This window comes from Hyla sarda, unplaced genomic scaffold (genome assembly GCF_029499605.1).
Source record: "Hyla sarda isolate aHylSar1 unplaced genomic scaffold, aHylSar1.hap1 scaffold_367, whole genome shotgun sequence".
Taxonomy (NCBI): Eukaryota; Metazoa; Chordata; class Amphibia; order Anura; family Hylidae; genus Hyla; species Hyla sarda.
Window position 1 is genome coordinate 61,480 of NW_026610387.1, and position 72,089 is coordinate 133,568.

The 72,089-nt window shown below is 49.1% G+C and overlaps 1 protein-coding gene across 1 annotated transcript; it reads right to left on the reverse strand.

Moving 5' to 3' along the window:
* Positions 1–2,389: 2,389 nt before the first annotated feature.
* On the reverse strand, positions 2,390–39,910 carry LOC130332044 (epidermal growth factor receptor kinase substrate 8-like). Its single transcript, XM_056553733.1, has 6 exons — positions 39,785–39,910; positions 38,944–39,075; positions 21,864–22,074; positions 21,406–21,586; positions 19,389–19,518; positions 2,390–2,907 (listed from the first exon to the last, which is right to left on the reverse strand). The coding sequence occupies exons 1-6, from the start codon at positions 39,803–39,805 to the stop codon at positions 2,794–2,796; spliced, it is 789 nt and encodes a 262-aa protein (XP_056409708.1). The 5' UTR covers positions 39,806–39,910; the 3' UTR covers positions 2,390–2,793.
* Positions 39,911–72,089: the final 32,179 nt, after the last annotated feature.

A 72,089-nucleotide genomic window follows, 5' to 3' on the forward strand; every position in this document is an offset into this window, starting at 1 on the left:
TACCCACAAGGACCCCTCTATACCTGCACCTTTACACCCACACGGACCCCTCTATACCTGCACCTTTACACCCACACGGACCCCTCTATACCTGCACCTTTATACCCACAAGGACCCCTCTATACCTGCACCTTTACACCCACACGGACCCCTCTATACCCGCACCTTTACACCCACACAGACCCCTCTATACCCGCACCTTTATACCTGCACCTTTATACCCACAAGGACCCCTCTATACCTGCACCTTTACACCCACACGGACCCCTCTATACCTGCACCTTTATACCCACTTAGATCCCTCTATACCCGCACCTTTACACCCACACGGACCCCTCTATACCCGCACCTTTACACCCACACAGACCCCTCTATACCCGCACCTTTATACCCACACAGACCCCTCTATACCTGCACCTTTATACCCACAAGGACCCCTCTATACCTGCACCTTTACACCCACACGGACCCCTCTATACCTGCACCTTTATACCCACTTAGATCCCTCTATACCCGCACCTTTACACCCACACGGACCCCTCTATACCCGCACCTTTACACCCACACAGACCCCTCTATACCCGCACCTTTATACCCACAAGGACCCCTCTATACCTGCACCTTTATACCCACTTAGACCCCTCTATACCTGCACCTTTACACCCACACGGACCCCTCTATACCTGCACCTTTACACCCACACGGACCCCTCTATACCTGCACCTTTATACCCACTTAGATCCCTCTATACCCGCACCTTTACACCCACACGGACCCCTCTATACCCGCACCTTTATACCCACTTAGACCCCTCTATACCTGCACCTTTATACCCACAAGGACCCCTCTATACCTGCACCTTTATACCCACGCGGACCCCTCTATACCTGCACCTTTACACCCACACGGACCCCTCTATAACTGCACCTTTATACCCACATAGACCCCTCTATACCCCCACCTTTACACCCACACAGACCCCTCTATACCTGCACCTTTATACCCACATAGACCCCTCTATACCCGCACCTTTATACCCACACAGACCCCTCTATACCCCCACCTTTATACCCACACAGACCCCTCTATACCTGCACCTTTATACCCACATAGACCCCTCTATACCCGCACCTTTATACCCACACAGACCCCTCTATACCCCCACCTTTATACCCACACAGACCCCTCTATACCCCCACCTTTACACCCACACAGACCTCTCTATACCCCCCACCTTTATACCCACATAGACCCCTCTATACCGGCACCTTTACGCCCACACAGACCCCTCTATACCTGCACCTTTATACCCACATAGACCCCTCTATACCTGCACCTTTACACCCACACAGACCCCTCTATACCCCCCACCTTTATACCCACACAGACCCCTCTATACCTGCACCTTTATACCCACACAGACCCCTCTATACCTGCACCTTTACACCCACATAGACCCCTCTATACCTGCACCTTTACACCCACACAGACCCCTCTATAACTGCACCTTTAGACCCACATAGACCCCTCTATACCTGCACCTTTATACCCACACAGACCCCTCTATACCTGCACCTTTACACCCACACAGACCCCTCTATAACTGCACCTTTAGACCCACATAGACCCCTCTATACCTGCACCTTTACACCCACACAGACCCCTCTATACCTGCACCTTTACACCCACACGGACCCCTCTATACCTGCACCTTTACACCCACACGGACCCCTCTATACCCCCACCTTTACACCCACACAGACCCCTCTATACCTGCACCTTTATACCCACATAGACTCCTCTATACCCCCACCTTTATACCCACATAGACCCCTCTATACCCGCACCTTTATACCCACACAGACCCCTCTATACCCCCACCTTTATACCCACACAGACCCCTCTATACCCCCACCTTTATACCCACACAGACCCCTCTATACCTGCACCTTTATACCCACACAGACCCCTCTATACCCGCACCTTTATACCCACACAGACCCCTCTATACCCCCACCTTTATACCCACACAGACCCCTCTATACCCCCACCTTTATACCCACACAGACCCCTCTATACCTGCACCTTTATACCCACACAGACCCCTCTATAACTGCACCTTTAGACCCACATAGACCCCTCTATACCTGCACCTTTATACCCACACGGACCCCTCTATACCTGCACCTTTACACCCACACGGACCCCTCTATACCTGCACCTTTATACCCACACAGACCCCTGTATACCTGCACCTTTATATCCCCACAGACCCCTCTATACCCACATAGACCCCTCTATACCCGCACCTTTGTACCCACATTCGCACTCCTCCTCGTCATCACACCTCACCTGATGACTTTCACATAAGAGACATAGAAATGGGGTTGGTAAAAACACTTTACTCATCAAAAACCTCAGAAAAATAATCTCTCTTTTCATCATTTCCTCAATACTGATCTACATTTTATTATAGAAGACAAATATACAAGAAATACAATTGTGGCTCCGGCCCGATCCTGCGCCGACCCATGGACAATGGCAGAATGGCAGACAGAGCGGCCATCTTCCTCATCATGTCCTTCACTATTGGGATCATCTGCCTGTGTACGTCACCCCCCTGACCTGCGGCCCATCCCTACCACCAGTGCCAAGTGATGCAGGAGATGGAACGCGTCACGTCCCCTAAGTTAACCCATTATTGGCCACAGAATCAAACGCACAAGGAACACGTGACCATGAGACGAGTCCGGGATTGAACTGTGCGACAACATTGGCGAAAAATACAGAACGTCAGTGGTTGATCCCTTCATCAAAAGACTCCACCCCCGAGTCACTGGCCGTGGCGTTAATTTTCTCCTGCCGCTTCCTCATGATTTCCTGCAGCTCAGAACTCTCATTCATTTTCTAGAAAAGAGAAGGAGATGATGAGAGTATTACTCCGGATGAGCAACAATCTTATACTAAAGGTGGGACATTCAAGACAGGCCACCATGACTCATACTGGGAGCAGTGAAGACCACGCGGCCCAGTACTGGAGACCCCGCCGATCAGTACTGGGAGCGGTGGAGAACACGCGGCCCAGTACGGGAGTCCACGCGGACCAGAACGGGAGTCCACGCGGACTGGAAACCATGCGGATCAGTACTGGAGACCACACAGATCAGTACTGGGTTACCTCCTCTCCATACTGTATCTCCGGTCCTGATCACCTCCTCTCCGTACTGTGCCTGTCCCCAGTCCTGATTACTTCCTCTCTGTACTGTGACTGTCTCCAGTCCTGATCACCTCCTCTCTATACTGTGACTGTCCCCAGTCCTGATCACCTCCTCTCCATACTGTGACTGTCCCCGGTCCTGATCACCTCCTCTCCGTACTGTGACTGTCCCCGGTCCTGATCACCTCCTCTCTGTACTGTGACTGTCCCCAGTCCTGATTACCTCCTCTCCGTACTGTGACTGTCCCCAGTCCTGATCACCTCCTCTCCGTACTGTGACTGTCCCCAGTCCTGATCACCTCCTCTTCATACTGTGACTGTCCCCAGTTCTGATCACCTCCTCTCCGTACTGTGACTGTCCCCGGTCCTGATCATCTCCTATCCGTACTGTGACTGTCCCCGGTCCTGATCACCTCCTCTCCATACTGTGACTGTCCCCGGTCCTGTTCACCTCCTCTCCATACTGTGACTGTCTCCGGTGCTGATCACCTCCTCTCTGTACTGTGACTGTCCCCAGTCCTGATCACCTCCTCTCCATACTGTGACTGTCCCCGGTCCTGATCACCTCCTCTCCATACTGTGACTGTCCCCAGTCCTGATCACCTCCTCTCCATACTGTGACTGTCCCCGGTCCTGATCACCTCCTCTCTGTACTGTGACTGTCCCCAGTCCTGATCACCTCCTCTCTGTACTAAGACTGTCTCCAGTCCTGATCACCTCCTCTCTGTACTGTGACTGTCTCCGGTCCTGATCACCTCCTCTCTATACTGTGACTGTCTCCGGTCCTGATCACCTCCTCTCCGTACTGTGACTGTCCCCAGTCCTGATTACCTCCTCTCTGTACTGTGACTGTCCCCGGTCCTGATTACCTCCTCTCCATACTGTGACTGTCTCCAGTCCTGATCACCTCCTCTCCATACTGTGACTGTCTCCGGTCCTGATCACCTCCTCTCCATATTGTGACCGTCTCCGGTCCTGATCACCTCCTCTCCGTACTGTGACTGTCTCCGGTCCTGATCACCTCCTCTCCATACCGTGACTGTCTCCGGTCCTGATCACCTCCTCTCTGTACTGTGACTGTCTCCAGTCCTGATCACCTCCTCTCCATACTGTGACTGTCTCCAGTCCTGATCACCTCCCCTCCATACTGTGACTGTCTCCAGTCCTGATCACCTCCTCTCTGTACTGTGACTGTCTCCAGTCCTGATCACCTCCTCTCCATACTGTGACTGTCTCCAGTCCTGATCACCTCCCCTCCATACTGTGACTGTCTCCAGTCCTGATCACCTCCTCTCTGTACCGTGACTGTCCCCAGTCCTGATCACCTCCTCTCCATACCGTGACTGTCTCCAGTCCGGATCACCTCCTCTCCGTACTGTGACTGTCCCCGGTCCTGATTACTTCCTCTCTGTACTGTGACTGTCCCCAGTCCTGATCACCTCCTCTCCGTACTGTGACTGTCCCCGGTCCTGATTACTTCCTCTCTGTACTGTGACTGTCTCCAGTCCTGATCACCTCCTCTCCATACTGTGACTGTCCCCAGTCCTGATCACCTCCTCTCCATACTGTGACTGTCTCCGGTCCTGATCACCTCCTCTCCATACTGTGACTGTCCCCAGTACTGATCACCTCCTCTCCATACTGTGACTGTCCCCGATCCTGATTACTTCCTCTCTGTACTGTGACTGTCTCCAGTCCTGATCACCTCCTCTCCATACTGTGACTGTCCCCGGTCCTGATCACCTCCTCTCTATACTGTGACTGTCCCCAGTACTGATCACCTCCTCTCCATACTGTGACTGTCCCCAGTACTGATCACCTCCTCTCCATACTGTGACTGTCCCCGATCCTGATTACTTCCTCTCTGTACTGTGACTGTCTCCAGTCCTGATCACCTCCTCTCCATACTGTGACTGTCCCCGGTCCTGATTACTTCCTCTCTGTACTGTGACTGTCCCCAGTCCTGATCACCTCCTCTTCATACTGTGACTGTCCCCGGTCCTGATCACCTCCTCTCCATACTGTGACTGTCCCCGGTCCTGATCACCTCCTCTCCATACTGTGACTGTCTCCGGTCCTGATCACCTCCTCTCTGTACTGTGACTGTCTCCAGTCCTGATCACCTCCTCTCCATACTGTGACTGTCCCCGATCCGGATTACTTCCTCTCTGTACTGTGACTGTCTCCAGTCCTGATCACCTCCTCTCCATACTGTGACTGTCCCCGGTCCTGATCACCTCCTCTCTATACTGTGACTGTCCCCAGTACTGATCACCTCCTCTCCATACTGTGACTGTCCCCAGTACTGATCACCTCCTCTCCATACTGTGACTGTCCCCGATCCTGATTACTTCCTCTCTGTACTGTGACTGTCTCCAGTCCTGATCACCTCCTCTCCATACTGTGACTGTCCCCAGTACTGATCACCTCCTCTCCATACTGTGACTGTCCCCAGTCCTGATCACCTCCTCTTCATACTGTGACTGTCCCCGGTCCTGATCACCTCCTATCCATACTGTGACTGTCTCCAGTCCTGATCACCTCCTCTCCATACTGTGACTGTCCCCGGTCCTGATCACCTCCTCTCCATACTGTGACTGTCTCCAGTCCTGATCACCTCCTCTCCATACTGTGACTGTCCCCAGTCCTGATCACCTCCTCTTCATACTGTGACTGTCCCCGGTCCTGATCACCTCCTCTTCATACTGTGACTGTCCCCAGTACTGATCACCTCCTCTCCATACTGTGACTGTCCCCAGTCCTGATCACCTCCTCTTCATACTGTGACTGTCCCCGGTCCTGATCACCTCCTCTCCATAAAGTGACTGTCTCCGGTGCTGATCACCTCCTCTCCATACTGTGACTGTCTCCAGTCCTGATCACCTCCTCTCCATACTGTGACTGTCCCCGGTCCTGATCACCTCCTCTCCATACTGTGACTGTCTCCAGTCCTGATCACCTCCTCTCCATACTGTGACTGTCCCCAGTCCTGATCACCTCCTCTCCATACTGTGACTGTCCCCGATCCTGATTACTTCCTCTCTGTACTGTGACTGTCTCCAGTCCTGATCACCTCCTCTCCATACTGTGACTGTCCCCGGTCCTGATCACCTCCTCTCTATACTGTGACTGTCCCCAGTACTGATCACCTCCTCTCCATACTGTGACTGTCCCCAGTACTGATCACCTCCTCTCCATACTGTGACTGTCCCCGATCCTGATTACTTCCTCTCTGTACTGTGACTGTCTCCAGTCCTGATCACCTCCTCTCCATACTGTGACTGTCCCCAGTACTGATCACCTCCTCTCCATACTGTGACTGTCTCCGGTCCTGATCACCTCCTCTCCATACTGTGACTGTCCCCGTTCCTGATTACTTCCTCTCTGTACTGTGACTGTCCCCGTTCCTGATTACTTCCTCTCTGTACTGTGACTGTCTCCGGTCCTGATTACTTCCTCTCTGTACTGTGACTGTCCCCGGTCCTGATTACTTCCTCTCTGTACTGTGACTGTCCCCAGTCCTGATCACCTCCTCTCTGTACTGTGACTGTCTCCGGTCCTGATCACCTCCTCTCCATACTGTGACTGTCCCCAGTACTGATCACCTCCTCTCCATACTGTGACTGTCCCCGGTACTGATCACCTCCTCTCCATACTGTGACTGTCCCCGGTCCTGATTACTTCCTCTCTGTACTGTGACTGTCCCCAGTCCTGATCACCTCCTCTCCATACTGTGACTGTCCCCGGTCCTGATTACTTCCTCTCTGTACTGTGACTGTCCCCAGTCCTGATCACCTCCTCTCTGTACTGTGACTGTCCCTGGTCCTGATTACTTCCTCTCCGTATTTCGACTGTCCCCGGTCCTGATTACTTCCTCTCTGTACTGTGACTGTCCCCAGTCCTGATCACCTCCTCTTCATACTGTGACTGTCCCCGGTCCTGATCACCTCCTCTCCATACTGTGACAGTCACAGTATGGAGAGGAGGTGATCAGGACCGGGGACAGTCACAGTATGGAGAGGAGGTGATCAGGACTGGAGACAGTCACAGTATGGATAGGAGGTGATCAGGACCGGGGACAGTCACAGTATGAAGAGGAGGTGATCAGGACTGGGGACAGTCACAGTATGGAGAGGAGGTGATCAGGACTGGGGACAGTCACAGTATGGAGAGGAGGTGATCAGGACCGGGGACAGTCACAGTATGGAGAGGAGGTGATCAGGACTGGAGACAGTCTCCAGTCCTGATCACCTCCTCTCCATACTGTGACTGTCCCCAGTCCTGATCACCTCCTCTCCATACTGTGACTGTCTCCGGTCCTGATCACCTCCTCTCCATACTGTGACTGTCCCCAGTACTGATCACCTCCTCTCCATACTGTGACTGTCTCCGGTCCTGATCACCTCCTCTCCATACTGTGACTGTCCCCAGTACTGATTACTTCCTCTCTACTGTGACTGTCTCCGGTCCTGATCACCTCCTCTCCATACTGTGACTGTTCCCGGTCCTGATTACTTCCTCTCTGTACTGTGACTGTCTCCGGTCCTGATCACCTCCTCTCCATACTGTGACTGTCCCCAGTCCTGATCACCTCCTCTCCATACTGTGACTGTCCCCGGTCCTGATCACCTCCTCTCTATACTGTGACTGTCCCCGGTCCTGATCACCTCCTCTCTGTACTGTGACTGTCCCCGGTCCTGATCACCTCCTCTCTGTACTGTGACTGTCCCCGGTCCTGATTACTTCCTCTCTGTACTGTGACTGTCCCCAGTCCTGATCACCTCCTCTCCATACTGTGACTGTCTCCGGTCCTGATCACCTCCTCTCCATACTGTGACTGTCCCCAGTACTGATCACCTCCTCTCCATACTGTGACTGTCCCCAGTCCTGATCACCTCCTCTCCATACTGTGACTGTCCCCGATCCTGATTACTTCCTCTCTGTACTGTGACTGTCTCCAGTCCTGATCACCTCCTCTCCATACTGTGACTGTCCCCGGTCCTGATCACCTCCTCTCTATACTGTGACTGTCCCCAGTACTGATCACCTCCTCTCCATACTGTGACTGTCCCCAGTACTGATCACCTCCTCTCCATACTGTGACTGTCCCCGATCCTGATTACTTCCTCTCTGTACTGTGACTGTCTCCAGTCCTGATCACCTCCTCTCCATACTGTGACTGTCCCCGGTCCTGATTACTTCCTCTCTGTACTGTGACTGTCTCCAGTCCTGATCACCTCCTCTCCATACTGTGACTGTCTCCAGTCCTGATCACCTCCTCTCCATACTGTGACTGTCCCCGGTCCTGATTACTTCCTCTCTGTACTGTGACTGTCTCCGGTCCTGATCACCTCCTCTCTGTACTGTGACTGTCTCCGGTCCTGATCACCTCCTCTCTATACTGTGACTGTCCCCAGTACTGATCACCTCCTCTCCATACTGTGACTGTCTCCAGTCCTGATCACCTCCTCTCCATACTGTGACTGTCCCCGATCCTGATTACTTCCTCTCTGTACTGTGACTGTCTCCAGTCCTGATCACCTCCTCTCCATACTGTGACTATCCCCGGTCCTGATTACTTCCTCTCTGTACTGTGACTGTCCCCGGTCCTGATCACCTCCTCTCTGTACTGTGACTGTCCCCGGTCCTGATCACCTCCTCTCTGTACTGTGACTGTCCCCGGTCCTGATTACTTCCTCTCTGTACTGTGACTGTCTCCAGTCCTGATCACCTCCTCTCCGTACTGTGACTGTCCCCGGTCCTGATTACTTCCTCTCTGTACTGTGACTGTCTCCAGTCCTGATCACCTCCTCTCTGTACTGTGACTGTCCCCGGTCCTGATTACTTCCTCTCTGTGCTGTGACTGTCCCCAGTCCTGATCACCTTCTCTCTATACTGTGACTGTCTCCGGTCCTGATCACCTCCTCTCCATACTGTGACTGTCCCCGATCCTGATTACTTCCTCTCTGTACTGTGACTGTCTCCAGTCCTGATCACCTCCTCTCTGTACTGTGACTGTCCCTGGTCCTGATTACTTCCTCTCTGTACTGTGACTGTCTCCAGTCCTGATCACCTCCTCTCTGTACTGTGACTGTCTCCGGTCCTGATTACTTCCTCTCTGTACTGTGACTGTCCCCGGTCCTGATCACCTTCTCTTTATACTGTGCCTGTCCCCGGTCCTGATTACTTCCTCTCTGTACTGTGACTGTCCCCCGTCCTGATTACTTCCTCTCTGTACTGTGACTGTCTCCGGTCCTGATCACCTCCTCTCCATACTGTGACTGTCCCCAGTACTGATCACATCCTCTCCATACTGTGACTGTCCCCAGTCCTGATCACCTCCTCTCTGTACTGTGACTGTCTCCAGTCCTGATTACTTCCTCTCTGTACTGTGACTGTCCCCGGTCCTGATTACTTCCTCTCTGTACTGTGACTGTCCCTGGTCCTGATTACTTCCTCTCTGTACTGTGACTGTCCCCGGTCCTGATTACTTCCTCTCTGTACTGTGACTGTCTCCGGTCCTGATCACCTCCTCTCCATACTGTGACTGTCCCCAGTACTGATCACCTCCTCTCCATACTGTGACTGTCTCCAGTCCTGATCACCTCCTCTCCATACTGTGACTGTCCCCAGTCCTGATCACCTTCTCTCTGTACTGTGACTGTCTCCAGTCCTGATCACCTCCTCTCCATACTGTGACTGTCCCCGGTCCTGATTACTTCCTCTCTGTACTGTGACTGTCCCCAGTACTGATCACCTCCTCTCCATACTGTGACTGTCCCCAGTCCTGATCACCTCCTCTCCATACTGTGACTGTCCCCGGTCCTGATTACTTCCTCTCTGTACTGTGACTGTCTCCAGTCCTGATCACCTCCTCTCCATACTGTGACTGTCCCCGGTCCTGATTACTTCCTCTCTGTGCTGTGACTGTCCCCAGTCCTGATCACCTTCTCTCTTTACTGTGACTGTCCCCAGTCCTGATCACCTCCTCTTCATACTGTGACTGTCCCCGATCCTGATCACCTCCTCTCTGTACTGTTACTGTCCCCAGTACTGATCACCTCCTCTCCATACTGTGACTGTCTCCAGTCCTGATCACCTCCTCTCCATACTGTGACTGTCTCCAGTCCTGATCACCTCCTCTCCATACTGTGACTGTCCCCAGTCCTGATCACCTCCTCTCCATACTGTGACTGTCTCCGGTCCTGATCACCTCCTCTCCATACTGTGACTGTCCCCAGTCCTGATTACTTCCTCTCTGTACTGTGACTGTCTCCAGTCCTGATCACCTCCTCTCCATACTGTGACTGTCCCCGGTCCTGATTACTTCCTCTCCATACTGTGACTGTCTCCAGTCCTGATCACCTTCTCTCTATACTGTGACTGTCCCCAGTCATGATCACCTCCTCTTCATACTGTGACTGTCCCCGATCCTGATCACCTCCTCTCCATACTGTGACTGTCCCCAGTACTGATTACTTCCTCTCTGTACTGTGACTGTCTCCGGTCCTGATCACCTCCTCTCCATACTGTGACTGTCCCCGGTCCTGATTACTTCCTCTCTGTACTGTGACTGTCTCCGGTCCTGATCACCTCCTCTCCATACTGTGACTGTCCCCAGTCCTGATTACTTCCTCTCTGTACTGTGACTGTCTCCAGTCCTGATCACCTCCTCTCCATACTGTGACTGTCCCCGGTCCTGATTACTTACTCTCCATACTGTGACTGTCTCCAGTCCTGATCACCTTCTCTCTATACTGTGACTGTCCCCAGTCCTGATCACCTCCTCTTCATACTGTGACTGTCCCCGATCCTGATCACCTCCTCTCTGTACTGTTACTGTCCCCAGTACTGATCACCTCCTCTCCATACTGTGACTGTCTCCAGTCCTGATCACCTCCTCTCTGTACTGTGACTGTCCCCAGTCCTGATCACCTCCTCTCCATACTGTGACTGTCTCCAGTCCTGATCACCTCCTCTCCATACTGTGACTGTCCCCAGTCCTGATCACCTCCTCTCCATACTGTGACTGTCTCCGGTCCTGATCACCTCCTCTCCATACTGTGACTGTCCCCAGTACTGATTACTTCCTCTCTGTACTGTGACTGTCTCCGGTCCTGATCACCTCCTCTCCATACTGTGACTGTCCCCGGTCCTGATTACTTCCTCTCTGTACTGTGACTGTCTCCAGTCCTGATCACCTCCTCTCCATACTGTGACTGTCCCCGGTCCTGATTACTTCCTCTCTGTACTGTGACTGTCCCCAGTCCTGATCACCTTCTCTCTATACTGTGACTGTCCCCAGTCCTGATCACCTCCTCTTCATACTGTGACTGTCCCCGGTCCTGATCACCTCCTCTCTGTACTGTGACTGTCCCCAGTCCTGATCACCTCCTCTCCATACTGTGAGTGTCCCCAGTCCTGATCACCTCCTCTCCATACTGTGACTGTCCCCGGTACTGATCACCTCCTTTCCATACTGTGACTGTCTCCAGTCCTGATCACCTCCTCTCCATACTGTGACTGTCCCCAGTCCTTATCGCCTCCTCTCCATACTGTGACTGTCTCCGGTCCTGATCAACTCTTCTCCATACTGTGACTGTCCCCAGTACTGATTACTTCCTCTCTGTACTGTGACTGTCTCCGGTCCTGATCACCTCCTCTCCATACTGTGACTGTTCCCGGTCCTGATTACTTCCTCTCTGTACTGTGACTGTCTCCGGTCCTAATCACCTCCTCTCCATACTGTGACTGTCTCCGGTCCTGATCACCTCCTCTCCATACTGTGACTGTCCCCGGTCCTGATCACCTCCTCTCCATACTGTGACTGTCCCCGATCCTGATCACCTCCTCTCCATACTGTGACTGTCCCCAGTACTGATCACCTCCTCTCTGTACTGTGACTGTCTCCAGTCCTGATCACCTCCCCTCCATACTGTGACTGTCTCCAGTCCTGATCACCTTCTCTCCATACTGTGACTGTCCCCAGTCCTGATCACCTTCTCTCCATACTGTGACTGTCCCCAGTCCTGATCACCTCCTCTCCATACTGTGACTGTCCCCAGTACTGATCACCTCCTCTCCATACTGTGACTGTCCCCGGTCCTGATTACTTCCTCTCTGTACTGTGACTGTCCCCAGTCCTGATCACCTCCTCTCTGTACTGTGACTGTCCCCGATCCTGATCACCTCCTCTCTATACTGTGACTGTCTCCGGTCCTGATCACCTCCTCTCCATACTGTGACTGTCTCCGGTCCTGATCACCTCCTCTCCATACTGTGACTGTCCCCGGTCCTGATCACCTCCTCTCCATACTGTGACTGTCCCCGATCCTGATCACCTCCTCTCCATACTGTGACTGTCCCCAGTACTGATCACCTCCTCTCTGTACTGTGACTGTCTCCAGTCCTGATCACCTCCCCTCCATACTGTGACTGTCTCCAGTCCTGATCACCTTCTCTCCATACTGTGACTGTCCCCAGTCCTGATCACCTTCTCTCCATACTGTGACTGTCCCCAGTCCTGATCACCTCCTCTCCATACTGTGACTGTCCCCAGTCCTGATCACCTCCTCTCCATACTGTGACTGTCCCCGATCCTGATCACCTCCTCTCCATACTGTGACTGTCCCCGGTCCTGATTACTTCCTCTCTGTACTGTGACTGTCCCCAGTCCTGATCACCTCCTCTCTGTACTGTGACTGTCTCCGGTCCTGATCACCTCCTCTCCATACTGTGACTGTCCCCAGTACTGATCACCTCCTCTCCATACTGTGACTGTCCCCGGTACTGATCACCTCCTCTCCATACTGTGACTGTCCCCGGTCCTGATTACTTCCTCTCTGTACTGTGACTGTCCCCAGTCCTGATCACCTCCTCTCTATACTGTGACTGTCCCCAGTCCTGATCACCTCCTCTCTATACTGTGACTGTCCCCAGTACTGATCACCTCCTCTCCATACTGTGACTGTCCCCAGTACTGATCACCTCCTCTCCATACTGTGACTGTCTCCGGTCCTGATCACCTCCTCTCCATACTGTGACTGTCCCCGGTCCTGATTCCTTCCTCTCCATACTGTGACTGTCTCCAGTCCTGATCACCTCCTCTCTATACTGTGACTGTCCCCAGTCCTGATCACCTCCTCTTCATACTGTGACTGTCCCCGGTCCTGATCACCTCCTCTCCATACTGTGACTGTCCCCGGTCCTGATTACTTCCTCTCTGTACTGTGACTGTCTCTAGTCCTGATCACCTCCTCTCTATACTGTGACTGTCCCCGATCCTGATCACCTCCTCTCCATACTGTGACTGTCCCCGGTACTGATCACCTCCTCTCCATATTGTGACTGTCCCCAGTACTGATCACCTCCTCTCTGTACTGTGACTGTCTCCAGTCCTGATCACCTCCTCTCCATACTGTGACTGTCTCCAGTCCTGATCACCTCCTCTCCATACTGTGACTGTCCCCGGTCCTGATTACTTCCTCTCTGTACTGTGACTGTCTCCAGTCCTGATCACCTCCTCTCCATACTGTGACTGTCCCCGGTCCTGATTACTTCCTCTCTGTACTGTGACTGTCCCCAGTCCTGATCACCTCCTCTCCGTACTGTGACTGTCCCCGGTCCTGATTACTTCCTCTCTGTACTGTGACTGTCTCCGGTCCTGATCACCTCCTCTCCATACTGTGACTGTCTCCGGTCCTGATCACCTCCTCTCCATACTGTGTCCCCAGTCCTGATCACCTCCTCTCCATACTGTGACTGTCCCCGGTCCTGATCACATCCTCTCCATACTGTGACTGTCCCCGGTCCTGATTACTTCCTCTCTGTACTGTGACTGTCCCCAGTCCTGATCACCTCCTCTCTGTACTGTGACTGTCCCCAGTCCTGATCACCTCCTCTCTGTACTGTGACTGTCCCCAGTACTGATCACCTCCTCTCCATACTGTGACTGTCTCCGATCCTGATTCCTTCCTCTCCATACTGTGACTGTCTCCAGTCCTGATCACCTCCTCTCCATACTGTGACTGTCTCCGATCCTGATTCCTTCCTCTCCATACTGTGACTGTCTCCAGTCCTGATCACCTCCTCTCTGTACTGTGACTGTCCCCGGTACTGATCACCTCCTCTCCATATTGTGACTGTCCCCAGTACTGATCAGCTCCTCTCTGTACTGTGACTGTCTCCAGTCCTGATCACCTCCTCTCCATACTGTGACTGTCCCCAGTACTGATCACCTGCTCTCCATACTGTGACCGTCCCCGGTCCTGATCACCTCCTCTCCATACTGTGACTGTCCCCAGTACTGATCACCTCCTCTCCATACTGTGACTGTCCCCAGTCCTGATCACCTCCTCTCTGTACTGTGACTGTCTCCAGTCCTGATCACCTCCTCTCCATACTGTGACTGTCTCTGGTCCTGATCACCTCCTCTCCATACTGTGACTGTCCCCGGTCCTGATTACTTCCTCTCTGTACTGTGACTGTCTCCGGTCCTGATCACCTCCTCTCTATACTGTGACTGTCCCCAGTACTGATCACCTCCTCTCCATACTGTGACTGTCTCCAGTCCTGATCACCTCCTCTCCATACTGTGACTGTCCCCGATCCTGATTACTTCCTCTCTGTACTGTGACTGTCTCCAGTCCTGTTTACTTCCTCTCTGTACTGTGACTGTCTCCAGTCCTGATCACCTCCTCTCTGTACTGTGACTGTCCCCAGTACTGATCACCTCCTCTCCATACTGTGACTGTCCCCAGTACTGATCACCTCCTCTCCATACTGTGACTGTCCCCGGTCCTGATTACTTCCTCTCTGTACTGTGACTGTCTCCGGTCCTGATCACCTCCTCTCTGTACTGTGACTGTCTCCAGTCCTGATCACCTCCTCTCCATACTGTGACTGTCTCCGATCCTGATTCCTTCCTCTCCATACTGTGACTGTCTCCAGTCCTGATCACCTCCTCTCTATACTGTGACTGTCCCCAGTCCTGATCACCTCCTCTTCATACTGTGACTGTCCCCGGTCCTGATCACCTCCTCTCCATACTGTGACTGTCCCCAGTACTGATCACCTCCTCTCCATACTGTGACTGTCCCCAGTCCTGATCACCTCCTCTCTGTACTGTGACTGTCTCCAGTCCTGATCACCTCCTCTCCATACTGTGACTGTCCCCGGTCCTGATTACTTCCTCTCTGTACTGTGACTGTCTCCAGTCCTGATCACCTCCTCTCTATACTGTGACTGTCCCCAGTCCTGATCACCTCCTCTTCATACTGTGACTGTCCCCGATCCTGATTACCTCCTCTCCATATTGTGACTGTCCCCAGTACTGATCACCTCCTCTCCATACTGTGACTGTCCCCAGTCCTGATCACCTCCTCTCCGTACTGTGACTGTCCCCGGTCCTGATTACTTCCTCTCTGTACTGTGACTGTCTCCAGTCCTGATCACATCCTCTCCATACTGTGACTGTCCCCAGTCCTGATCACCTCCTCTCCATACTGTGACTGTCTCCGGTCCTGATCACCTCCTCTCCATACTGTGACTGTCCCCAGTCCTGATCACCTCCTCTCCATACTGTGACTGTCCCCAGTCCTGATCACCTCCTCTCCATACTGTGACTGTCTCCAGTCCTGATCACCTCCTCTCCATACTGTGACTGTTCCCGATCCTGATTACTTCCTCTCTGTACTGTGACTGTCTCCAGTCCTGATCACCTCCTCTCCATACTGTGACTGTCCCCGGTCCTGATCACCTCCTCTCTATACTGTGACTGTCCCCAGTACTGATCACCTCCTCTCCATACTGTGACTGTCCCCAGTACTGATCACCTCCTCTCCATACTGTGACTGTCCCCGATCCTGATTACTTCCTCTCTGTACTGTGACTGTCTCCAGTCCTGATCACCTCCTCTCCATACTGTGACTGTCCCCGGTCCTGATTACTTCCTCTCTGTACTGTGACTGTCTCCAGTCCTGATCACCTCCTCTCCATACTGTGACTGTCTCCAGTCCTGATCACCTCCTCTCCATACTGTGACTGTCCCCGGTCCTGATTACTTCCTCTCTGTACTGTGACTGTCTCCGGTCCTGATCACCTCCTCTCTGTACTGTGACTGTCTCCGGTCCTGATCACCTCCTCTCTATACTGTGACTGTCCCCAGTACTGATCACCTCCTCTCCATACTGTGACTGTCTCCAGTCCTGATCACCTCCTCTCCATACTGTGACTGTCCCCGATCCTGATTACTTCCTCTCTGTACTGTGACTGTCTCCAGTCCTGATCACCTCCTCTCCATACTGTGACTATCCCCGGTCCTGATTACTTCCTCTCTGTACTGTGACTGTCCCCGGTCCTGATCACCTCCTCTCTGTACTGTGACTGTCCCCGGTCCTGATTACTTCCTCTCTGTACTGTGACTGTCTCCGGTCCTGATCACCTCCTCTCCATACTGTGACTGTCCCCAGTCCTGATCACCTCCTCTCCATACTGTGACTGTCCCCAGTCCTGATCACCTCCTCTCCATACTGTGACTGTCCCCAGTCCTGATCACCTCCTCTCTATACTGTGACTGTCCCAAGTACTGATCACCTCCTCTCCATACTGTGACTGTCCCCAGTCCTGATCACCTCCTCTCTGTACTGTGACTGTCTCCAGTCCTGATCACCTCCTCTCCATACTGTGACTGTCCCCGGTCCTGATTACTTCCTCTCTGTACTGTGACTGTCCCCAGTCCTGATCACCTCCTCTCTATACTGCGACTGTCCCCAGTACTGATCACCTCCTCTCCATACTGTGACTGTCCCCAGTCCTGATCACCTCCTCTCTGTACTGTGACTGTCTCCAGTCCTGATCACCTCCTCTCCATACTGTGACTGTCCCCGGTCCTGATTACTTCCTCTCTGTACTGTGACTGTCTCCAGTCCTGATCACCTCCTCTCTATACTGTGACTGTCCCCAGTCCTGATCACCTCCTCTCCATACTGTGACTGTCCCCAGTCCTGATCACCTCCTCTCTGTACTGTGACTGTCCCCAGTCCTGATCACCTCCTCTTCATACTGTGACTGTCCCCGATCCTGATCACCTCCTCTCCATACTGTGACTGTCCACGGTACTGATCACCTCCTCTCCATATTGTGACTGTCCCCAGTACTGATCACCTCCTCTCTGTACTGTGACTGTCTCCGGTCCTGATCACCTCCTCTTCATACTGTGACTGTCCCCAGTCCTGATCACCTCCTCTCCATACTGTGACTGTCCCCAGTACTGATCACCTGCTCTCCATACTGTGACTGTCTCCAGTCCTGATCACCTCCTTTCCATACTGTGACTGTCCCCGGTCCTGATTACTTCCTCTCTGTACTGTGACTGTCTCCAGTCCTGATCACCTCCTCTCCATACTGTGACTGTCCCCGGTCCTGATTACTTCCTCTCTGTACTGTGACTGTCCCCAGTCCTGATCACCTCCTCTCCGTACTGTGACTGTCCCCGGTCCTGATTACTTCCTCTCTGTACTGTGACTGTCTCCAGTCCTGATCACCTCCTCTCCATACTGTGACTGTCCCCAGTCCTGATCACCTCCTCTCCATACTGTGACTGTCTCCGGTCCTGATCACCTCCTCTCCATACTGTGACTGTCCCCAGTACTGATCACCTCCTCTCTGTACTGTGACTGTCCCCAGTCCTGATCACCTCCTCTCCATACTGTGACTGTCCCCGGTCCTGATTACTTCCTCTCTGTACTGTGACTGTCCCCGGTCCTGATTACTTCCTCTCTGTACTGTGACTGTCCCTGGTCCTGATTACTTCCTCTCCGTATTTCGACTGTCCCCGGTCCTGATTACTTCCTCTCTGTACTGTGACTGTCCCCGGTCCTGATCACCTTCTCTCTATACTGTTCCTGTCCCCGGTCCTGATTACTTCCTCTCTGTACTGTGACTGTCCCCCGTCCTGATTACTTCCTCTCTGTACTGTGACTGTCTCCGGTCCTGATCACCTCCTCTCCATACTGTGACTGTCCCCAGTACTGATCACATCCTCTCCATACTGTGACTGTCTCCGGTGCTGATCACCTCCTCTCTGTACTGTGACTGTCTCCAGTCCTGATTACTTCCTCTCTGTACTGTGACTGTCCCCGGTCCTGATTACTTACTCTCTGTACTGTGACTGTCCCCGGTCCTGATTACTTCCTCTCTGTACTGTGACTGTCTCCGGTCCTGATCACCTCCTCTCCATACTGTGACTGTCCCCAGTACTGATCACCTCCTCTCTGTACTGTGACTGTCCCCGGTCCTGATTACTTCCTCTCCGTACTGTGACTGTCTCCGGTCCTGATCACCTCCTCTCTGTACTGTGACTGTCCCCAGTACTGATCACCTCCTCTCTGTACTGTGACTGTCCCCAGTCCTGATCACCTCCTCTCTGTATGGTGACTGTCTCCAGTCCTGATCACCTCCTCTCCATACTGTGACTGTCCCCAGTACTGATCACCTCCTCTCTGTACTGTGACTGTCCCCGGTCCTGATTACTTCCTCTCCGTACTGTGACTGTCTCCGGTCCTGATCACCTCCTCTCTGTACTGTGACTGTCCCCGGTACTGATCACCTCCTCTCTGTACTGTGACTGTCCCCGGTCCTGATCACCTCCTCTGTGTACTGTGACTGTCCCCGGTCCTGATTACTTCCTCTCTGTACTGTGACTGTCCCCGGTCCTGATTACTTCCTCTCTGTACTGTGACTGTCTCCAGTCCTGATTACTTCCTCTCTGTACTGTGACTGTCCCCGGTCCTGATTACTTCCTCTCTGTACTGTGACTGTCCCCGGTCCTGATTACTTCCTCTCTGTACTGTGACTGTCCCCGGTCCTGATTACTTCCTCTCTGTACTGTGACTGTCCCCGGTCCTGATTACTTCCTCTCTGTACTGTGACTGTCCCCAGTCCTGATTACCTCCTCTCTGTACTGTGACTGTCCCCAGTCCTGATTACTTCCTCTCTGTACTGTGACTGTCCCCGGTCCTGATCACCTCCTCTCTGTACTGTGACTGTCCCCAGTACTGATCACCTCCTCTCCATACTGTGACTACTGTAATAACCGGGGTCCCTATTGTTGTCGCTCATTGTCTGAAGGTCTTTACTTGACTGAGGGGTCACGTTCCGGCGCACACTTTACCTCCACTGCCGCCTTCTGCAGGGTCACCTGATTGTAGACCCTCGGCCCCTCCGGACAGACCGTCCTTAACTCCTCCTTAGTGAGGGAGAAGAGCTGCGCTCCGGTCAGCACCCCCAGAAAATCCACAGTCCTGTAACACAAAGGAGATTAAAGGGTTCGTCCATCTAGGATGTCTACTCGATGATCTGACTGGACGAGGAGGATCATGTGACTATGTGCTTTCTGTCTTGGTCAGGGCAGCACAGCGATGACATCATCATACAACACAATACATCATCAAACATCTGTCTGATACTTTTTTTCTACAAAACCTTTGGGTAATATTTTTGAGCAGGGTCCATGTACAGGGGGGAGCGGGGCCCATGGACAGACTGGAGAGGGGGCGGGGCCCATGGACAGACTGGAGAGAGGGCGGGGCCCATGGACAGACTGGAGAGGGGGCGGGGCCCATGGACAGACTGGAGAGGGGGCGGGGCCCAAGGACAAACTGGAGAAGGGGCGGGGGAGTTCGACCCACGTACAGACTGGTGGGGGCGGGGCCATGTATGGGGGGGGGACAGGGCCATGTACAGACTGATGGGGGGGTAGGACCCATGTACTGACTGATGGGGGGGGTAGGACCCATGTACAGACTGATGGGGGCGGGGCCCTTTACAGACTGGAGGGGTGGGGCCATGTACAAACTGTAGGGTGGAACCCATGTATAGACTGGAGGGGGAAGTTCAGGGGCTCATGGACAGACTGGAGGGGGCGGGGCCATGTTCATACTGGAGAGGGGGTGGGACCAATGTACAGATTGTAGGGGGCGGGCCATTTACAGACTGGAGGGGGGGACATGTACAAATTGTAGGGGGCGGGCCATGTACAGACTGGAGGGGGGGACATGTACAAACTGTAGGGGGGACAGGGCCCTGTACAGACTGGAGGGGGCGGGGCCATGTACAGACTGGATGGGAAGGTTCAGGGGCCCATGTACAGACTGGAGAGGGGGTGGGACCCATGTACAGACTGCAGGAGGCGGGCCATGTGCAGGGGGGGAAAGGGCCATGTACCGCCTGAAGGGGGGGGTGTGTCCCACGTACAGCCTGAAGGGGGGGGGGGAACCCACGTACAGCCTGAAGAGGGGGTGGGTGGGACCCATGTACAGCCTGAAAGGGGGGGACGACCCATGTACAGCCTGAAGGGGGGGGGACCCATGTACAGCCTGAAGGGGGGGGGGGTGGGACCCATGTACAGCCTGAAAGGGGGGGGGGGGGGACCCATGTACAGCCTGAAGGGGGGGGGGGGGGACCCATGTACAGCCTGAAGAGGGTGGGGGTGGGACCCATGTACAGCCTGAAGGGGGGGGGGGAACCCATGTATAGCCTGAAAGGGGGGGGGGACCCATGTACAGCCTGAAAGGGGGGGGGGGGGGTGGGACCCATGTACAGCCTGAAGGGGGTGGGGGTGGGACCCATGTACAGCCTGAAGGGGGTGGGGGTGGGACCCATGTACAGCCTGAAGGGGGTGGGGGTGGGACCCATGTACAGCCTGAAGGGGGTGGTGGGACCCATGTACAGCCTAAAGGGGGGGGGGGTGGGACCCATGTACAGCCTGAAGGGGGGGGGGTGGGACCCATGTACAGCCTGAAGGGGGGGGGGGGAACCCATGTACAGCCTGAAAGGGGGGGGGGGGAACCCATGTACAGCCTGAAGGGGGGGGGGGGTAGCCATGTACAGCCTGAAAGGGGGGTGGGTGGGACCCATGTACAGCCTGAAGGGGGGGGTGGGACCCATGTACAGCCTGAAAGGGGTGGGGGGTCCCATGTACAGCCTGAAAGGGGGGATGGTGGGACCCATGTACAGCCTGAAAGGGGGGGTGGTGGGACCCATGTACAGCCTGAAAGGGGGAGGTTCAGGGGCCCCGTATACAGACTGGAGGGGGTGGGTGTATTTTATAACAAATATTACACACAGGGCCCCAGGGACCCATTCCCACCACCTTCTCCTCCCGGCCCCAGGAGGTCACATGGACATACACTGGATTGAAGCCCTTGGCGAGCAGCCATGATTTCACGTCCTCTTGAGAAGAGTTGTAGGAGATATTGACCACTGGGGCGTTTTGCCGAGGGACTGTGAACTTTTTCTGTGCTGCGTTGCGACCGATAGTTAATCTATGGACCAGTTCATCCTGAACTTCTTCCATCTGAGATTTCCTCCCTAGAGACGAAGAGGACAACAAGTATCACACAAGGTCATCAGCAGGGGCCACCAGGGGAAGGGGAGAGGGCAGCACAATTCAACGTGTCATGGGTTATGTGGACAGTGCTGTGGCACTGGACACCTGAGGACCCAGATATACCAGACACGAGGGGGCATGGCCTATCTAAGGCTGCTCCCCTCCGCTCATACAGCCAGGGCCTCACCTCATGGTCCCTCCAGGATTACCCCATGCTATGTATAAGGTATAAACACTCTGAATAACGTGAGAACTTACGATCAAATGGCTTGGCCCCTTGGGGGTCCCGTACTCCGCTGCCCCCGCTGTCGCTGGATGTGCTGCTCTGTCGGCTGACAAGATTTCCTGATGTATAAGACCTGGACACGGGTATGGAGATGGATGGGGGGGCAGGGCCTGGGGTTGGAGGGGGGCTGGGTGCACTGGGATTTGGCTCTATCTGCCTCGCATGAAATTCGGATTTTTGTTTCTAAAAAGACAAATGTATCAAATATATTATCTATAATGAAATAATTAGATATAATCTATTCTATATACACATATTATATACACACACCCTATTATATACACACACCCCATCTATTATATACACACATTATATATACACACATTATATTATATACACACACATTATATTATATACACACATTATATATACACACATTATATTATATACACACACATTATATTATATACACACACATTATATTATATACACACACATTATATTATATACACACACATTATATTATATACACACACCCTATTATATACACACATTATATTATATACACACATTATATTATATACACACACATTATATTATATACACACATTATATTATATACACACACATTATATTATATACACACATTATATTATATACACACACATTATATTATATACACACACATCCTATTATATACAAACACAAGACATTTATACAATGGGGTAGACTTTCTGGATACATTGTATATAGTGACCGGGGGGGTGAAGACTTTCTGGATACATTGTATATAGTGACCGGGGGATGAAGACTTTCTGGATACATTGTATATAGTGACCGGGGGTGAAGACTTTCTGGATACATTGTATATAGTGACCGGGGGTGAAGACTTTCTGGATACATTGTATATAGTGACCGGGGGTGAAGACTTTCTGGATACATTGTATATAGTGACGGGGGGTGAAGACTTTCTGGATACATTGTATATAGTGATGGGGGTGAAGACTTTCTGGATACATTGTATATAGTGACGGGGGGTGAAGACTTTCTGGATACATTGTATATAGTGACCAGGGATGAAGACTTTCTGGATACATTGTATATAGTGACCGGGGGGGTGAAGACTTTCTGGATACATTGTATATAGTGACCGGGGGATGAAGACTTTCTGGATACATTGTATATAGTGACCGGGGGTGAAGACTTTCTGGATACATTGTATATAGTGACGGGGGGTGAAGACTTTCTGGATACATTGTATATAGTGACGGGGGGTGAAGACTTTCTGGATACATTGTATATAGTGACCGGGGGTGAAGACTTTCTGCATACATTGTATATAGTGACTGGGGATGAAGACTTTCTGGATACATTGTATATAGTGACCGGGGGTGAAGACTTTCTGGATACATTGTATATAGTGACTGGGGGTGAAGACTTTCTGGATACATTGTATATAGTGACGGGGGGTGAAGAATTTCTGGATACATTGTATATAGTGACCGGGGTGAAGACTTTCTGGATACATTGTATATAGTGACCGGGGGTGAAGACTTTCTGGATACATTGTATATAGTGACCGGGGGTGAAGACTTTCTGGATACATTGTATATAGTGATGGGGGTGAAGACTTTCTGGATACATTGTATATAGTGACCGGGGGGGTGAAGACTTTCTGGATACATTGTATATAGTGACCGGGGGATGAAGACTTTCTGGATACATTGTATATAGTGACCGGGGGTGAAGACTTTCTGGATACATTGTATATAGTGACCGGGGGTGAAGACTTTCTGGATACATTGTATATAGTGACCGGGGGTGAAGACTTTCTGGATACATTGTATATAGTGACGGGGGGTGAAGACTTTCTGGATACATTGTATATAGTGATGGGGGTGAAGACTTTCTGGATACATTGTATATAGTGACGGGGGGTGAAGACTTTCTGGATACATTGTATATAGTGACCAGGGATGAAGACTTTCTGGATACATTGTATATAGTGACCGGGGGGGTGAAGACTTTCTGGATACATTGTATATAGTGACCGGGGGATGAAGACTTTCTGGATACATTGTATATAGTGACCGGGGGTGAAGACTTTCTGGATACATTGTATATAGTGACGGGGGGTGAAGACTTTCTGGATACATTGTATATAGTGACGGGGGGTGAAGACTTTCTGGATACATTGTATATAGTGACCGGGGGTGAAGACTTTCTGCATACATTGTATATAGTGACTGGGGATGAAGACTTTCTGGATACATTGTATATAGTGACCGGGGGTGAAGACTTTCTGGATACATTGTATATAGTGACTGGGGGTGAAGACTTTCTGGATACATTGTATATAGTGACGGGGGGTGAAGAATTTCTGGATACATTGTATATAGTGACCGGGGTGAAGACTTTCTGGATACATTGTATATAGTGACCGGGGGTGAAGACTTTCTGGATACATTGTATATAGTGACCGGGGGTGGAGATTTTCTGGATACATTGTATATAGTGACCGGGGGTGGAGATTTTCTGGATACATTGTATATAGTGACCGGGGGGGGGGGGGTGAAGACTTTCTGGATACATTGTATATAGTGACCGGGGGGGTGAAGACTTTCTGGATGCATTGTATATAGTGACCGGGGTGAAGACTTTCTGGATACATTGTATATAGTGACCGGGGGGGTGAAGACTTTCTGGACACATTGTATATAGTGACCGGGGGGGGGGGGGGGGTGGAGACTTTCTGGATACATTGTATATAGTGATGGGGGGTGAAGACTTTCTGGATACATTGTATATAGTGACCGGGGGTGAATACTTTCTGGATACATTGTATATAGTGACGGGGGTGAAGACTTTCTGGATACATTGTATATAGTGACCGGGGGTGAAGACTTTCTGGATACATTGTATATAGTGACCGGGGGTGAAGAATTTCTGGATACATTGTATATAGTGACCGGGGGGGGTGAAGACTTTCTGGATACATTGTATATAGTGACGGGGGGTGAAGACTTTCTGGATACATTGTATATAGTGACCAGGGGTGAAGACTTTCTGGATACATTGTATATAGTGACCAGGGGTGAAGACTTTCTGGATACATTGTATATAGTGACCGGGGGTGAAGACTTTCTGGATACATTGTATATAGTGACGGGGGGGGGGGGGGGTGGGGGGTGGAGACTTTCTGGATACATTGTATATAGTGACGGGGGGGGGTGAAGACTTTCTGGATACATTGTATATAGTGACCGGGGTGAAGACTTTCTGGATACATTGTATATAGTGACCGGGGGTGAAGACTTTCTGGATACATTGTATATAGTGACCGGGGGTGAAGACTTTCTGGATACATTGTATATAGTGATGGGGGGTGGAGATTTTCTGGATACATTGTATATAGTGATCGGGGGTGAAGACTTTCTGGATACATTGTATATAGTGACCGGGGGGGGGGTGAAGACTTTCTGGATACATTGTATATAGTGACCGGGGGTGAAGACTTTCTGGATACATTGTATATAGTGACCGGGGGTGAAGAATTTCTGGATACATTGTATATAGTGACCGGGGGGGTGAAGACTTTCTGGATACATTGTATATAGTGACGGGGGGTGAAGACTTTCTGGATACATTGTATATAGTGACGGGGGTGAAGACTTTCTGGATACATTGTATATAGTGACCAGGGGTGAAGACTTTCTGGATACATTGTATATAGTGACCGGGGGTGAAGACTTTCTGGATACGTTGACTTTCTGGATACATTGTATATAGTGACGGGGGGGGGGTGAAGACTTTCTGGATACATTGTATATAGTGACGGGGGGGGGGGTGGAGACTTTCTGGATACATTGTATATAGTGACGGGGGGGGGTGTGAAGACTTTCTGGATACATTGTATATAGTGATCGGAGGTGAAGACTTTCTGGATACATTGTATATAGTGACCGGGGGTGAAGACTTTCTGGATACATTGTATATAGTGATGGGGGGTGAAGACTTTCTGGATACATTGTATATAGTGATGGGGGGTGAAGACTTTCTGGATACATTGTATATAGTGACGGGGTGAAGACTTTCTGGATACATTGTATATAGTGACGGGGGGTGAAGACTTTGTGGATACATTGTATATAGTGATGGGGGGGGTGAAGACTTTCTGGATACATTGTATATAGTGACCGGGGGGGGGGGGTTGAAGACTTTCTGGATACATTGTATATAGTGACCGGGGGTGGAGATTTCTGGATACATTGTATATAGTGACCGGGGGTGGAGATTTTCTGGATACATTGTATATAGTGACCGGGGGGGGGGGGGGGGGTGAAGACTTTCTGGATACATTGTATATAGTGACCGGGGGGGTGAAGACTTTCTGGATGCATTGTATATAGTGACCGGGGTGAAGACTTTCTGGATACATTGTATATAGTGACCGGGGGGGTGAAGACTTTCTGGACACATTGTATATAGTGACCGGGGGGGGGGGGGGGTGGAGACTTTCTGGATACATTGTATATAGTGATGGGGGGTGAAGACTTTCTGGATACATTGTATATAGTGACCGGGGGTGAATACTTTCTGGATACATTGTATATAGTGACGGGGGTGAAGACTTTCTGGATACATTGTATATAGTGACCGGGGGTGAAGACTTTCTGGATACATTGTATATAGTGACCGGGGGTGAAGAATTTCTGGATACATTGTATATAGTGACCGGGGGGGGTGAAGACTTTCTGGATACATTGTATATAGTGACGGGGGGTGAAGACTTTCTGGATACATTGTATATAGTGACTGGGGTGAAGACTTTCTGGATACATTGTATATAGTGACCAGGGGTGAAGACTTTCTGGATACATTGTATATAGTGACCGGGGTGAAGACTTTCTGGATACATTGTATATAGTGACGGGGGGGGGGGGGTGGGGGGTGGAGACTTTCTGGATACATTGTATATAGTGACGGGGGGGTGAAGACTTTCTGGATACATTGTATATAGTGACCGGGGGTGAAGACTTTCTGGATACATTGTATATAGTGACCGGGGGTGAAGACTTTCTGGATACATTGTATATAGTGACCGGGGGTGAAGACTTTCTGGATACATTGTCTATAGTGATCGGGGGTGAAGACTTTCTGGATACATTGTATATAGTGACCGGGGGGTGAAGACTTTCTGGATACATTGTATATAGTGACCGGGGGTGAAGACTTTCTGGATACATTGTATATAGTGATGGGGGGGTGGAGATTTTCTGGATACATTGTATATAGTGATCGGGGGTGAAGACTTTCTGGATACATTGTATATAATGACCGGGGGGAGGGGGGGTGAAGACTTTCTGGATACATTGTCTATAGTGACCGGGGGTGAAGACTTCTGGATACATTGTATATAGTGACCGGGGGTGAAGAATTTCTGGATACATTGTATATAGTGACCGGGGGGGTGAAGACTTTCTGGATACATTGTATATAGTGACGGGGGGTGAAGACTTTCTGGATACATTGTATATAGTGACGGGGGTGAAGACTTTCTGGATACATTGTATATAGTGACCAGGGGTGAAGACTTTCTGGATACATTGTATATAGTGACCGGGGGGTGAAGACTTTCTGGATACGTTGACTTTCTGGATACATTGTATATAGTGACGGGGGGGTGAAGACTTTCTGGATACATTGTATATAGTGACGGGGGGGGGTGGAGACTTTCTGGATACATTGTATATAGTGACGGGGGGGGGTGAAGACTTTCTGGATACTTGTATATAGTGATCGGAGGTGAAGACTTTCTGGATACATTGTATATAGTGACCGGGGGTGAAGACTTTCTGGATACATTGTATATAGTGATGGGGGGTGAAGACTTTCTGGATACATTGTATATAGTGATGGGGGTGAAGACTTTCTGGATACATTGTATATAGTGACGGGGTGAAGACTTTCTGGATACATTGTATATAGTGACGGGGGGTGAAGACTTTGTGGATACATTGTATATAGTGATGGGGGGGGGGTGAAGACTTTCTGGATACATTGTATATAGTGACCGGGGGGGGTGAAGACTTTCTGGATACATTGTATATAGTGACGGGGGGGTGAAGACTTTCTGGATACATTGTATATAGTGACCGGGGCTGAAGACTTTCTGGATACATTGTATATAGTGACCGGGGGGGTGAAGACTTTCTGGATACATTGTATATAGTGACCGGGGGGGGGGGGGGGGTGAAGACTTTCTGGATACATTGTATATAGTGACGGGGGAGTGAAGACTTTCTGGATACATTGTATATAGTGATGGGGGGTGAAGACTTTCTGGATACATTGAATATAGTGACCGGGGGGTGAAGACTTTCTGGATACATTGTATATAGTGACCGGGGGGTGAAGACTTTCTGGATACATTGTATATAGTGATGGGGGGGGGGGGGGTGAAGACTTTCTGGATACATTGTATATAGTGACCGGGGGGGGTGAAGACTTTCTGGATACATTGTATATAGTGACCGGGGGTGAAGACTTTCTGGATACATTGTATATAGTGACCGGGGGTGAAGACTTCTGGATACATTGTATATAGTGACCAGGGGTGAAGACTTTCTGGATACATTGTATATAGTGATGGGGGGGTGAAGACTTTCTGGATACATTGTATATAGTGATGGGGGGGGGGGTGAAGACTTTCTGGATACATTGTATATAGTGATGGGAGTGAAGACTTTCTGGATACATTGTATATAGTGACCGGGGGGGGGGGTGAAGACTTTCTGGATACATTGTATATAGTGATGGGGGGTGAAGACTTTCTGGATACATTGTATATAGTGATGGGGGGGGGGTGAAGACTTTCTGGATACATTGTATATAGTGATGGGGGGGGGGGTGAAGACTTTCTGGATACATTGTATATAGTGACAGGGGGTGAATACTTTCTGGATACATTGTATATAGTGACCAGGGGTGAAGACTTTCTGGATACATTGTATATAGTGACCAGGGGTGAAGACTTTCTGGATACATTGTATATAGTGATGGGGGGTGAAGACTTTCTGGATACATTGTATATAGTGATGGGGGGTGAAGACTTTCTGGATACATTGTATATAGTGACGGGGGTGAAGACTTTCTGGATACATTGTATATAGTGATGGGGGGTGAAGACTTTCTGGATACATTGTATATAGTGACCGGGGGGTGAAGACTTTCTGGATACATTGTATATAGTGATGGGGGGGTGAAGACTTTCTGGATACATTGTATATAGTGATGGGGGGGTGAAGACTTTCTGGATACATTGTATATAGTGATGGGGGGGTGAAGACTTTCTGGATACATTGTATATAGTGACCGGGGGGGTGAAGACTTTCTGGAGGAAATTAGGACATTGAATTGCCCCTCAGTAGTTGTAATATCCAGGACATCACTTCTCTTATGACCCTGGATGCAAAAGGCCAAAATATAGATAGATGAGTGTTGGAGGCGGGTCCTAAGTTGGTCCCTCCCATCATCCTGTCAGAGACGGAGTGCATTAGAAGTGCCTCCATTTGTAAGAGGATTTGCCCATAGGTTAGTATAGAGGGAGGGGGGCAGAAGACGGGGGGTGGCAGAAGACGGGGGGGGCAGAAGACGGGGGGGGGGGGGGCAGAAGACGGGGGGGGGGGGCAGAAGACGGGGGGGGGGGGCAGAAGACGGGGGGGGGCAGAAGACCGGGGGGGCAGAAGACGCGGGGGGGGGGCAGAAGACGGGGGGGGGGGCAGAAGACGCGGGGGGGGGGGGGGGCAGAAGACGCGGGGGGGGGGGGGCAGAAGACGCGGGGGGGGGGGCAGAAGACGGGGGGGGGCAGAAGACGGGGGGGGGGGCAGAAGACGGGGGGGGTGGGGCAGAAGACGGGGGGGGTGGGGCAGAAGACGGGGGGGGTGGGGCAGAAGACGGGGGGGGGCAGAAGACGGGGGGGGGCAGAAGACGGGGGGGGGCAGAAGACGGGGGGGGGCAGAAGACGGGGGGGGCAGAAGACGGGGGGGGCAGAAGACGGGGGGGGGGCAGAAGACGGGGGGGGGGCAGAAGACGCGGCTGTTACCTCAAACAGTTCTCCCAGTAATTGCTGCCAGTAAAAAGAGAGAATGCGCAGTTAAATACAGTGTATGTTGTGAAGCACACAGAGTCCAGGCAGAGATCCTAGGGACAGGCAGAGATCCTAGGGACAGGCAGAGATCCTAGGGACAGGCAGAGATCCTAGGGACAGGCAGAGATCCTAGGGACAGGCAGAGATCCTAGGGACAGGCAGAGATCCCAGGGACAGGCAGAGATCCCAGGGACAGGCAGAGATCCCAGGGAGAGGCAGAGATCCCAGGGACAGGCAGAGATCCCAGGGACAGGCAGAGATCCCAGGGACAGGCAGAGATCCCAGGGACAGGCAGAGATCCCAGGGACAGGCAGAGATCCTAGGGACAGGCAGAGATCCTAGGGACAGGCAGAGATCCTAGGGACAGGCAGAGATCCTAGGGACAGGCAGAGATCCCAGGGACAGGCAGAGATCCTAGGGACAGGCAGAGATCCTAGGGACAGGCAGAGATCCTAGGGACAGGCAGAGATCCCAGGGACAGGCAGAGATCCTAGGGACAGGCAGAGATCCTAGGGACAGGCAGAGATCCTAGGGACAGGCAGAGATCCTAGGGACATAATGGCTGCCCTTCCTGATGCGGTCATCCCCCCACAGCTAGATCTGGCAGAAGACAAGATGTCGGGGGAACTATTATTCTGCTGCTCCAGCTGGTGGGATGGGTGAAGCGTCTCACTGGGATGATGGACACCAGGGTTAGTGATGTTAGGACTGTGTCTCCACCTACAGAAGGCGGCTTTCCTGTCCATAGAAAGATGCAGCCCCCGTCCACCAAGAGTAGATACTAGAAAGGTGGCCCCATAGCACAGATCACAATGGGCCCCCCAATAGGACAAAGTTTTGGTGAATTCTATGACTCTGACCCATATAACCTTCTCCATTTATTTGCTGACATTGCAGTGTGACGAGTCCTGCACAGTTTATTACCAATGACAGACCAACCAGGGCAGGGCTCCTCACTCCACATGGTCTGTCTCTATGGTGTGTGCGCCGGCTCCTCACTCCACATGGTCTGTCTCTATGGTGTGTGCGCCGGCTCCTCACTCCACATGGTCTGTCTCTATGGTGTGTGCGCCGGCTCCTCACTCCACATGGTCTGTCTCTATGGTGTGTGCGCCGGCTCCTCACTCCACATGGCCTGTCTCTATGGTGTGTGCGCCGGCTCCTCACTCCACATGGCCTGTCTCTATGGTGTGTGCGCCGGCTCCTCGCTCCACATGGTCTGTCTCTATGGTGTGTGCGCCGACTCCTCACTCCACATGGTCTGTCTCTATGGTGTGTACGCCGGCTCCTCGCTCCACATGGTCTGTCTCTATGGTTTGTACGCCGGCTCCTCACTCCACATGGTCTGTCTCTATGGTGTGTGCGCCGGCTCCTCACTCCACATGGTCTGTCTCTATGGTGTGTGCGCCGGCTCCTCGCTCCACATGGTCTGTCTCTATGGTGTGTGCGCCGACTCCTCACTCCACATGGTCTGTCTCTATGGTGTGAATGCCGACTCCTCGCTCCACATGGTCTGTCTCTATGGTGTGTACGCCGGCTCCTCACTCCACATGGTCTGTCTCTATGGTGTGTGCGCCGGCTCCTCACTCCACATGGTCTGTCTCTATGGTGTGTATGCCGGCTCCTCGCTCCACATGGTCTGTCTCTATGGTGTGCACGCCAGCTCCTGACTCCGCATTGTCTGTCTCTATGGTGTGCACGCCAGCTCCCCGCTCCACATGGTCTGTCTCTATGGTGTGTGCGCCGGCTCCTCACGCCACATGGTCTGTCTCTATGGTGTGTGCGCTGGCTCCTCACTCCACATGGTCTGTCTCTATGGTGTGTATGCCGGCTCCTCGCTCCACATGGTCTGTCTCTATGGTGTGTACGCCGGCTCCTCACTCCACATGGTCTGTCTCTATGGTGTGTGCGCTGGCTCCTCACTCCACATGGTCTGTCTCTATGGTGTGTACGCCGGCTCCTCACGCCACATGGTCTGTCTCTATGGTGTGTGCGCTGGCTCCTCACTCCACATGGTCTGTCTCTATGGTGTGTACGCCGGCTCCTCACGCCACATGGTCTGTCTCTATGGTGTGTGCGCCGACTCCTCACTCCACATGGTCTGTCTCTATGGTGTGTGCGCCGGCTCCTCACGCCACATGGTCTTTCTCTATGGTGTGTGCGCCGGCTCCTCACTCCACATGGTCTGTCTCTATGGTGTGTGCGCCGGCTCCTGACTCCACATGGTCTGTCTCTATGGTGTGTGCGCCAGCTCCTCACTCCACATGGTCTGTCTCTATGAATTACTTAGTTGGGCCACATATTAACGACTATTTGGGTAACTTCACTACCACCTCCATGACTACACATTACAGCTGGAAGGGGATCAGACCAAGAAAGCAGAAGAAGAAACTACTTTCTAAGGAGCATGCAGAGCAGAGGGGCGGAGTCCAGATCCACACGCACACAGCAATCCCTACCTTAAAGATCTCAAACTCCTTCTTTGGCATCAACAGCTATTACCGGAGGATAAGTAAGTCACAGTCAATGGTCAGCAATGGCACGACACAAAGCAAAGTGTGCACTGTCACCACTCGATCACACAAGGAAGCCTGAGCCAAACTCTGACCCAGAAGTGACAGTGCCGGGGCAAAAAGTAGCAAACGGGACATGATCACGCACTGTGTGTGGGATCTGGCTGGTGTATATAAAAGGAGCTGTATCCCACATCCATCCAGATAAGGAATCATTCAATGCCTAAGAGCTCAGGGATCTACTATACATGCTCACTGCCTAGGAACTCAGGGATCTACTATACACAGTCACTGCCTAGGAGCTCAGGGATCTACTATACATGGTCACTGCCTAGGAGCTTAGGGATCCACTATACACTGTCACTGCATAGGAGCTTGAGGATCTACTAAACATGGTCACTGCCTAGGAACTCTGGGATCTACTATACACAGTCACTGGCTAGGAGCTCAGGGATCTACTATACACAGTCACTGGCTAGGAGCTCAGGGATCTACTATACACAGTCACTGGCTAGGAGCTCAGGGATCTACTATACACAGTCAATGCCTAGGAGCTCAGGGATCTACTATACACAGTCACTGCCTAGGAGCTCAGGGATCTACTATACATGGTCACTGCCTAGGAGCTTAGGGATCCACTATACACTGTCACTGCATAGGAGCTTGAGGATCTACTAAACATGGTCACTGCCTAGGAACTCTGGGATCTACTATACACAGTCACTGGCTAGGAGCTCAGGGATCTACTATACACAGTCACTGCCTAGGAGCTCGGAGATCTACTATACAGAGTCACTGGCTAGGAGCTCAGGGATCTACTATACACGGCCATTGCCTAGGAGCTCAGGGAATTACTATATACAGTCACTGCCTAGGAACTCTGGGATCTACTACACACAGTCACTGCCTAGGAGCTCAGGGATCTACTATGCATGGTCAGTCATTGCCTAGGAGCTCGGGGATCTACTATACACAGTTACTGCCTAGGAGCTCGGGGATCTACTATATGTGGTCACTGCCTAGGAACTCTGGGATCTACTATACAGTCACTGCCTAGGAGCTCGGGGATCTACTATGCATGGTCACTGCCTAGGAGCTAAGGGATCTACTATACACAGTCAATGCCTAGGAGCTCAGGGATCTACTATACACGGTCCCTGCCTAGGAGCTCGGAGATTTATTATACACAGTCACTGCCTAGGAGCTCAAGGATCTACTAAACACAGTCACTGCCTAGGAGCTCAGGGATCTACTATACATGGCCATTGCCTAGGAGCTCAGGGATCTACTATACATGGTCATTGCCTAGGAGCTCAGGGATCTACTATACACAGTCACTGCCTATGAGCTTGGGGATCTACTATACACAGTCACTGCCTAGGAGCTCAGGGATCTACTATACACAGTCACTGACTTGGAGCTCAGGGATCTACTATACAGAGTCACTGCCTAGGAGCTCGGGGATCTACTATACACAGTCACTGCCTAGGAGCTTGGGGATCTACTATACAATCACTGCCTAGGAGTAGAGATGAGCAAACTTACAGTAAATTCGATTTGTCACAAACTTCTCGGCACGGCAGTTGATGACTTTTCCTGCATAAATTAGTTCAGCTTTCCGGTGCTCCGGTGGGCTGGAAAAGGTGGACACAGTCCTAGGAGACTCTTTCCTATATATTTCCTAATACTGCCTAGGAGCTCAGGGATCTACTATACACAGTCACTGCCTAGGAGCTCAGAGATCTACTATACACAGTCACTGCCTAGGAGCTCGGGGATCTACTATACACAGTCACTGCCTAGGAGCTCGGGGATCTACTATACACAGTCACTACCTAGGAACTCGGGGATCTACTATACACAGTCACTGCCTAGGAGCTCGGGGATCTACTATACACAGTCACTGCCTAGGAGCTCGGGGATCTACTATACACAGTCACTACCTAGGAACTCGGGGATCTACTATACACAGTCACTGCCTAGGAGCTCGGGGATCTACTATACACAGTCACTGCCTAGGAGCTCGGGGATCTACTATACACAGTCACTGCCTAGGAGCTCGGGGATCTACTATACACACAGTCACTGCCTAGGAGCTCGGGGATCTACTATCCACAGTCACTGCCTAGGAGCTCGGGGATCTACTATACACAGTCACTGCCTAGGAGCTCGGGGATCTACTATACACAGTCACTGCCTAGGAGCTCAGGGATCTACTATACAAGGTCACTGCCTAGGAGCTCAGGGATCTAATATACAGTGACTGTATATTAGATCCCTGAGCTCTGAGGCAATGGCCGTGTATATTAGATCCCCAAGCTCCTAGGCAGTGACTGTGTATAGTAGATCCCCGAGCTCCTAGGTAGTGACTCTGTATAGTAGATCCCTGAGCTCCTAGGCAGTGACTGTGTATAGTAGATCCCCGAGCTCCTAGCCAGTGACTGTGTATAGTAGATCCCCGAGCTCCTAGGCAGTGACTGTGGATAGTAGATCCCCGAGCTCCTAGGCAGTGACTGTGTGTATAGTAGATCCCCGAGCTCCTAGGCAGTGACTGTGTGTATAGTAGATCACTGAGCTCCTAGGCAGTGACTGTGTATAGTAGATCCCCGAGCTCCTAGGCAGTGACTGTGTATAGTAGATCCCCGAGCTCCTAGGTAGTGACTGTGTATAGTAGATCCCCGAGCTCCTAGGCAGTGACTGTGTATAGTAGATCCCCGAGCTCCTAGGCAGTGACTGTGTATAGTAGATCCCCGAGCTCCTAGGCAGTGACTGTGTATAGTGGATCCCCGAGCTCCTAGGCAGTGACTGTGTATAGTGGATCCCCGAGCTCCTAGGTAGTGACTGTGTATAGTAGATCCCCGAGCTCCTAGGCAGTGACTGTGTGTATAGTAGATCCCTGAGCTCCTAGGCAGTGACTGTGTATAGTAGATCCCTGAGCTCCTAGCCAGTGACTGTGTATAGTAGATCACTGAGCTCCTAGCCAGTGACTGTGTATAGTAGATCCCTGAGCTCCTAGGCAGTGACTGTGTATAGTAGATTCCCGAGCTCCTAGGCAGTGACTGTGTATAGTAGATCCCCGGGTTCCTAGGTAGTGACTGTGTATAGTAGATCCCCGAGCTCCTAGGCAGTGACTGTGTATAGTAGATCCCCGAGCTCCTAGGCAGTGACTGTGTATAGTAGATCCCCGAGCTCCTAGGCAGTGACTGTGTATAGTAGATCCCCGAGCTCCTAGGCAGTGAGTGTGTATAGTAGATCCCGAGCTCCTAGGCAGTGAGTGTGTATAGTAGATCCCCGAGCTCCTAGGCAGTGACTGTGTATAGTAGATCCCCGAGCTCCTAGGCAGTGACTGTGTATAGTAGATCCCCGAGCTCCTAGGCAGTGACTGTGTATAGTAGATCCCCGAGCTCCTAGGCAGTGACTGTGTATAGTAGATCCCCGAGCTCCTAGGCAGTGACTGTGTATAGTAGATCCCCGAGCTCCTAGGCAGTGACTGTGTATAGTAGATCCCCGAGCTCCTAGGCAGTGAGTGTGTATAGTAGATCCCCGAGCTCCTAGGCAGTGACTGTGTATAATGAATAAAAATGACACAGACACAGCACCCCTAACTTTAAGAAGGGGGAATGGAAATTGAATAATCCGGCCCCTATATACTCCCGGGATATATGTGAGTGGACCCTATACGGACTGCTAAAACAGCAAAAAAGCTTCACATACCAAAATAGAAAAAAACTAACAGAGAAATGGAACCAAAATACAATTTTATTATTGAAAAGCCACAATTAAAATACATATATGACAAGGAGGAATGACAACGGATACACAGGACATCCCCTGGATAAAGTGCAAGTATATAATGCACAAAAAGTAATAATAAACTTCGTATGATAAGTTTAAACAATGCTGCACATAACATGCAGATCAGCATAAAGAGTTAATACAAAACGCATGAGAACAAAGGTGCAGCCTGAAAACAAACCAATGAACAAAAAGACCAACAATGAGCGTATCCAGGAGACGTCCACCCCTACCACCATTTCGGACAAAAAGTCAGATTCACGGGAAAAGGACTTTTTCTGCGAAATGGTGGTAGAGATGGACGTCTCCTGGATACACTCAGGGATCTAATATACAGTCACTGCCTAGGAGCTCAGGGATCTAATATACAGTCACTGCCTAGGAGCTCAGGGATCTACTAAGGGAATATACAGCCACTGCCTAGGAGCTCAGGGATCTACTAAGGGAATATACAGTCACTGCCTAGGAGCTCAGGGATCTACTAAGGGAATATACAGTCACTGCCTAGGAGCTCAGGGATCTACTAAGGGAATATACAGTCACTGCCTAGGAGTTCAGGGATCTACTAAGGGAATATACAGTCACTGCCTAGGAGCTCAGGGATCTACTAAGGGAATATACAGTCACTGCCTAGGAGCTCAGGGATCTACTAAGGGAATATACAGTCACTGCCTAGGAGCTCAGGGATCTACTAAGGGAATATACAGTCACTGCCTAGGAGCTCAGGGATCTACTAAGGGAATATACAGTCACTGCCTAGGAGCTCAGGGATCTAATACACAGTCACTGCCTAGGAGCTCAGGGATCTACTAAGGGAATATACAGTCACTGCCTAGGAGCTCAGGGATCTACTAAGGGAATATACAGTAACTGCCTAGGAGCTCAGGGATCTACTAAGGGAATATACAGTCACTGCCTAGGAGCTCAGGGATCTACTAAGGGAATATACAGTCACTGCATAGGAGCTCAGGGATCTACTAAGGGAATATACAGTCACTGCCTAAGAGCTCAGGGATCTACTATACACGGTCACTGTCTAGGAGCTCAGGAATCTACTATACACAGTCACTGCCTAGGAGCTCAGGGATCTACTATACACGGTCACTGCCTAGGAGCTCAGGGATCTACTATACACAGTCACTGTCTAGGAGCTCAGGGATCTAATATACACGGTCACTGCCTAGGAGCTCAGGGATCTACTATACACAGCCACTGCCTAGGAGCTCAGGGATCTACTATACACGGTCACTGCCTAGGAGCTCAGGGATCTACTATACATGGTCACTGCCTAGGAGCTCAGGGATCTACTATACACGGTCACTGTCTAGGAGCTCAGGGATCTACTATACACGGTCACTGCCTAGGAGCTCAGGGATCTACTATACACAGTCACTGCCTAGGAGCTCAGGGATTTACTCTACACTGTCACTGCCTAGGAGCTCAGGGATTTACTCTACACAGTCACTGCCTAGGTGCTCAGGGATCTACTATACACAGTCACTGCCTAGGAGCTCAGGGATCTACTAAACACAGTCACTGCCTAGGAGCTCAGGGATCTACTATACACAGTCACTGCCTAGGAGCTCAGGGATCTACTATACACAGTCACTGCCTAGGAGCTCAGGGATCTACTATACACAGTCACTGCAAATAACAAGAAAGAGAAAAACGGAGTCACTTATAAAATGTATATCATTTTATTAATTCCGTGGAATATAAGTACATAAAAATTGTATATATATTAGTTAAAAAATATTATTTTTCAAGGAGGAATGAGGCTAAAAGGTGGTGTCACCGGCTCTGCAATGAAGGCTGGGTATGGTGTATATATTACTGGATCCACCACAATTTGTACACAAATTTGCAAAAACAGGATGTTTTAGCAACATGTAGGAAACATGTATATGAATCTCACAGTGAGAGCGAAAAAATTATTATATATATATAACATGCAAAATAAAGTGCAGTGTGCATGTAAACAAGCATAACATTGTGGGGATACAAATCAGTATAGCGATATACCAGAGTACAGCAGCAATCAGCAGAGACCGGGACAGCACCACTCCAACGTACGTTTCGGTACGCAACCTTCGTCTGTCACTACCTAGGAGCTCGGGGATCTACGATACACAGTCACTGCGTAGAAGCTCGGGGATCTACTATACACAGTCACTACCTAGGAGCTCAGGGATCTACTATACACAGTCACTACCTAGGAGCTCGGGGATCTACTATACACAGTCACTGCCTAGTAGCTCAGGGATCTTCTACACACAGTCACTGCCTAGGAGCTCGGGGATCTACTATACACAGTCACTGCCTAGAAGCTCGGGGATCTACTATACACAGTCACTACCTAGGAGCTCAGGAATCTACTATACACAGTCACTGCCTAGGAGCTCAGGGATCTACTACAGACAGTCACTGCCTAGGAGCTTGGGGATCTACGATACACAGTCACTGCCTAGGAGCTCGGGGATCTACTACAGACAGTCACTGCCTTGGAGCTCGGGGATCTACTATACACAGTCACTGCCTCCATGTAGTAGTCGCTGAGCTGTATACATCGTCTGGAGGGTCCTGGTCAGGAATAAGGCGCCTGTTCACACAACACACATGGAGGAAACGTTACACCCCAGGCAGCGGTGTACATACCTGAATGGTGTGGCTGTATTCCAGTCCTGACCGCTCCTCAGCCTTCATCACTCTCAGGATGTTGTTTGGCACAAATCCAGAAGAACCGCTGGAACTTCTCACCTTCCACCATTGTTTTCTATCATCAATGACCTGAAATGTGCAGAGAGAAGAAGCTGTGAGGAGGGAATCGTCCGCCATGGCGACGAGGGAATCGTCCGCCATGGCGACGAGGGAATCGTCCGCCATGGCGACGAGGGAATCGTCCGCCATGGCGACGAGGGAATCGTCCGCCATGGCGACGAGGGAATCGTCCGCCATGGCGACGAGGGAATCGTCCGCCATGGCGACGAGGGAATCGTCCGCCATGGCGACGAGGGAATCGTCCGCCATGGCGACGAGGGAATCGTCCGCCATGGCGACGAGGGAATTTAGTGAGGAGGGAATCGCCCGCCATAGTGAGGAGGGAATCGTCCGCCATAGTGAGGAGGGAATCGTCCGCCATAGTGAGGAGGGAATCTTCCGCCATAGTGAGGAGGGAATCGTCCGCCATAGTGAGGAGGGAATCGTCCGCCATAGTGAGGAGGGAATCACTGGGCACCATCATATTAATTACAGTGGGGGAGCTGGATATTAGGTCTGGTCGGTCACTTCTATGTGGACTCACGTAGGATTCATCTCACCCTCCACTCACTTCTGTCCGTCTATAAACACTGGCAAAAATATTGACCTCAATACTTTAAGTGTGAACATAGCCTGTGTTTTGGACTTGGTTCTGGTCAAAGTAACAACCAACCTGAGGATCAAGTATCACTAATGAGATATCTCTAGCAGTTCCTCCGGATTGGGGGTCCGCCCTTACCTCCATGATGTCGTCTTTCATCACAGAGAGCTCATTCACGTTCCTTGCCACAAAGTCATACTTGCAGATGGCGAACTTCTTGGACAGCGCCCCCTCCTGGTCTCTGTGAAGGAAGAGAATTAAAGATTATCCGGGGTCTGAGGTAGATTACACAGAATCTCCTGCCGCACCCCTCAGGACTATCTATCTCCGGCAGATTGTTTGCTGACGGATCGGCATGCATCACCACTGCGTTGTGAGCGCCATGTCATCATGGTGCTCACAGTTTATCTGGTAAAAGCCGCGTACACTATGGGGACTGTCCCACCATCAATAAGGTTCTCGGCCATGTGGAAGTCATTGTGCCAGGAGATTCGCCTCCATCCAGCATCAAAATGATGTAAAGAAGACCATGCCGGACCGGTACCACTGGAGCGGACCCTCTGCTGAACTGTTTCCTGGTCTCCTTACATTAAGGTGATGTCCTGATTCAGTCCATGGTTCCCTCCTGTCAAATTAGGGGGATAGTAACAGAACAGGGGGTCTCCTCCATCTCCAGCAAGAACCGACTGCCATATACAGTCCAGCAGTACGCACTGGAGGGGTCACACATCAGACACGTGCCCCTCTTAAGACCTGCGCCCCCTCGCGCCATACACACCCCCTCACACCAAACACGCCCTTCTTGTCAGACACGTGGCCAGTGCACAGTACAGATATAAGAGTCTACAACACAAATAGAGAAACAGCCGCACATCCACAACTTGTATTTGATCTATTTGCTTCTCAGCATAATTTAAAAAAATAACAGGTTATTATACATTTTGATCAAAAAGTACATGCCCACTCGCCACGTGAAGGCCGCCTAGTCAGAGTGGGTCCCTAACCAAACACTGGCGTAGTGACGGGCGGTGACCACTGCCTTCAAGACACCATGCCCACAGGGGGAACAACCCAGTGGCCAGGCAGCCCTACTGCGTCCCGACCAACCCCCTGGGCCGCACCACCCCACAGGCAAAGCATCACAGAAACAATGGCTGCCACAGAAAATCACACCAGTGTGAATTTTTACTTGGTCTGCACTCTGCCCCACCCCCTCAGCCCAGCCCTATATAAATTAGCACGGCCCTTCCTTTCTGGCAGCCTCCCACACCTTGTTTACACTGGTGCGGTGTTGTGCGGCGTCCATTGCTGCCGTGGCACCGTGTCTGTGGAGGTGCAGCCTGGGACTGTTCTGAGTGGCATTGGGGCCACTCTGCCAGTGGGAACTTGTGTTGTGTTGCCACCCAGTGCTGCGCCATTTTATGTTAGCCACGTTAGGGACCCGCTACTTACAGGTGGCCGTGACGTGGCAAGTGGGCTGCACTCCATGATCATAAAGTATAACAACAACCTGTTAGTTTAATAAATGTTGCTGAGAAGCCTTAGATCATTGGGCATGTTGTGGATCGGTGACCACGTCTGTTTTCTCTATTTGAATTCACAGACATAAGAATGTTATTGCGATTGATACTTTATAACAGCATTGCAGAAATCCTGCATGAGATATGGCGCAGATACGGCATTAATAAGGAATTAGTGCTTATTATACAGGATATACAGTGCTGGCGATACCACGTGTGGGGAGCAGTCATGTGCTTATACAGGATATACAGTGCTGGTGATACCACGTGTGGGGAGCAGTCATGTGCTTATACAGGATATACAGTGCTGGCGATACCACGTGTGGGGAGCAGTCATGTGCTTATACAGGATATACAGTGCTGGTGATACCACGTGTGAGGAGCAGTCATGTGCTTATTATACAGGATATACAGTGCTGGTGATACCACGTGTGGGGAGCAGTCATGTCCTTATTATACAGGATATACAGTGCTGGCGATACCACGTGTGAGTAGTCATGTGCTTATTATACAGGATATACAGTGCTGGTGATACCACGTGTGGGGAACAGTCATGTGCTTATTATACAGGATATACAGTGCTGGTGATGCCACGTCTGAGGAGCAGTCATGTCCTTATTATACAGGATATACAGTGCTGGTGATACCACGTGTGGGGAGCAGTCATGTCCTTATTATACAGGATATACAGTGCTGGGGATACCACGTGTGAGGAGTAGTCATGTGCTTATTATACAGGATATACAGCGTTGGTGATACCACGTGTGGGGAGCAGTCATGTGCTTATTATACAGGATATACAGTGCTGGTGATACCACGTGTGGGGAGCAGTCATGTGCTTATTATACAGAATATACAGTGCTGGGGATATCACGTGTGGGGAGCAGTCATGTCCTTATTATACAGGATATACAGTGCTGGTGATGCCACGTGTGGGGAGCAGTCATGTGCTTATTATACAGGATATACAGTGCTGGTGATACCACGTGTGGGGAGCAGTCATGTCATTATACAGGATATACAGTGCTGGTGATACCACGTGTGGGGAGCAGTCATGTGCTTATTATTCAGAATATACAGTGCTGGTGATACCACGTGTGAGGAGCAGTCATGTGCTTATTATACAGGATATACAGTGCTGGTGATACCACGTGTGGGGAGCAGTCATGTCCTTATTATACAGGATATACAGTGCTGGTGATACCACGTGTGGGCAGCAGTCATGTGCTTATTATACAGGATATACAGTGCTGGTGATACCACGTGTGAGGAGCAGTCATGTCATTATTATACAGGATATACAGTGCTGGCGATACCACGTGTGGGGAGCAGTCATGTCCTTATTATACAGGATATACAGTGCTGGTGATACCACGTGTGAGGAGCAGTCATGTCATTATTATACAGGATATACAGTGCTGGCGATACCACGTGTGGGGAGCAGTCATGTGCTTATTATACAGGATATACAGTGCTGGGGATACCACGTGTGGGGAGCAGTCATGTGCTTATTATACAGGATATACAGTGCTGGCGATACCACGTGTGGGGAGCAGTCATGTGCTTATTATACAGGATATACAGTGCTGGTGATACCACGTGTGGGGAGCAGTCATGTGCTTATTATACAGAATATACAGTGCTGGTGATACCACGTGTGGGGAGCAGTCATGTCCTTATTATACAGGATATACAGTGCTGGTGATACCACGTGTGGGGAGCAGTCATTTGCTTATTATACAGGATATACAGTGCTGGTGATACCACGTGTGGGGAGCAGTCATGTGCTTATACAGGATATACAGTGCTGGTGATACCACGTGTGGGGAGCAGTCATGTGCTTATTATACAGGATATACAGTGCTGGTGATACCACGTGTGGGGAGCAGTCATGTCATTATACAGGATATACAGTGCTGGTGATACCACGTGTGGGGAGCAGTCATGTGCTTATTATTCAGAATATACAGTGCTGGTGATACCACGTGTGAGGAGCAGTCATGTGCTTATTATACAGGATATACAGTGCTGGTGATACCACGTGTGGGGAGCAGTCATGTCCTTATTATACAGGATATACAGTGCTGGTGATACCACGTGTGGGCAGCAGTCATGTGCTTATTATACAGGATATACAGTGCTGGTGATACCACGTGTGAGGAGCAGTCATGTCATTATTATACAGGATATACAGTGCTGGCGATACCACGTGTGGGGAGCAGTCATGTCCTTATTATACAGGATATACAGTGCTGGTGATACCACGTGTGAGGAGCAGTCATGTCATTATTATACAGGATATACAGTGCTGGGGATACCACGTGTGGGGAGCAGTCATGTGCTTATTATACAGGATATACAGTGCTGGGGATACCACGTGTGGGGAGCAGTCATGTGCTTATTATACAGGATATACAGTGCTGGCGATACCACGTGTGGGGAGCAGTCATGTGCTTATTATACAGGATATACAGTGCTGGTGATACCACGTGTGGGGAGCAGTCATGTGCTTATTATACAGGATATACAGTGCTGGCGATACCACGTGTGGGGAGCAGTCATGTGCTTATTATACAGAATCTACAGTGCTGGGGATACCACGTGTGGGGAACAGTCATGTGCTTATTATACAGAATCTACAGTGCTGGGGATACCACGTGTGGGGAGCAGTCATGTGCTTATTATACAGAATCTACAGTGCTGGTGATACCACGTGTGGGGAGCAATTATGTACTAATTATACAGAATAAACAGTGCTGGTGATACCACGTGTGGGGAGCAGTCATGTACTTATTATACAGGATATACAGTGCTGGTGATACCACGTGTGGGGAGCAGTTATGTACTAATTATACAGAATAAACAGTGCTGGCGATACCACGTGTGGGGAGCAGTCATGTGCTTATTATATAGGATATACAGCGCTGGCGATACCACGTGTGGGGAGCAGTCATGTGCTTATTATACAGGATATACAGTGCTGGTGATACCACGTGTGGGGAGCAGTCATGTGCTTATTATACAGAATATACAGTGCTGAGGATACCACGTGTGGGCAGCAGTCATGTGCTTATTATACAGGATATACAGCGCTGGTGATACCACGTGTGGGGAGCAGTCATTTGCTTATTATACAGGATATACAGTGCTGGGGATACCACGTGTGGGCAGCAGTTATGTGATTATTATACAGGATATACAGTGCTGGGGATACCACGTGTGAGGAGCAGTCATGTGCTTATTATACAGAATCTACAGTGCTGGGGATACCACATGTGGGGAGCAGTCATGTCCTTATTATACAGGATATACAGTGCTGGTGATACCACGTGTGGGGAGCAGTCATGTCCTTATTATACAGGATATACAGTGCTGGGGATACCACGTGTGGGGAGCAGTCATGTGCTTATTATACAGAATATACAGTGCTGGGGATACCACGTGTGGGGAGCAGTGATGTGCTTATTATACAGGATATACTGTGCTGGCGATGCCACGTGTGGGGAGCAGTCATGTGCTTATTATACAGGATATACAGTGCAGGGGATACCACATGTGGGGAGCAGTCATGTGCTTATTATACAGGATATACAGTGCTAGGGATACCACGTGTGGGTAGCAGTCATGTGCTTATTATACAGGATATACAGTGCTAGGGATACCACATGTGGGGAGCAGTCATGTGCTTATTACACAGAATATACAGTGCTGGTGATACCACGTGTGGGGAACAGTCATGTGCTTACTATACAGGATATACAGTGCTGGTGACACCACGTGTGGGGAGCAGTCATGTCCTTATTATAGAGGATATACAATGCTGGTGATACCACATGTGGGCAGCAGTCATGTCCTTATTATACAGGATATACAATGCTGGTGATACCACATGTGGGCAGCAGTCATGTGCTTATTATACAGGATATACAGTGCTGGGGATACCACGTGTGAGGAGCAGTCATCTCCTTATTATACAGGATATACAGTGCTGGGGATACCACGTATGGTGAGCAGTCATGTGCTTATTATACAGAATATACAGTGCTGGTGATACCACGTGTGGGGAGCAGTCATGTGCTTATTATACAGAATATACAGTGCTGGTGATACAACGTGAGGGTAGCAGTCGTGCTTATTATACAGGATATACAGTGCTGCATATGCCACGTGTGGGGAGCAGTCATGTGCTTATTACACAGAATATACAGTGCTGGTGATGCCACGTGTGGGGAGCAGTCATGTGCTTATTATACAGGCTATACAGTGCTGGTGATACCACGTGTGGGGAGCAGTCATGTGCTTATTATACAGGATATACAGTGCTGGTGATACCACGTGTGGGGAGCAGTCATGTCCTTATACAGGATATACAATGCTGGTGATACCACGTGTGGGGAGCAGTCATGTGCTTATTATACAGGATATACAGTGCTGGTGATACCACGTGTGGGGAGCAGTCATGTCCTTATTATACAGGATATACAGTGCTGGCGATACCACGTGTGGGGAGCAGTCATGTGCTTATTATACAGGATATACAATGCTGGTGATACCACGTGTGGGGAGCAGTCATGTGCTTATTATACAGTGCTGGTGATACCACATGTGAGGAGCAGTCATGTTCTTATTATACAGGATATACAGTGCTGGTGATGCCACGTGTGAGGAGCAGTCATGTCCTTATTATACAGGATATACAGTGCTGGCGATACCACGTGTGGGGAGCAGTCATGTGCTTATTATACAGGATATACAGTGCTGGGGATACAACGTGTGGGGAGCAGTCATATGCTTATTATACAGAATATACAGTGCTGGTGATATCACGTGTGGGGAGCAGTCATGTGCTTATTATACAGGATATACAGTGCTGGGGATACCATGTGTGGGGAGCAGTCATGTGCTTATTATACAGGATATACAGTGCTGGTGATACCACGTGTGGGGAGCAGTCATGTGCTTATTATACAGGATATACAGTGCTGGGGATACCACGTGTGGGGAACAGTCATGTGCTTATTATACAGGATATACAGTGCTGGTGATACCACGTGTGGGGAGCAGTCATGTGCTTATTATACAGGATATACAGTGCTGGGGATACAACGTGTGGGGAGCAGTCATGTCCTTATTATACAGGATATACAGTGCTGGTGATACCACGTGTGGGGAGCAGTCATGTGCTTATTATACAGGATATACAGCGCTGGTGATACCACGTGTGAGGTGCAGTCATGTGCTTATTATACAGGATATACAGTTCTGGTGATACCACGTGTGGGGAGCAGTCATGTCCTTATTATACAGGATATACAGTGCTGGTGATACCACGTGTGGGGAGCAGTCATGTCATTATTATACAGGATATACAGTGCTGGTGATACCACGTGTGGGGAGCAGTCATGTCATTATTATACAGGATATACAGTGCTGGCGATACCACGTGTGGGGAGCAGTCATGTGCTTATTATACAGGATATACAGTGCTGGTGATACCACGTGTGGGGAGCAGTCATGTGCTTATTATACAGGATATACAGTGCTGGGGATACAACGTGTGGGGAGCAGTCATGTGCTTATTATACAGAATATACAGCGCTGGTGATACCATGTGTGGGGAGCAGTCATGTCCTTATTATACAGGATATACAGTGCTGGTGATACCACGTGTGAGGAGCAGTCATGTGCTTATTATACAGGATATACAGTGCTGGGTATACCACGTGTGGGGAGCAGTCATGTGCTTATTATACAGGATATACAGTGCTGGGGATACCATGTGTGGGGAGCGGTCATGTGCTTATTATACAGGATATACAGTGCTGGTGATACCACGTGTGGGGAGCAGTCATGTGCTTATTATACAGGATATACAGTGCTGATGATACCACGTGTGGGGTGCAGCCATGTGCTTATTATACAGGATATACAGTGCTGGGGATATCACGTGTGGGGAGCAGTCATGTCCTTATTACACAGGATATACAATGCTGGCGATACCACGTGTGGGGAGCAGTCATGTCCTTATTATACAGGATATACAGTGCTGGGGATATCACGTGTGGGGAGCAGTCATGTCCTTATTATACAGGATATACAGTGCTGGTGATACCACGTGTGGGGAGCAGTCATGTCCTTATTATACAGGATATACAGTGCTGGGGATATCATGTGTGGGGAGCAGTCATGTGCTTATTATACAGGATATACAGTGCTGGGGATACCACGTGTGGGGAGCAGTCATTTGCTTATTATACAGGATATACAGTGCTGGCGATACCACGTGTGAGGAGAAGTCATGTCCTTATTACACAGGATATACAGTGCTGGCGATACCACGTGTGGGGAGCAGTCATGTGCTTATACAGGATATACAGTGCTGGTGATACCACGTGTGAGGAGCAGTCATGTCCTTATTATACAGGATATACAGTGCTGGTGATACCACGTGTGGGGAGCAGTCATGTGCTTATTATACAGTATAAACAGTGCTGGGGATACCACATGTGAGGAGCAGTCATGTGCTTATTATACAGGATATACAGTGCTGGCGATACCACGTGTGAGGAGCAGTCATGTGCTTATTATACAGGATATACAGTGCTGGGGATACCACGTGTGGGGAGCAGTCATGTGCTTATTATACAGGATATACAGTGCTGGCGATACCACGTGTGGGGAGCAGTCATGTGCTTATTATACAGGATATACAATTATGGTGATACCACGTGTGGGGAGCAGTCATGTGCTTATTATACAGGATATACAGTGCTGGCGATAGCAGGTGTGGGGAGCAGTCATGTGCTTATTATACAGGATATACAGTGCTGGCGATACCACGTGTGGGGAGCAGTCATGTGCTTATTATACAGGATATACAGTGCTGGGGATACCACGTTTGAGGAGCAGTCATGTGCTTATTATACAGGATATACAACGCTGAGGATACCACGTGTGGGAGCAGTCATGTCCTTATTATACAGGATATACAGTGCTGGGGATACCACGTGTGGTGAGCAGTCATGTGCTTATTATACAGGATATACAGTGCTGGTGATACCACGTGTGAGGAGCAGTCATGTCCTTATTATACAGGATATACAGTGCTGGTGATACCACGTGTGGGGAGCAGTCATGTGCTTATTATACAGGATATACAGTGCTGGTGATACCACGTGTGAGGAGCAGTCATGTCCTTATTATACAGGATATACAGTGCTGGTGATACCACGTGTGGGGAGCAGTCATGTGCTTATTATACAGGATATACAGTGCTGGTGATATCACGTGTGAGGAGCAGTCATGTGCTTATTATTCAGGATATACAGTGCTGGTTATACCACGTTTGAGGAGCAGTCATGTGCTTATTATACAGGATATACTGTGCTGGTGATACCACGTGTGGGGAGCAGTCATGTCATTATTATGCAGGATATACAGTGCTGGGGATATCACGTGTGGGGAGCAGTCATGTGGTTATTATACAGGATATACAGTACTGATGATACCACGTGTGAGGAGCAGTCATGTGCTTATTATACAGAATATACAGTGCTGATGATACCACGTGTGGGGAGCAGTCATGTGCTTATTATACAGGATATACAGTGCTGGTGATACCACGTGTGGGGAGCAGTCATGTGCTTATTATACAGGATATACAGTGCTGGGGAAACCACGTGTGGGGAGCAGTCATGTGCTTATTATACAGGATATACAGTGCTGGTGATATCACGTGTGGGGAGCAGTCATGTGCTTATTATACAGGATATACAGTGCTGGTGATACCACGTGTGGGGAGCAGTCATGTGCTTATTATACAGGATATACAGTGCTGGGGATACCACATGTGGGGAGCAGTCATGTGTTTATTATACAGGATATACAGTGCTGGCGATACCACGTGTGGGGAGGAGTCATGTCATTATACAGAATATACAGTGCTGGTGATACCACGTGTGGGGAGCAGTCATGTGCTTATTATACAGGATATACAGTGCTGGTGATACCACGTGTGGGGTGCAGTCATGTGCTTATTATACAGGATATACAGTGCTGATGATACCACGTGTGGGGAGCAGTCGTGCTTATTATACAGGATATACAGTGCTGGTGATACCACGTGTGGGGAGCAGTCATGTGCTTATTATACAGGATATACAGTGCTGATGATACGACGTGTGAGGAGCAGTCATGTCCTTATTATACAGGATATACAGTGCTGGTGATACCACGTGTGGGGAGCAGTCATGTGCTTATTATACAGGATATACAGTGCTGGGGATACCACGTTTGAGGAGCAGTCATGTGCTTATTATACAGGATATACAACGCTGAGGATACCACGTGTGGGAGCAGTCATGTGCTTATTATAAAGGATATACTGTGCTGGTGATACCACGTGTGGGGAGCAGTCATGTGCTTATTATTCAGGATATACAGTGCTGGGGATACCACGTTTGAGGAGCAGTCATGTGCTTATTATACAGGATATACAACGCTGAGGATACCACGTGTGGGAGCAGTCATGTGCTTATTATAAAGGATATACTGTGCTGGTGATACCACGTGTGGGGAGCAGTCATGTCATTATACAGGATATACAGTGCTGGTGATACCACGTGTGGGGAGCAGTCATGTGCTTATTATTCAGGATATACAGTGCTGGTGATACCACGTGTGGGGAGCAGTCATGTGCTTATTATACAGAATATACAGTGCTGGTGATACCACGTGTGGGGAGCAGTCATGTCCTTATTATACAGGATATACAGTGCTGATGATACCACGTGTGGGGAGCAGTCATGTGCTTATACAGGATATACAGTGCTGGTGATACCACGTGTGATGAGCAGTCATGTCCTTATTATACAGGATATACAGTGCTGGTGATACCACGTGTGGGAAGCAGTCATGTGCTTATTATACAGAATATACAGTGCTGGGGATACCACGTGTGGGGAGCAGCCATGTGCTTATTATACAGGATATACAGTGCTGGTGATATCACGTGTGGGGAGCAGTCATGTGCTTATTATACAGGATATACAGTGCTGGCGATACCACGTGTGGGGGGCAGCCATGTCCTTATTATACAGGATATACAGTGCTGGTGATATCACGTGTGGGGAGCAGTCATGTGCTTATTATACAGGATATACAGTGCTGGCGATACCACGTGTGGGGAGCAGTCATGTCCTTATTATACAGAATATACAGTGCTGGGGATATAACGTGTGGGGAGCAGTCATGTGCTTATTATGCAGGATATACAGTGCTGGGGATACCACGTGTGGGGAGCAATCATGTCCTTATTATACAAGATATACAGTGCTGGTGATACCACGTGTGAGGAGCAGTCATGTGCTTATTATGCAGGATATACAGTGCTGGGGATACCACGTGTGGGGAGCAGTCATGTGCTTATTATACAGGATATACAGTGCTGGCGATACCACGCGTGGGGAGCAGCCATGTGCTTATTATACAGGATATACAATTATGGTGATACCACGTGTGGGGAGCAGCCATGTCCTTATTATACAGGATATACAGTGCTGGGGATACCACGTGTGGGGAGCAGTCATGTGCTAATTATACAGGATATACAGTGCTGGTGATACCACGTGTGGGGAGCAGTCATGTGCTTATTATACAGGATATACAGTGCTGGCGATACCACGCGTGGGGAGCAGCCATGTGCTTATTATACAGGATATACAATTATGGTGATACCACGTGTGGGGAGCAGCCATGTCCTTATTATACAGGATATACAGTGCTGGTGATACCACGTGTGGGGAGCAGTCATGTGCTAATTATACAGGATATACAGTGCTGGTGATATCACGTGTGGGGAGCAGTCATGTGCTTATTATACAGGATATACAGTGCTGGGGATACCACGTGTGGGGAGCAGTCATGTGCTTATTATACAGGATATACAGTGCTGGCGATACCACGTGTGGGGAGCAGTCATGTCCTTATTATACAGGATATACAGTGCTGGCGATACCACGTGTGGGGAGCAGTCATGTGCTTATTATACAGGATATACAGTGCTGGTGTTACCACGTGTGGGGAGCAGTCATGTGCTTATTATACAGTATATACAGTGCTGGGGATATCACGTGTGGGGAGCAGTCATGTCCTTATACAGGATATACAGTAATGGTGATACCACGTGTGGGGAGCAGTCATGTGCTTATTATACAGGATATACAGTGCTGGGGATATCACGTGTGAGGAGCAGTCATGTGCTTATTATACAGGATATACAGTGCTGGTGATACCACGTGTGGGGAGCAGTCATGTGCTTATTATACAGGATATACAGTGCTGGTGACACCACGTGTGGGGAGCAGTCATGTGCTTATACAGGATATACAGTGCTGGGGATACCACGTGTGGGGAGAAGTCATGTGCTTATTATACAGAATATACAATGCTGGGGATACCACGTGTGGGGAGCAGACATGTGCTTATTATACAGGATATACAGTGCTGGCGATACCACGTGTGGGGAGCAGTCATGTCCTTATTACACAGGATATACAGTGCTGGCGATACCACGTGTGGGGAGCAGTCATGTGCTTATACAGGATATACAGTGCTGGGGATACCACGTGTGGGGAGCAGTCATGTCCTTATTATACAGGATATACAGTGCTGGGGATATCATGTGTGGGGAGCAGTCATGTCCTTATTATACAGGATATACAGTGCTGGGGATACCACGTGTGGGAGCAGTCATGTGCTTATTATACAGGATATACAGTGCTGGTGATAACACGTGTGGGGAGCAGTCATGTCATTATTATACAGGATATACAGTGCTGGCGATACCACGTGTGGGGAGCAGTCATGTGCTTATTATACAGGATATACAGTGCTGGTGATACCACGTGTGAGGAGCAGTCATGTCCTTATTATACAGGATATACAGTGCTGGTGATACCACGTGTGGGGAGCAGTCATGTGCTTATTATACAGGATATACAGTGCTGGTGATATCACGTGTGAGGAGCAGTCATGTGCTTATTATTCAGGATATACAGTGCTGGTTATACCACGTTTGAGGAGCAGTCATGTGCTTATTATACAGGATATACTGTGCTGGTGATACCACGTGTGGGGAGCAGTCATGTCATTATTATGCAGGATACACAGTGCTGGTGATACCACGTGTGGGGAGCAGTCATGTGCTTATTATACAGGATATACAGTACTGATGATACCACGTGTGAGGAGCAGTCATGTGCTTATTATACAGAATATACAGTGCTGATGATACCACGTGTGGGGAGCAGTCATGTGCTTATTATACAGGATATACAGTGCTGGTGATACCACGTGTGGGGAGCAGTCATGTGCTTATTATACAGGATATACAGTGCTGGTGATACCACGTGTGGGGGTGCAGTCATGTGCTTATTATACAGGATATACAGTGCTGATGATACCACGTGTGGGGAGCAGTCGTGCTTATTATACAGGATATACAGTGCTGGTGATACCACGTGTGGGGAGCAGTCATGTGCTTATTATACAGGATATACAGTGCTGATGATACGACGTGTGAGGAGCAGTCATGTCCTTATTATACAGGATATACAGTGCTGGTGATACCACGTGTGGGGAGCAGTCATGTGCTTATTATACAGGATATACAGTGCTGGGGATACCACGTTTGAGGAGCAGTCATGTGCTTATTATACAGGATATACAACGCTGAGGATACCACGTGTGGGAGCAGTCATGTGCTTATTATAAAGGATATACTGTGCTGGTGATACCACGTGTGGGGAGTAGTCATGTGCTTATTATTCAGGATATACAGTGCTGGGGATACCACGTTTGAGGAGCAGTCATGTGCTTATTATACAGGATATACTGTGCTGGTGATACCACGTGTGGGGAGCAGTCATGTCATTATACAGGATATACAGTGCTGGTGATACCACGTGTGGGGAGCAGTCATGTGCTTATTATTCAGGATATACAGTGCTGGTGATACCACGTGTGGGGAGCAGTCATGTGCTTATTATACAGAATATACAGTGCTGGTGATACCACGTGTGGGGAGCAGTCATGTCCTTATTATACAGGATATACAGTGCTGATGATACCACGTGTGGGGAGCAGTCATGTGCTTATTATACAGGATATACAGTGCTGGTGATACCACGTGTGATGAGCAGTCATGTCCTTATTATACAGGATATACAGTGCTGGTGATACCACGTGTGAGAAGCAGTCATGTGCTTATTATACAGAATATACAGTGCTGGGGATACCACGTGTGGGGAGCAGCCATGTGCTTATTATACAGGATATACAATTATGGTGATACCACGTGTGGGGGGCAGCCATGTCCTTATTATACAGGATATACAGTGCTGGTGATATCACGTGTGGGGAGCAGTCATGTGCTTATTATACAGGATATACAGTGCTGGCGATACCACGTGTGGGGAGCAGTCATGTCCTTATTATACAGAATATACAGTGCTGGGGATATAACGTGTGGGGAGCAGTCATGTGCTTATTATACAGGATATACAGTGCTGGGGATACCACGTGTGGGGAGCAGACATGTGCTTATTATACAGGATATACAGTGCTGGCGATACCACGTGTGGGGAGCAGTCATGTCCTTATTACACAGGATATACAATGCTGGCGATACCACGTGTGGGGAGCAGTCATGTCCTTATTATACAGGATATACAGTGCTGGAGATATCATGTGTGGGGAGCAGTCATGTGCTTATTGTACAGGATATACAGTGCTGGTGATACCACGTGTGAGGAGCAGTCATGTGCTTATTATGCAGGATATACAGTGCTGGGGATACCACGTGTGGGGAGCAGTCATGTCCTTATTATACAAGATATACAGTGCTGGTGATACCACGTGTGAGGAGCAGTCATGTGCTTATTATGCAGGATATACAGTGCTGGGGATACCACGTGTGGGGAGCAGTCATGTGCTTATTATACAGGATATACAGTGCTGGCGATACCACGCGTGGGGAGCAGCCATGTGCTTATTATACAGGATATACAATTATGGTGATACCACGTGTGGGGAGCAGCCATGTCCTTATTATACAGGATATACAGTGCTGGGGATACCACGTGTGGGGAGCAGTCATGTGCTAATTATACAGGATATACAGTGCTGGTGATATCACGTGTGGGGAGCAGTCATGTGCTTATTATACAGGATATACAGTGCTGGCGATACCAAGTGTGGGGAGCAGTCATGTCCTTATTATACAGGATATACAGTGCTGGTGATATCACGTGTGGGGAGCAGTCATGTGCTTATTATACAGAATATACAGTGCTGGTGATACCACGTGTGGGGAGCAGTCATGTGCTTATTATACAGGATATACAGTGCTGGTGTTACCACGTGTGGGGAGCAGTCATGTGCTTATTATACAGGATATACAGTACTGGTGATACCACGTGTGGGGAGCAGTCATGTGCTTATTATACAGAATATACAGTGCTGGGGACACCACGTGTGGGGAGCAGTCATGTGCTTATACAGGATATACAGTGCTGGGGATACCACGTGTGGGGAGAAGTCATGTGCTTATTATACAGAATATACAATGCTGGGGATACCACGTGTGGGGAGCAGACATGTGCTTATTATACAGGATATACAGTGCTGGCGATACCACGTGTGGGGAGCAGTCATGTCCTTATTACACAGGATATACAGTGCTGGCGATACCACGTGTGGGGAGCAGTCATGTGCTTATACAGGATATACAGTGCTGGGGATACCACGTGTGGGGAGCAGTCATGTCCTTATTATACAGGATATACAGTGCTGGGGATACCACGTGTGAGGAGCAGTCATGTGCTTATTATACAGGATATACAGTGCTGGGGATACCACGTGTGGGGAGCAGTCATGTGCTTATTATACAGGATATACAGTGCTGGCGATACCACGTGTGAGGAGCAGTCATGTGCTTATTATACAGGATATACAGTGCTGGCGATACCACGTGTGGGGAGCAGTCATGTGCTTATTATGCAGGATATACAGTGCTGGTGATACCACGTGTGGGAGCAGTCATGTGATTACTATACAGGATATACAGTGCTGGTGATACCACGTGTGGGGAGAAGTCATGTGCTTATTATACAGGATATACAGTGCTGGTGATACCACGTGTGGGGAGCAGTCATGTGATTATTGTACAGGATATACAGTGCTGGTGATACCACGTGTGGGGAGCAGTCATGTGCTTATTATACAGGATATACAGTGCTGGTGATACCACGTGTGGGGAGCAGTCATGTCATTATACAGGATATAAAGTGCTGGTGATACCACGTGTGGGGAGCAGTCATGTCCTTATTATACAGGATATACAGTGCTGGTGATACCACGTGTGAGGAGCAGTCATGTCCTTATTATACAGGATATACAGTGCTGGGGATACCACGTGTGGGGAGCAGTCATGTCCTTATTATACAGGATATACAGTGCTGGTGATACCACGTGTGGGGAGCAGTCATGTGCTTATTATACAGAATATACAGTGCTGGTGATAACACGTGTGGGGAGCAATCATGTCCTTATTATACAAGATATACAGTGCTGGTGATACCACGTGTGGGGAGCAGTCATGTGCTTATTATACAGAATATACAGTGCTGGTGATACCACGTGTGGGGAGCAGTCATGTCATTATACAGGATATACAGTGCTGTTGATACCACGTGTGGGGAGCGGTCATGTGCTTATTATACAGGATATACAGTGCTGGCGATACCACGTGTGAGGAGCAGTCATGTGCTTATTATACAGGATATACAGTGCTGGCGATACCACGTGTGGGGAGCAGTCATGTGCTTATTATGCAGGATATACAGTGCTGGTGATACCACGTGTGGGAGCAGTCATGTGATTACTATACAGGATATACAGTGCTGGTGATACCACGTGTGGGGAGCAGTCATGTCCTTATTATACAGAATATACAGTGCTGGTGATACCACGTGTGGGGAGCAGTCATGTGATTATTGTACAGGATATACAGTGCTGGTGATACCACGTGTGGGGAGCAGTCATGTGCTTATTATACAGGATATACAGTGCTGGTGATACCACGTGTGGGGAGCAGTCATGTGCTTATTATACAGGATATACAGTGCTGGGGATACCACATGTGGGGAGCAGTCATGTCATTATACAGGATATAAAGTGCTGGTGATACCACGTGTGGGGAGCAGTCATGTGCTTATTATACAGGATATACAGTGCTGGTGATACCACATGTGGGGAGCAGTCATGTCATTATACAGGATATAAAGTGCTGGTGATACAACGTGTGGGGAGCAGTCATGTGCTTATTGTACAAGATATACAGTGCTGGTGATACCACGTGTGGGGAGCAGTCATGTCATTATACAGGATATAAAGTGCTGGTGATACCACGTGTGGGGAGCAGTCATGTCCTTATTATACAGGATATACAGTGCTGGTGATACCACGTGTGAGGAGCAGTCATGTCCTTATTATACAGGATATACAGTGCTGGGGATACCACGTGTGGGGAGCAGTCATGTCCTTATTATACAGGATATACAGTGCTGGTGATACCACGTGTGGGGAGCAGTCATGTGCTTATTATACAGAATATACAGTGCTGGTGATAACACGTGTGGGGAGCAATCATGTCCTTATTATACAAGATATACAGTGCTGGTGATACCACGTGTGGGGAGCAGTCATGTCATTATACAGGATATACAGTGCTGGTGATACCACGTGTGGGGAGCAGTCATGTGCTTATTATACAGAATATACAGTGCTGGTGATACCACGTGTGGGGAGCAGTCATGTCATTATACAGGATATACAGTGCTGGTGATACCACGTGTGGGGAGCAGTCATGTCATTATACAGGATATACAGTGCTGGTGATACCACGTGTGGGGAGCAGTCATGTGCTTATTATACAGAATATACAGTGCTGGTGATACCACGTGTGGGGAGCAGTCATGTCATTATACAGGATATACAGTGCTGTTGATACCACGTGTGGGGAGCGGTCATGTGCTTATTATACAGGATATACAGTGCTGGCGATTTCACGTGTGAGGTGCAGTCATGTGCTTATTATACAGGATATACAGTGCTGGCGATACCACGTGTGGGGAGCAGTCATGTGCTTATTATACAGGATATACAGTGCTGGCGATACCACGTGTGGGGAGCAGTCATGTGCTTATTATACAGGATATACAGTGCTGGGGATACCACATGTGGGGAGCAGTCATGTGCTTATTATACAGGATATACAGTGCTGGTGATACCACGTGTGGGGAGCAGTCATGTTCTTATTATACAGGATATACAGTGCTGGTGATACCACGTGTGGGGAGCAGTCATGTGCTTATTATACAGGATATACAGTGCTGGTGATACCACGTGTGGGGAGCAGTCATGTCCTTATTATACAGGATATACAGTGCTGGTGATACCACGTGTGGGAGCAGACATGTGCTTATTATACAGGATATACAGTGCTGGGGATACCACGTGTGGGGAGCAGACATGTGCTTATTATACAGAATATACAGTGCTGATGATACCACGTGTGGGGAACAGTCATGTGCTTATTATACAGGATATACAGTGCTGGTGATACCATGTGTGGGGAGCAGTCATGTGCTTATTATACAGGATATACAGTGCTGGTGATACCACGTGTGGGGAGCAGTCATGTGCTTATTATACAAGATATACAGTGCTGGTGATACCACGTGTGGGGAGCAGTCATGTCATTATACAGGATATACAGTGCTGTTGATACCACGTGTGGGGAGCGGTCATGTGCTTATTATACAGGATATACAGTGCTGGCGATTTCACGTGTGGGGAGCAGTCATGTGATTATTATACAGGATATACAGCGCTGGTGATACCACGTGTGGGGAGCAGTCCTGTCATTATACAGGATATACAGTGCTGGGGATACCACGTGTGGGAGCAGTCATGTGCTTATTATACAGGATATACAGTGCTGGGGATACCACGTGTGGGGAGCAGACATGTGCTTATTATACAGGATATACAGTGCTGATACCACGTGTGGGGAGCAGTCATGTGCTTATTATACAGGATATACAGTGCTGGTGATACCACGTGTGGGGAGCAGTCATGTGCTTATTATACAGGATATTCAGTGCTGGTGATACCACGTGTGGGGAGCAGTCATGTCATTATACAGGATATACAGTGCTGGTGATACCACGTGTGGGGAGCGGTCATGTGCTTATTATACAGAATATACAGTGCTGGCGATACCACGTGTGGGGAGCAGTCATGTGCTTATTATACAGGATATACAGTGCTGGCGATACCACGTGTGGGGAGCAGTCATGTACTTATTATACAGGATATACAGTGCTGGCGATACCACGTGTGGGAGCAGTCATGTGCTTATTATACAGGATATACAGTGCTGGTGATACCACGTGTGGGGAGCAGTCATGTTCTTATTATACAGGATATACAGTGCTGGTGATACCACGTGTGGGGAGCAGTCATGTGCTTATTATACAGGATATACAGTGCTGGTGATACCACGTGTGGGGAGCAGTCATGTCCTTATTATACAGGATATACAGTGCTGGTGATACCACGTGTGGGAGCAGACATGTGCTTATTATACAGGATATACAGTGCTGGGGATACCACGTGTGGGGAGCAGACATGTGCTTATTATACAGAATATACAGTGCTGATGATACCACGTGTGGGGAACAGTCATGTGCTTATTATACAGGATATACAGTGCTGGTGATACCATGTGTGGGGAGCAGTCATGTGCTTATTATACAGGATATACAGTGCTGGTGATACCACGTGTGGGGAGCAGTCATGTGCTTATTATACAAGATATACAGTGCTGGTGATACCACGTGTGGGGAGCAGTCATGTCATTATACAGGATATACAGTGCTGTTGATACCACGTGTGGGGAGCGGTCATGTGCTTATTATACAGGATATACAGTGCTGGTGATACCACGTGTGGGGAGCAGTCATGTGCTTATTATACAGGATATACAGTGCTGGCGATTTCACGTGTGGGGAGCAGTCATGTGCTTATTATACAGGATATACAGTGCTGGTGATACCACGTGTGGGGAGCAGTCATGTGCTTATTATACAGGATATACAGTGCTGGCGATTTCACGTGTGGGGAGCAGTCATGTGCTTATTATACAGGATATACAGTGCTGTTGATACCACGTGTGGGGAGCAGTCATGTGCTTATTATACAGGATATACAGTGCTGGCGATTTCACGTGTGGGGAGCAGTCATGTGATTATTATACAGGATATACAGTGCTGGTGATACCACGTGTGGGGAGCAGTCATGTGCTTATTATACAAGATATACAGTGCTGGTGATACCACGTGTGGGGAGCAGTCCTGTCATTATACAGGATATACAGTGCTGGGGATACCACGTGTGGGAGCAGTCATGTGCTTATTATACAGGATATACAGTGCTGGGGATACCACGTGTGGGGAGCAGACATGTGCTTATTATACAGGATATACAGTGCTGATACCACGTGTGGGGAGCAGTCATGTGCTTATTATACAGGATATACAGTGCTGGTGATACCACGTGTGGGGAGCAGTCATGTGCTTATTATACAGGATATACAGTGCTGGTGATACCACGTGTGGGGAGCAGTCATGTCATTATACAGGATATACAGTGCTGGTGATACCACGTGTGGGGAGCGGTCATGTGCTTATTATACAGAATATACAGTGCTGGCGATACCACGTGTGGGGAGCAGTCATGTGCTTATTATACAGGATATACAGTGCTGGCGATACCACGTGTGGGGAGCAGTCATGTACTTATTATACAGGATATACAGTGCTGGCGATACCACGTGTGGGAGCAGTCATGTGCTTATTATACAGGATATACAGTGCTGGTGATATCACGTGTGAGGTGCAGCCATGTGCTTATTATACAGGATATACAGTGCTGGCGATACCACGTGTGGGGAGCAGTCATGTACTTATTATACAGGATATACAGTGCTGGCGATACCACGTGTGGGAGCAGTCATGTGCTTATTATACAGGATATACAGTGCTGGTGATACCACGTGTGGGGAGCAGTCATGTGCTTATTATACAGGATATACAGTGCTGGTGATACCACGTGTGGGGAGCAGTCATGTGCTTATTATACAGGATATACAGTGCTGGTGATACCACGTGTGGGGAGCAGTCATGTGCTTATTATACAGAATATACAGTGCTGGTGAAACCACGTGTTGGGAGCAGTCCTATCCTTATTATACAGGATATACAGTGCTGGTGATACCACGTGTTGGGAGCAGTCCTGTCCTTATTATACAGGATATACAGTGCTGGTGATACCACGTGTGGGAGCAGTCATGTGCTTATTATACAGGATATACAGTGCTGGTGATACCACGTGTTGGGAGCAGTCCTGTCCTTATTATACACTATATACAGTGCTGGTGATACCACGTGTGGGAGCAGTCATGTGCTTATTATACAGGATATACAGTGCTGATGATACCACGTGTTGGGAGCAGTCCTGTCCTTATTATACAGGATATACAGTGCTGGTGATACCACGTGTGGGAGCAGTCATGTGCTTATTATACAGAATATACAGTGCTGATGATACCACGTGTGGGGAGCAGTCATGTGCTTATTATACAGGATATACAGTGCTGGTGATACCACGTGGTTGGAGCAGTCATGTCCTTATTATACAGGATATACAGTGCTGGTGATACCACGTGTGGGAGCAGTCATGTGCTTATTATACAGGATATACAGTGCTGGGGATAGCACGTGTGGGGAGCAGACATGTGCTTATTATACAGAATATACAGTGCTGATGATACCACGTGTGGGGAGCAGTCATGTGCTTATTATACAGGATATACAGTGCTGGTGATACCACGTGTGGGGAGCAGTCCTGTGCTTATTATACAGGATATACAGTGCTGGTGATACCACGTGTGGGGAGCAGTCCTGTGCTTATTATACAGGATATACAGTGCTGGTGATACCACGTGTGGGGAGCAGTCCTGTCCTTATTATACAGGATATACAGTGCTGGTGATACCACGTGTGGGGAGCGGTCATGTGCTTATTATACAGAATATACAGTGCTGGTGATACCACGTGTGGGGAGCAGTCATGTCATTATTATACAGGATATACAGTGCTGAGGATACCACGTGTGGGGAGCAGTCATGTGCTTATTATACAGGATATACAGTGCTGGTGATACCACGTGTGGGTAGCAGTTATGTCCTTATACAGGATATACAGTGCTGGTAATACCACGTGTGGGGAGCAGTCATGTGCTTATTATACAGGATATACAGTGCTGGCGATACCACGTGTGGGGAGCAGTCATGTGCTTATTCTACAGAATATACAGCGCTGATGATACCACGTGTGGGGAGCAGTCATGTGCTTATTATACAGAATATACAGCGCTGATGATACCACGTGTGGGGAGCAGTCATGTGCTTATTATACAGGATATACAGTGCTGGTGATACCACGTGTGAGGAGCAGTCATGTGCTTATTATACAGAATATACAGTGCTGGTGATACCACGTGTGGGGTGCAGCCATGTGCCTATTATACAGAATATACAGTGCTGGCGATACCACGTGTGGGGAGCAGTCATGTGCTTATTATACAGGATATACAGTGCTGGTGATACCACGTGAGAGGAGCAGTCATGTGCTTATTATACAGGATATACAGTGCTGGTGATACCACGTGAGAGGAGCAGTCATGTGCTTATTATACAGGATATACAGTGCTGGTGATACCACGTGTGAGGAGCAGTCATGTGCTTATTATACAGGATATACAGTGCTGGTGATACCACGTGTGGGGAGCAGTCATGTGCTTATTATACAGGAAATACAGTGCTGGGGATACCAAGTGTGGGGAGCAGTCATGTGCTTATTATACAGGATATACAGTGCTGGGGATACCACGTGTGGGGAGCAGTCATGTGCTTATTATACAGGATATACAGTGCTGGTGATAACACGTGTGGGGAGCAGTCATGTCCTTATTATACAGGATATACAGTGCTGGGGATATCACGTGTGGGGAGCAGTCATGTGCTTATTATACAGGATTTACAGTGCTGGTGATACCACGTGTGGGGAGCAGTCATGTCCTTATTATACAGGATATACAGTGCTGGTGATACCACGTGTGGGGAGCAGTCATGTGCTTATTATACAGGATATACAGTGCTGGTGATACCACGTGTGGGGAGCAGTCATGTCCTTATTATACAGGATATACAGTGCTGGTGAAACCACGTGTGGGAGCAGTCATGTGCTTATTATACAGGATATACAGTGCTGGGGATACCACGTGTGGGGAGCAGTTATGTCCTTATACAGGATATACAGTGCTGGTAATACCACGTGTGGGGAGCAGTCATGTGCTTATTATACAGGATATACAGTGCTGGTGATACCACGTGTGGGGAGCAGTCATGTGCTTATTATACAGGATATACAGTGATGACGATACCACGTGTGGGGAGCAGTCATGTGCTTATTATACAGATTATACAGCGCTGATGATACCACGTGTGGGGAGCAGTCATGTGCTTATTATACAGGATATACAGTGCTGGTGATACCACGTGTGAGGAGCAGTCATGTGCTTATTATACAGAATATACAGCGCTGATGATACCACGTGTGGGGAGCAGTCATGTGCTTATTATACAGGATATACAGTGCTGGTGATACCACGTGTGAGGAGCAGTCATGTGCTTATTATACAGAATATACAGTGCTGGTGATACCACGTGTGATGTGCAGCCATGTGCTTATTATACAGACTATACAGTGCTGGCGATACCACGTGTGGGGAGCAGTCATGTGCTTATTATACAGACTATACAGTGCTGGCGATACCACGTGTGGGGAGCAGTCATGTGCTTATTATACAGAATATACAGTGCTGGTGATACCACGTGTGGGGAGCAGTCATGTGCTTATTATACAGGATATACAGTGCTGGCGATACCACGTTTGGGGAGCAGTCATGTGCTTATTATACAGGATATACAGTGCTGGTGATACCACGTGTGGGGAGCAGTCATGTGCTTATTATACAGGATATACAGTGCTGGTGATACCACGTGTGGGGTGCAGCCATGTGCTTATTATACAGGATATACAGTGCTGGTGATACCACGTGTGGGGAGCAGTCATGTGCTTATTATACAGAATATACAGTGCTGGTGATACCAAGTGTGGGGAGCAGTCATGTGCTTATTATACAGGATATACAGTGCTGGTGATACCACGTGTGAGGAGCAGTCATGTCATTATTATATAGGATATACAGTGCTGGTGATAACACGTGTGGGGAGCAGTCATGTCCTTATTATACAGGATATACAGTGCTGGTGATAACACGTGTGGGGAGCAGTCATGTGCTTATTATACAGGATATACAATGCTGGTGATACCACGTGTGGGGTGCAGCCATGTGCCTATTATACAGAATATACAGTGCTGGCGATACCACGTGTGGGGTGCAGCCATGTGCTTATTATACAGAATATACAGTCCTGGCGATACCACGTGTGGGGAGCAGTCATGTGCTTATTATACAGGATATACAGTGCTGGTGATACCACGTGAGAGGAGCAGTCATGTGCTTATTATACAGGAAATACAGTGCTGGGGATACCAAGTGTGGGGAGCAGTCATGTGCTTATTATACAGGATATACAGTGCTGGGGATACCACGTGTGGGGAGCAGTCATGTGCTTATTATACAGGATATACAGTGCTGGTGATACCACGTGTGAGGAGCAGTCATGTGCTTATTATACATGATATACAGTGATGGCGATACCACGTGTGGGGAGCAGTCATGTCCTTATTATACAGAATATACAGTGCTGGTGATACCACGTGTGGGGAGCGGTCATGTGCTTATTATACAGGATATACAGTGCTGGTGATACCACGTGTGGGGAGCAGTCATGTGCTTATTATACAGGATATACAGTGCTGGTGATACCACGTGTGGGGAGCAGTCATGTGCTTATTATACAGGATATACAGTGCTGGTGATACCACGTGTGGGGAGCAGTCATGTGCTTATTATACAGGATATACAATGCTTGTGATACCACATGTGGGCAGCAGTCATGTGCTTATTATACTGGATATATAGTGCTGGTGATACCACGTGTGGGGAGCAGTCATCTTCTTATTTTACAGGATATACAGCGCTGGTGATACCACGTGTGAGGTGCAGTCATGTGCTTATTATACAGGATATACAGTGCTGGGGATACCACGTGTGGGGAGCAGTCATGTCATTATTATACAGGATATAGAGTGCTGGTGATACCACGTGTGGGGAGCAGTCATGTGCTTCTTATGCAGGATATACAGTGCTGGGGATACCACGTGTGGGGAGCAGTCGTGCTTATTATACAGGATATACAGTGCTGGGGATACCACGTGTGGGGAGTAGTCATGTGCTTATTATACAGGATATACAGTGCTGGTGATACCACGTGTGGGGAGCAGTCATGTGCTTATTATACAGGATATACAGTGCTGGTGATACCACATGTGGGGAGCGGTCATGTGCTTATTATACAGGATATACAGTGCTGGTGATACCACGTGTGGGGAGCAGTCATGTGCTTATTATACAGGATATACAGCGCTGGGGATACCACGTGTGGGGAGCAGTCATGTGCTTATTATACAGGACATACAGTGCTGGGGATACCACGTGTGGGGAGCAGTCATGTCATTATTATACAGGATATACAGTGCTGGGGATACCACGTGTGAGGAGCAGTCATGTGCTTATTATACAGGATATACAGTGCTGGTGATACCACGTGTTGGGAGCAGTCATGTGCTTATTATACAGGATATACAATGCTGGTGATCCCACATGTGGGCAGCAGACATGTGCTTATTATACAGGATATACAGTGCTGGTGATACCATGTGTGGGGAGCAGTCATGTGCTTATTATACAGGATATACAGTGCTGGGGATACCACGTGTGGGGAGCAGTCATGTGCTTATTATACAGGATATACAGTGCTGGTGATACCACGTGTGGGGAGCAGTCATGTGCTTATTATACAGGATATACAGTGCTGGTGATACCACGTGTGAGGAGCAGACATGTGCTTATTATACAGGATATACAGTGCTGGGGATACCACGTGTGGGGAGCAGTCATGTCATTATACAGGATATACAGTGCTGGTGATACCACGTGTGGGGAGCGGTCATGTGCTTATTATACAGAATATACAGTGCTGGTGATACCACGTGTGGGGAGCAGTCATGTCATTATACAGGATATACAGTGCTGGTGATACCACGTGTGGGGAGCAGTCATGTGCTTATTATACAGGATATACAGTGCTGGTGATACCACGTGTGGGGAGCAGTCATGTGCTTATTATACAGGATATACAGTGCTGGGGATACAACGTGTGGGGAGCAGTCATGTACTTATTATACAGGATATACAGTGCTGATGATACCACGTGTGGGGAGCAGTCATGTGCTTATTATACAGGATATACAGTGCTGGTGATACCACGTGTGAGGAGCAGTCATGTGCTTATTATACAGGATATACAGTGCTGGTGATACCACGTGTGGGGAGCAGTCATGTCCTTATTATACAGGATATACAGTGCTGGTGATACCACTTGTGGGGAGCAGTCATGTGCTTATTATACAGGATATACAGTGCTGGCGATACCACGTGTGGGGAGCAGTCATGTGCTTATTATACAGGATATACAGTGCTGGCGATACCACGTGTGGGGTGCAGCCATGTGCTTATTATACAGACTATACAGTGCTGGCCATACCACGTTTGGGGAGCAGTCATGTGCTTATTATACAGAATATACAGTGCTGGTGATACCACGTGTGAGGAGCAGTCATGTGCTTATTATACAGGAAATACAGTGCTGGGGATACCACGTGTGGGGAGCAGTCATGTGCTTATTATACAGGATATACAGTGCTGGTGATAACACGTGTGGGGAGCAGTCATGTGCTTATTATACAGGATATACAGTGCTGGGGATACCACGTGTGGGGAGCAGTCATGTGCTTATTATACAGGATATACAGTGCTGGTGATACCACGTGTGGGGAGCAGTCATGTGCTTTTTATACAGGAGATACAGTGCTGGCGATACCACGTGTGAGGAGCAGTCATGTGCTTAATATACAGGAGATACAGTGCTGGCGATACCACGTGTGGGGAGCAGTCATGTGCTTATTATACAGGATATACAGTGCTGGGGATACCACGTTTGGGGAGCAGACGTGCTTATTATACAGGATATACAGTGCTGGTGATACCACGTGTGGGGAGCAGTCATGTGCTTATTATACAGGATATACAGTGCTGGCGATACCACGTGTGGGGAGCAGTCATGTGCTTATTATACAGGATATACAGTGCTGGCGATACCACGTGTGGGGAGCAGTCATGTGATTATTATACAGGATATATAGTGTTGGCGATACCACATGTGGGGAGCAGTCATGTGCTTATTATACAGGATATACAGTGCTGGCGATACCACGTGTGGGGAGCAGTCATGTGCTTATTATACAGGATATACAGTGCTGGTGATACCATGTGTGAGGAGCAGTCATGTGCTTATTATACAGGATATACAGTGCTGGTGATACCATGTGTGAGGAGCAGTCATGTGCTTATTATACAGAATATACAGTGCTGGGGATACCACGTGTGGGGAGCAGACGTGCTTATTATACAGGATATACAGTGCTGGTGATACCACGTGTGAGGAGCAGTCATGTGCTTATTATACAGGATATACAGTGCTGGTGATACCACGTGTGGGGAGCAGTCATGTGCTTATTATACAGGATATACAGTGCTGGGGATATCACGTGTGGGGAGCAGTCATGTGCTTATTATACAGGATATACAGTGCTGATGATACCACGTGTGGGGAGCAGTCATGTAATTATTATACAGGATATACAGTGCTGGTGATACCACGTGTTGGGAGCAGTCATGTGCTTATTATACAGGATATACAGTGCTGGGGATACCACGTGTGGGGAGCAGTCATGAGCTTATTACACAGGATATACAGTGCTGGTGATACCACGTGTGGGGAGCAGTCATGTGCTTATTATACAGGATATACAGTGCTGGTGATACCATGTGTGGGGAGCAGTCATGTCCTTATTATACAGGATATACAGTGCTGGGGATACCACGTGTGGGGAGCAGTCATGTGCTTATTATACAGGATATACAGTGCTGGTGATACCACGTGTGGGGAGCAGTCATGTGCTTATTATACAGGATATACAGTGCTGGCGATACCACGTGTGGGGAGCAGTCATGTGCTTATTATACAGGATATACAGTGCTAGCGATACCACGTGTGGGGAGCAGTCATGTGCTTATTATACAGGATATACAGTGCTGGCGATACCACGTGTGGGGAGCAGTCATGTGCTTATTATACAAGATATACAGTGCTGGTGATACCACGTGTGGGGAGAAGTCATGTGCTTATTATACAAGATATACAGTGCTTGTGATACCACGTGTGGGGAGCAGTCATGTGCTTATTATACAGGATATACAGTGCTGGCGATACCATGTGTGGGGAGCTGTCATGTCCTTATTATACAAGATATACAGTGCTGGTGATACCACGTGTGGGGAGCAGTCATTTGCTTATTATACAGGATATACAGTGCTGGTGATACCACGTGTGGGGAGCAGTCATGTGCTTATTATACAGGATATACAGTGCTGGGGATACCACGCGTGGGGAGCAGTCATGTGCTTATTATACAGAATATACAGTGCTGGCGATACCACGTGTGGGGAGCAGTCATGTGCTTATTATACAGGATATACAGTGCTGGTGATACCACGTGTGTGGAGCAGTCATGTCATTATACAGGATATACAGTGCTGGTGATACCACGTGTGGGGAGCAGTCATGTGCTTATTATACAGAATATACAGTGCTGGCCATACCACGTGTGGGCAGCAGTCATGTGCTTATTATACAGGATATACAGTGCTGGGGATACCATGTGTGGGGAGCAGTCATGTCCTTATTATACAGGATATACAGTGCTGGCGATACCACGTGTGGGGAGCAGTCATGTGCTTATTATACAGGATATACAGTGCTGGTGATACCACGTGTGGGGAGCAGTCATGTGCTTATACAGGATATACAGTGCTGGTGATACCACGTGTGGGGAGCAGTCATGTGCTTATTATACAGGATATACAGTGCTGGGGATACCACGTGTGGGGAGCAGTCATGTGCTTATTATACAGGATATACAGTGCTGGTGATACCACGTGTGGGGAGCAGTCATGTGCTTATACAGGATATACAGTGCTGGTGATACCACGTGTGGGGAGCAGTCATGTCCTTATTATACAGGATATACAGTGCTGGCGATACCACGTGTGGGGAGCAGTCATGTGCTTATTATACAGGATATACAGTGCTGGTGATACCACGTGTGGGGAGCAGTCATGTGCTTATACAGGATATACAGTGCTGGTGATACCACGTGTGGGGAGCAGTCATGTCCTTATTATACAGGATATACAGTGCTGGCGATACCACGTGTGGGGAGCAGTCATGTGCTTATTATACAGGATATACAGTGCTGGTGATACCACGTGTGGGGAGCAGTCATGTGCTTATACAGGATATACAGTGCTGGTGATACCACGTGTGGGGAGCAGTCATGTGCTTATTATACAGGATATACAGTGCTGGGGATATCACGTGTGGGGAGCAGTCATGTCCTTATACAGGATATACAGTAATGGTGATACCACGTGTGGGGAGCAGTCATGTGCTTATTATACAGGATATACAGTGCTGGTGATACCACGTGTGGGGAGCAGTCATGTGCTTATACAGGATATACAGTGCTGGTGATACCACGTGTGGGGAGCAGTCATGTGCTTATTATACAGGATATACAGTGCTGGTGATACCACGTGTGGGGAGCAGTCATGTCCTTATTATACAGGATATACAGTGCTGGGGATACCACGTGTGAGGAGCAGTCATGTGCTTATTATACAGGATATACAGTGCTGGTGATACCACGTGTGGGGAGCAGTCATGTCCTTATTATACAGGATATACAGTGCTGGTGATACCACGTGTGGGAGCAGTCATGTGCTTCTTATACAGGATATACAGTGCTGGTGATACCACGTGTGGGGAGCAGTCATGTGCTTATTATACAGGATATACAGTGCTGGCGATACCACGTGTAGGGAGCGGTTATGTCCTTATTATACAGGATATACAGTGCTGGTGATACCACGTGTGGGGAGCGGTCATGTGCTTATTATACAGGATATACAGTGCTGGTGATAACACGTGTGAGGAGCAGTCATGTCATTATTATATAGGATATACAGCGCTGGTGATACCACGTGTGGGGAGCGGTCATATGCTTATTATACAGGATATACAGTGCTGGTGATACCACGTGTGGGGAGCGGTCATGTGCTTATTATACAGGATATACAGTGCTGGTGATACCACGTGTGGGGAGCAGTCATGTGCTTATTATACAGGATATGCAGTGCTGGTGATATCACGTGTGAGGAGCAGTCATGTCCTTATTATACAGGATATACAGCGCTGGTGATACCACGTGTGGGGAGCAGTCATGTGCTTATTATACAGAATATACAGTGCTGGTGATACCACGTGTGGGGAGCAGTCATGTGCTTATTATACAGAATATACAATGCTGGTGATACCACGTGTGGGGTGCAGCCATGTGCCTATTATACAGAATATACAGTGCTGGCGATACCACGTGTGGGGTGCAGCCATGTGCTTATTATACAGAATATACAGTCCTGGCGATACCACGTGTGGGGAGCAGTCATATGCTTATTATACAGGATATACAGTGCTGGTGATACCACGTGAGAGGAGCAGTCATGTGCTTATTATACAGGAAATACAGTGCTGGGGATACCAAGTGTGGGGAGCAGTCATGTGTTTATTATACAGGATATACAGTGCTGGGGATACCACGTGTGGGGAGCAGTCATGTGCTTATTATACAGGATATACAGTGCTGGTGATACCACGTGTGGGGAGCAGTCATGTGCTTATTATACAGGATATACAGTGCTGGTGATACCACGTGTGGGGAGCAGTCATGTGCTTATTATACAGGATATACAGTGCTGGTGATACCACGTGTGGGGAGCAGTCATGTCATTATTATACAGGATATAGAGTGCTGGTGATACCACGTGTGGGGAGCAGTCATGTGCTTCTTATGCAGGATATACAGTGCTGGGGATACCACGTGTGGGGAGCAGTCATGTGCTTATTATACAGGATATACAGTGCTGGTGATACCACGTGTGGGGAGCAGTCATGTGCTTATTATACAGGATATACAGTGCTGGTGATACCACGTGTGGGGAGCAGTCATGTGCTTATTATACAGGATATACAGCGCTGGTGATACCACGTGTGGGGAGCAGTCATGTGCTTATTATACAGGATATACAGTGCTGGGGATACCACGTGTGGGGAGCAGTCATGTCATTATTATACAGGATATACAGTGCTGGCGATACCACGTGTGAGGAGCAGTCATGTGATTATTATACAGGATATACAGTGCAGGTGATACCACGTGTGGGGAGCAGTCATGTGCTTATTATACAGGATATACAGTGCTGGGGATACCACGTGTGGGTAGCAGTTATGTCCTTATACAGGATATACAGTGCTGGTGATACCACATGTGGGGAGCAGTCATGTGCTTATTATACAGGATATACAGTGCTGGTGATACCATGTGTGAGGAGCAGTCATGTGCTTATTATACAGAATATACAGTGCTGGGGATACCACGTGTGGGGAGCAGACGTGCTTATTATACAGGATATACAGTGCTGGTGATACCACGTGTGAGGAGCAGTCATGTGCTTATTATACAGGATATACAGTGCTTGTGATACCACGTGTGGGGAGCAGTCGTGCTTATTATACAAGATATACAGTGCTGGTTATACCACGTGTGAGGAGCAGTCATGTCATTATTATACAGGATATACAGTGCTGGTTATACCACGTGTGAGGAGCGGTCATGTCCTTATTATACAGGATATACAGTGCTGGGGATACCACGTGTGGGGAGCAGTCATGTGCTTATTATACAGGATATACAGTGCTGGTGATACCACGTGTGGGGAGCAGTCATGTGCTTATTATACAGGATATACAGTGCTGGGGATACCACGTGTGGGGAGCGGTCATGTTATTATTATACAGGATATACAGTGCTGGCGATACCACGTGTGGGGAGCAGTCATGTGCTTATTATACACGATATACAGTGCTGGCGATACCACGTGTGGGGAGCAGTCATGTGCTTATTATACAGGATATACAGTGCTGGTGATACCACGTGTGGGGAGCAGTCATGTCCTTATTATACAGGATATACAGTGCTGGTGATACCACGTGTGAGGAGCAGTCATGTGCTTATTATACAGGATATACAGTGCTGGTGATACCACGTGTGGGGAGCAGTCATGTCCTTATTATACAGGATATACAGTGCTGGTGATACCACGTGTGGGAGCAGTCATGTGCTTCTTATACAGGATATACAGTGCTGGTGATACCACGTGTGGGGAGCAGTCATGTGCTTATTATACAGGATATACAGTGCTGGGGATACCACGTGTGAGGAGCAGTCATGTGCTTATTATACAGGATATAC

Bases quoted from the DNA above. Each gene is read 5' to 3' on its own strand.
- LOC130332044 (XM_056553733.1), bottom strand. From the start codon at position 39,805: ATGAAAGACGACATCATGGAG. The intron at 22,075-38,943 runs GTATGTACACCG...TTGTCTTTTTAG, and splicing joins AATACAGCCACACCATTCAG to AAACAAAAATCCGAATTTCA. The intron at 19,519-21,405 runs GTATGTCCATGT...TTTGTGTTACAG, and splicing joins GCCAAGGGCTTCAATCCAGT to GACTGTGGATTTTCTGGGGG.